General features: G+C 36.8%; 1 protein-coding gene across 5 annotated transcripts; it reads left to right on the top strand.

Moving 5' to 3' along the window:
* Window positions 1–11,442: 11,442 nt before the first annotated feature.
* On the top strand, window positions 11,443–65,540 carry Zfx (zinc finger protein X-linked). Of its 5 annotated transcripts, XM_026401358.2 has the most exons (9): window positions 11,446–11,957; window positions 18,251–18,281; window positions 32,046–32,134; window positions 35,228–35,797; window positions 57,193–57,342; window positions 57,774–57,917; window positions 58,281–58,436; window positions 58,975–59,115; window positions 59,942–65,540. In XM_026401358.2, the coding sequence occupies exons 3-9, from the start codon at window positions 32,074–32,076 to the stop codon at window positions 61,123–61,125; spliced, it is 2,406 nt and encodes an 801-aa protein (XP_026257143.2). In that variant the 5' UTR covers window positions 11,446–11,957; window positions 18,251–18,281; window positions 32,046–32,073; the 3' UTR covers window positions 61,126–65,540. The 5 variants fall into 5 exon arrangements, with proteins under 5 accessions (XP_026257145.1, XP_077649868.1, XP_026257143.2 ...); XM_026401357.2 differs by lacking the exon at window positions 18,251–18,281; XM_077793742.1 differs by lacking the exons at window positions 18,251–18,281; window positions 57,193–57,342 and having other exon boundaries at window positions 11,445–11,957.
* The last annotated feature ends 6,549 nt before the right edge of the window (window positions 65,541–72,089 follow it).

The following is a 72,089-nucleotide window of genomic DNA, read 5'->3' as shown; positions in this document are numbered from 1 at the left end:
GTTGTCTCCCTTGGCTGGAACAGCAAGTACTGTTATCTGTGCACTGGTGCTTCGTTCTCTTCATTCTCTGCTCTCTGGATATCTCATCTCAGAATTTTCTCTTCCCCACCTCTGAATGTTGGAACTCCTGGGGGCTGACCTTGGGCAAAAGTTGTAATCCTAAAAGAAGTTGACTCCTTGTGCTGCTCCCAACCTTCCTGGGCCATATCAGGCACAGGGAAGGAATCTTAGCCATTGACCTCCAAAAGCCCAGCCCCTTCCTACAGGCCACCTGAGGGAACGGGTTTCTGCCATTTCCCAGCTCCTGTTGTCTCCCTAGCAGCAGTGCTGGCAAGGACATGCAGTGTGTGACTTACCAGTGACTCAGACTCTGCAAAGCTGGCTGGAGAAGCAAAGCTCTGCAGAATCCCAGAACCCCCTCTGCTCAGACGAGCAGCGTCCAACAGTATCACGTGAGAGACTCTCAGTCCTTGTCCTGAACCCACTGAATCGGAATAAGCATTTGCACAGCATCCCCAGGAGATTTGTATGCACATCAAAGTTTGAGAAGCTCTGCTCCAGAGCACAGGCTCGGTTTAACCCTTTGCTTCACAGTCCATTTTTTCTACCCACCAAGTCATTCTTTAAGTAAAAACCCCCAAACTCCTCACCAGATCAGATCTTGTAACACTCTGACTCTTTTTATTACTAACTTCATTTTCATGTGAATTTTCCCTTACTATGATGATATCACCCAAAGTGGGGGCTCTGTTGCCAGGCACCTAGAAATCTTGTATGCACAATTCAGACTACACTGAAACTTTAATTTTACTCAGTCAGACTCCTGCTGTGTCCTTGGCTTGCCTCACCTTTGCGAGAATTACAAAACTTTCCACAGTTCTGCCAGCTGCTTCTTCCTGTTTTGTTCTCAATTTGGGGTGTTTATTTCTTTTGCTTGATGTCTGTGTGCTAAAAGAAATAAATAAGCAGAAAACATTTGTGGTTCATTCAAGCACAGGGCACAATCCAAATGTGTTCCATATGATATTCTCTGACTAGGAATTCGTATATCCTGTTATTGGTAAGTATATTTTTGCCTTAAAGTGTAATGTTGAATTACAAGTTCTTTTAGGATATTAATTTTTTTGGGGGGGTCATTATGGGATAAAAAAGAAACCTTTGTTCAAAAGGTGGTATAATTTTCAAGAGGTACTTTGGCAAAAGTTGTTAACTGAAGGGTCATTATGTAAGTTAGTTATGTATAATATTTTATGTTATACATATTATGTAAGCCTATGTTATTACAAATATGATTTGTGGAGTGATACCAGTCAACGAACTCTTTGTTACTTGTTTGTGACAAAGATAAATATAGAAATTGAGAGAATGTGTTTAGAAAACTTTATAACATTTGAATGAATAATTTTATGTCTGCTGTCTTTGTTAGTAAAAAAATTAGCTTCGTATTTTGTATGTCATTTTAAAATTTTGTTTTTCTAATAATTTATTTTAATTATGTTTTGTGTACATAAAGAAATACCAGTGTACAGTAGATTGGAAAAAATTTTTTAAAGCTAGTCTTAATTTTGCTGTTGTACCCCAAACTGTAAAAGTTATGGCCATGGTGTGCAATAAGTACAGGAAAAAACAATATATATATATATATATATATATATATATATATATATATATATTACATATATGATTTGGAATTATCTATGGCTTCAGAGATTTACTGGACAATCTTGGAAAAGTATCCCCTGCTGATAATGGCAGGTTGCTGTAATATTATTATAATGTTAAAAACTATAATAATGTTGACTATTTTTACTGAGTTTTTATTTTAACTGTGAGATATGGTTTTATAGGCAGCACATAGGTGGGTAGAAAAATGCACTATGACGTTTCTTTGTTATTCCTTTTTACAAGAAGTTCACCCTCTCAGATGCAGCTTGAGAATCTGAAAATAATCCTTAGAAACAAGTTTAATTAAATTTGATTAAAATGTCAGGACCAAGAAGAGCTGATTGCAAAAAGAAATGGAAAATATCAATAAAGTTTATAGACTAAGAAAAAAATAAAAAGCTTGGTTTTCACTGCAGATCGTTTGAGCAGCACTGATATCAAGCACATTCTCTGGTTTCAAAAAATCAAATTTTGATATAAATAATATGAAAACACAACCTTTTCCTGCTTCAGTAGTAGGGGCTTTTTTTTTTTTTTTTTTTTTTTTTTTTTTTTTTTGAGACAGGGTCTCACTCTGTTGCTCAGGCTGACCTCAAACTTCTGGGCTCAAGCGATCTTCTTGCCTAAACCTCCTGAGTAGCTGGGACTACAGGCACACAACATCACATCTGCCTTTGCAGGGATATTTAAGATATTTTAAAAATAATGACTGGGTTAAAAAAGAAATTGAAATGAAAATTTAAAAATATTTAAAATGGAATAGTAGCAAAGCAGAATTTACCAGTGCTTGTGTGATACAGCTAAAGTGGTATTTAGAAAAAAATTAAAGTGCATTTATAAAATAAAATGCATTTATTTGAGGAGAAAAGGTATTTATAACTAATGATGTAAGTGTTTAGAAAAGAAAGATAAAAGGGTATAGATTCAGTACTTTTATCAATGGGACCCCAAAATCTAGAAACTTAAATAAGACATAACTGTATTTCCTTCTCATGAAATAATCCTGTGGTTGGTGGAAGGTCCAGAGTTGGCAGGCATCTGTGCAAAACTCAACATAAGCCTTTCATTTGCATGTCCCAAGCAGCACTATCATGTTTTCATCACTTTGCAATCAAACAGTGGGAAAGACCTTGGGAGTGCATGCATAATTTTTAAAATACAAGACCCTGAAGAGGCATGCAACACCTCTTCCCCATTATGGGAGTGAGAACTAACTTGGTCATACAGTGACAGCTAGTGGCAAAGGGGACCAGGAAATGTGAATATTAGCTGTGAAGCTCTGTGTCCAATTAAAATTCCGTTATAATGAAGGAAAGAGAGAAAGATATTGGGGGATAATTACCAATCTTCCATAAGCAACATTAATAAACCCAAAGAAAATTGAAGGGAGAAAATAGTAAATATGAATGTATAATGTTAAAAAAAAGACCAACAAAAATTAAAAATTAGTTTAAAAGAATAAAAATGAGCTAATCACTTGGAAGATTAGTTGAGAAAATAGGAGGCATAATAGGCAATAATAGGAATGAAAATAGGGACACTGAAAGAAACAGTAAAGGTTCCAAACTGCTAAAGAATATTATGAACCGGGCTGGAGATGTGGCTCAGCGGTAGCGCGCTCGCCTGGCATGCGTGCGGCCCGGGTTCGATCCTCAGCACCACATACCAACAAAGATGTTGTGTCCGCCGAAAACTAAAAAAAAAATAAATATTAAAAAAAAAAAAATTCTCTCTCTCTCTCTCTCCTCTCTCACTCTCTCTTTTAAAAAAAAAAAAAAAAAAAAAAAAAAAGAATATTATGAACCACTTTATAGAAATACCTTAGAAAAGTCACAGTGAAATAGCTAATGAAAAGTTAAAATTGCTATTACTTTTAGGGAATATGGTTATTTTCATAAAATTGGAGGGAATGTTCAAACTTTGCAACTAATAAGGAAAAACAGCAAGGCTACAGAATACAGCATCAATTTGCAGGCTCACAATTTCTTTTTTTAATATTTATTTTTTGGTTAGACACAATACCTTTATTTAATTTATTTAATTTTATGTGGAATTGAGGATCGAACCCAGGGCCTCGCACATGCTAGGTGAACGCTCTACCACTGAGCCACAACCCCAGCCCACAATTTCTTAATTACAATTCTTTTTTTTTTTTTAAATTATTTATTTAAATTTTATTTTTTTTAGTTTTCGGTGGACACAACATCTTTATTTTATTTTTATGTGGTGCTGAGGATCGAACCCAGCGCCCTGCGCATGCCAGGCTTGAGCCACATCCCCAGCCCCTCTTAATTACAATTCTAAAATTAAAAAAACTCTGGAAACCAAAAAATTTTTTTTGTGCCAATATTCCTTTGGCAGTAAGACTCTTAGTCTATTCTGCTTAAAAAAATGCTTATAATATTCATTATAGAAATATTAATGTATTTTGATTCTTGGGTGCTGCCCCAGAATCTGACAGTATTACACAATATGCAGCAAATGCACTGTATTTTAAATTTTTTTAAATATTAATTTTTTTTCAATTTTTATTTTTTTAAGTTTAATGTTTCATAAAATTTGAAAAATCTGATCTTGGAAACACATCTGGCCTAAGGGTTTTGGATAAGGGATTATGGATCTTCGTTGTTCCTATACATTAGCAGTACCAGTTAGAAACTATTGTAGAACAAAATCTCTCATTTACAACAAACCTATGAGGTACATAGAAATAAATCTAACGAAGATGTTGGAGACATTTTTCTTTCTTTCTTTCTTCCTTTCTTTTTTTCTTTCAATTGAACCCAGAGACACTTTAGCATTGAGCTATATCCCCAGTCTTTTATTTTTATTTTGAGACAGGGCCTCACTAAATTGCTGAGGCCGGCCTTGAATTTTTGATCCTTTTACCTCAGCCTCCCAAGTCGCTGGGATTACAGACATGTGTCACTATGCCCGACTGTGGAGATGATCTTTAACCCTCCCGGAGGCCTGTAAGGCATGTGGGCACAGCTATGACTGACATTTTTGTACCAAAGACTTTTAAAAAGTTTGACCCCTACCCGTAGTAAAAAAGAAAATTTACACTATGACCTGTTATAGTTCTATGTATATAAAATAAAGCAACTTCACCAAAAAATATTCTTACTACTTGTGATGATGTACTCTACTTTCTTTAGCCTATTCTAGTGGTAATACACCAAATTCGTGGTTCTGAAGCTTGACATACATTAATATAACTTGGGGCTGAGGCTGTAGCTCAGTGATAAAAGTGCTTGCCAGGTATTCCAAGGCAATTCTCTGAAGAGGAAAGGATTTTCCTAGCAAGGATTCAAAGATACCATGAACTTTGTTACCAAGGAAATGTAAAGAAAAATGATTTCACCATTTCTCACTTATCAGATTAGCAAAAATTAAAGTATGAGCCTGTTAAGAGTTGACCAAGGAATGGGGAATTGGGAATTCTCTTATTCTGCTAGAGAGAACATATATTAGTATAGTACTTTTGGAGAGTAATATTGAAAATGTGCCATAAATAGCAATTTTACTTTTTTTTTTTTTTTGGGTACCGGGGATTGAACCCAGATGTACTTAATCACTGAGCCATATTTCCAGACCTTTTTATTATTTATATTGAGACAGGATCTTGCTAAATTGCTGAGGGCCTCACTAATTTGCTGAGGCTGGCCTTGAATTTGTGATCTCCTTGCTTCAGCCCCTTGAGTCACTGGATTATAGGTGTATGTCACCACACCTAGCTAATTTTACTTTTTTATACTTACAAGAGAAATTCTTATAGATATGGGCAAAGAAGCATTTATAAGGATGTTTTAATATTTTTTTAAAAGGCTGCATTAATATTTTCTTTCTTTTTTTTTTTTGTGGTTGGGATTGAACACAGGGTCTCCTGCATGCTAGGCAAGCACTCTACTACTGAACTATACCCAAAGCCCCTAGGATGTATTAATATTTCTTGAAGTGTCATTGGTATATGGACCACTTGTCTGAGTATCACCTGAGCTTCCGATTAGATTACATATTCCTTGGCCCTATCCCATTCCACTGTATTAGGATTTTCCAGAGAAACAGCCAATACTATTTGCAAAAGCTATATAAGAGGAGATTTATTAGGGGAATTTTCTTGATAGAAAAACAGTGCTCAGAGAGGCCATGAAGTCCCATGATCTGCCATCTATAAGTGGGAGGACAAGAAAAACCGGTGGCTTAATTCAGTCTGGGTTCATATGCTTGAGAATTATGAACTCTGATGTGTGAGCACAGGAGAAGATAGATGTCCTAGCTCAAGAAGAAGAGAGATGATTTGCCCTTCCTCTAAATTTTGGTTCTATTTCTGCCTCAACAGGTTGCATGATGCCCACCCACATTGGTGAAGGTGAGTCTTCTTTATTCAGTTACTAATTCAAATGCTAATCTCTTCCAGAAATGTCCTCACAGACAACAGACACACCTCCAAAATATGTTTTATCTGCTCATCATTTAGCTCAATCAAGTTGACACATTAAAATTAACCATTATACTTACCAGATCAGAATTTCTAGGAGTTGGGGCCTGAGAACCTTTATCTTTAGCAAGGTGTTGTTCCCTTGCAAATTTGGAAAACATGGCTGTTCTCTTAATTGTAAGGGGTCTAGTTTTAGCTGGGCGTGGTGGTGTATGCCCGTAATCCCAATGACTCTGGAGGCTGAGGCAGGAGGATTGCAAATTTGAGACAAGTCTGGGTAATTTAGCAGGATCCTGTCTCAAAATTAGAAAAAAAATATGGTCTAGTTTTATTTATTTATTGCTTGACTATGCTAAATTTTTTAAAATAAGTAGTATTGTATGATCCACAGAAAAGTGAGAAAGGAAGCACCAATATCTTCAATGCTCTACTTCAAAGATTCTTTGAAATTTGAAGGTAATCTCTCCCTCTCTCTCTCTCTCTCTCTCTCTCTCTCTCTCTGTGTGTGTGTAACATATATTTAAATTTACTGTGGAAAATTTCAGATATATACAGAAGGAAAATAATATAACAAATCTTCATATGCCTATCATCTAGTCTCAACAATGTCTATTTATGGCTCATCTTGTTTCATTTATATGCCCTACCTACTTTACTCTCTTCCCCTGTTCCATTCTCTTCCACCTCATGTTGTTATTTATTATTATTACTATTATTATTATTAAGGTACTGGGGATTGAACCCAGGACCTTGTGCATGCGAGGCAAACACTCCACCTATTGAACTATATCCCCAGCCCTACATCATGTTACTTTGAAGGCCATTTTGGATATTGTATCATTTTATCCATAAATATTTTGTTCTTATATCTTTAAGATAAGGACTTATTTTTAGATATAATCAAAACGTCATTACTACACCTAATGAATTAATAATTTGTTTATATCAACCTATATACAGTCAGTGTTGACAACAATCCACATCCACATGTGACAATCTCACATCCCTGAGATTGTCCCATCAATTTTTAAAATTGCCTGTTTGAATTAAAATTGAAATGAAGTTTCTACATTGCAATTAATTGACATATCTTTTAAGGTTTTTCTAATCTATTGGTTTTCCCATCAGTTTTTTTTCTTATAATTTCTTTGTGAAAGAAAGTAGGTCATTTGCTCTATAATTTCCCAACTGGATTTTGTGAATCACATCCCTATGGATTTCATTAATATATTTCTCTGTCCCCTATATTTCCTGTAAATTGGTAGATCGAGAGGGTTGATCTAGCTCGGGTTTGTTTCATTCTTGGCTAGTGGCATTGTGTATTTCTGTCATGAGGATATATCTGAATGCCTTTTGGCTTAGCAGCCATTGATTATTGTTGCCAAGATCTATTATTAATTCATTTAATGGTTGCAAAATGGTGATTTTCTAATTCTATCAGGCCTTCTTCAAGTATCAGAATACTATTACAAGAAAGTTTTCCTTTGTGAATGATGTGGTTAGTGTGAGGAATAGTTCTTAAAGGATTAAGTGCTTCATCTTTTCCGTTACCAGTTTTCAAAGTAATGAGTGGGTTTCCTAGCACTCCCCAAAGGTGATCATTTTAAAAATTTGAAATATAATTCACATACCATCAAAATAACATTTTAAAGTATACATACAAGCCACTAGTTTCTAGTACATTTAAAAAGTTGTGCAACTATCACTAGTTGATCATTTTTTGAAGTCTCATAAATTCATGAACATATCCATTCTTTAAATCCACAGCAATTATTGTTCTTTTGACATTCAAATTTTCTCAATGTTAGCCAGCTGGAGTCTTTAAACTGGCTCCTGAGACCTTTTGACACATTCCTAGTAAGCTTTGACTCTTTTTTCTCTTGCTTTCTGGTATGAGATGTTCCTGGCTCATCTTGTACTTTCTTGTTCCAGCCCAGGACTCATGTAATTTCTCCAAGGAGCCCTGGTTCCTTCAATGGAAAATTGTAGAGGCCCCCATCTGGGCACCAGGGGTGTTCCCTGCTGCTGCTCATTATTTCTAGACCTCAGTATTGATGTTTATTTCTTTACCAGAGCTAGTCTGTTAGCTATGTCCTGTGATTTATAATCCCTGAGGTAGAATTTGGCCATTCGTGATACTCAGGAATTAAACAATGTCTTATTTAGTTAATGAATCATATGAAAAATACTGCTTGAAAATCACCTAATTGTCAGTCATTATTTATTTTAAAATTACATTCCTTGGGGAAGGTGTACAGCTTAAAGACTCAGATTAAAAATTCTTAAAAATTCAACTGAATTCCAACAGAAGATACAACTTGCTCATGTTAAATATAATTTAGATATCAGACATAGTTAATTTTTATAGGGCAGGTTTAGATCAATAAAAATAGAGCCTTTCTAGGGGAAAGTAAATATTTTTTAACCTTTGGGATATAAAATAACGCATTACCTCAGCACTTTTTTCGTCAGACCCTGAATAAAAATAGAAAATAAAAAAGGGCTGGGGATGTTCTTCAGTGGTGAAGTGCCCTGGGTTCAATCCCCAGTGCCAAAACAAAAACAAAACAAAAAATAAAATAATGCATTATCATAATTTTATTCAGGGTCTGTATTTTCTCATAGACCAATAACTTATTGTTTCCTGTTTGGATTCCCATCACTGAGTGATGGGGATTGCAAATCGACAGCTTCTTTTCTGACTAATCTTTCTTTGGAAAAATGATTGAAAAGTCTTGTGTTGCTTCTGGCTCAAGCACCTATAAATATGTCAGAGATTTTTAGTTAAGTTATTAAAACACTGTCAAAACCTTGAGTAGATGCTTTTAACTATCTGATACACATTAACAGCTCTGAAGGAGCAAATAAATTTTAGCACACCATCAAAATTCTTTTGACTGCTTTGAAACCAGCTATTTTGTATTCATAGCATATGCTTTTGAACCGTTCTGCTCTCAATCTCCCTAGCTAAATTTTCCTTTTATTGTGTGTTTATTTAAGTGAGAAAATGAAAGCACTTAAGAATGTTGTTATTCTGCCATACAGCCTCCTTATTCAAGTACCCCAAAGGCATGCACTGAGGCTTTGTTATTTATTACCTACCCCCGGGACTCTGTAGGTCCCTAATACTGAAACCGTGATAGAAAGTATCTAGACCCAGGTAAACTGTAAGATGTCTGAACTTAATCAGTTAGTGCTTGATTGCCAAATACTTTCAGTGATCTTAGGTGGCCTCAAGGTCCAACTGTACTTTCATAAACTGTATAAATTATAGTACCAAATGATTTCTGTTGTTCACACTGCCTTTGCATTTTCACTTTATCATAATATTAAGTGTACTTCCAGTAATTTTTTTTAAATCACAGTTCTTTTAACACTCTGTTTAACAATGTTCTTTACTGTCTTCCATAAATGGATTTGAAGTACAAATTATTCCCCACCCCACCCCTTTTTGTGTAGGGTTCTGGGAATCAAACCCAGGGCCTTGCACATGCTAGGCAAGTGCTCTGCTACTGAGCTACTCCTTCAGTCATTCACTTTTTGTTTTGTTTTGTTTTTGTACTGGGGATTGAACTAAGGGGCAGTTTACCACTGAGCCACATCCCCAGCCCTTAGTCTTTATTTTGATATAGGGTCCCCCTAAGTTGCTGAGCCTGGCTTTGAATTTGCCATCCTCCTGCCTCAGCCTCCAAGCCACTGGGATTACAGGCATGCAACACCACAATGGCAAACACCACTTTAAACAAAGCAAAACATTTTTTCCCCTTAATTTAACCCGGGGCACTTGCCTACTTATACTCTCCTTATGTATAAAAAGTGATCACAGACTGGCATGGCACAAGCCTGTGGTTTCAGCTACTGGGGAGGTTGATGAGGAAGGATCTCTAGAGCCCAAGAGTTCAAGACCAGCTTGGTCAACACAATGAGATCTAATCTCTGAACACGTGTGCGCTTGTGCGCATGTGCATTTCTTTTGGCGGTGCCGATTGCCCCCAGGCTGATTTAGATTCCCAAACACGCCCCTGACAGGGATTCATTGTGTTGCCCCAGGCTACCTCCAAATCCTGCACTCTAGTGATCCTCCTGCCTCAGCTTTCCGCTTAGATGGGACTACAGGCACGTGCACCTCACCTGGCTTTCTTATTTTACTTGAAACAGTGTTACTTAGTTTTATTTACCTTTCTGTAACTAGAGACTATTGCAGCCTGAAGGAATTTCCTACAGTTAGGAAGATATGTTATCATTTATCACATCTGAAAGGAAATTTGATCACTAAAAAAAACCTCACTCAATCCCTGAGAGGAAAAAATGACCATTCCCAGAGATTTATTCTTATGCTTCTTTTGTTTTTCCTTTTTGAAAGCATTGTATGACTGTGAAGTATCTGAGAGAAGGGACAATTTACACCCTGGGAGTTTTTGAAAAAGCCTTGTGACAGGCTACTAAAATTCAAGCCTTCTCTGAATTTCAAGAGATTTCACGTCAGCATGTTACTTGCTTTCTAATTTTGTATTCTTTATTGTATAAAAATGCCTTTAGCATTTAGCGCTGTTTGCAGTACAGCACGAGGGATTCCAGATTAACATAGACTACACTTTTTCTTGGTAACATTTAAACATAGTCTCTGAGTCCCTAGTTCAGTATAGAAACAGTATAAACATTTTAAACTGGGGAAAACTTTACACATTTTTTAAAGTTGACAAATACTTTGTTCAATCACATACATTTTATCTCCAGTCCATCTCTTTCAACTTTTAAAAGGCTTGTTTAAGGAGTTAAAAAGAAATCCCTACCCTATTCTGCTACTTCCTAGATATATATGGAAGAATGTGGAAAATGCATTATTTATGAAACAATGATACCAGAATTGCATTCCATAGGTTCCCAAACTCTTGAAACACAGGTATATATAAAATATACCATTAAAAATTCCTACTTATTGCGATGTGCGAAACCCGTTTCAAAATGTAACCTATTCCTCACCCCCCCCCACCTAATAAAATCAGTTTGGCTCTCTGATTGAATGCTTATTTACTAAAAAATTAAAGAGCTTGGTAGTTGCTCTAGGGTAACCCTTCTCCCCCCTCGCCTTGCCCGCACACCCATTTTAGACTGGCAAGTCCATTTTTATTTTATTTCAAAGATTTTCTTTCCTTCTTTTTTTTAAAGGGAAGGCAGGGGACGTCGGGGGTTGCTAAATTTATCTTCTTCCCCAGCCGCGGGGATGAAGAAAACACATTTACTGCGGGCGGGGGTCTGAGGGCCTGCAAACAACTCGAGCTGGCGCCTCGGCCAGGACCAGCGCGGAGAGGCGGTAGGTCTCCCGGGAGGCCCCCGGGGGGCGGCCGCGGCCCACGAACAAGGTGGGGGGCGGCCCGGGCCGCCTGCCTCACCGCGGGTTCGGCGGACCGCGGCCCCGCGCGGGCTTTACGGCCAAGGCAGCGGCAGCGGCGCGTGTTTGGCGGCGGCGGGCGGGAGCGCGGAGGAGGTGGAAAGAAGGGGGGCGCTGTCACGGAGACTCAGGCCGCAGGAGACCCCGCGCAGCGAGGCCACTGGTCTCCCCGGTTGCGGGGCGTTAGCGGCGCCGACCCGGGGCGCCAGGGGGACCCACCGGGCGGAGGAGGGGGCCTATCTACCCTTCCGCATTTTCCTGGGTCTCTCTCCCGGGCGGTGACGTGACGTGCTGACGGCGGGCCCGTGCCGGGGAGCTGGGCCGCTTTTTGTCAGCTCCGAGCTCGGCCCCTCCTCCCTCCCTCCGCCCGCCCCACCAGCCGGAGCCCGGCCCAGTGCTCCAGAGAAAGGCCGGCCTGCAGCACCCGCCACCGTCGCCGACCGCCCGCACGCCCGTCCGGTGAGTCCCAGGCGCCGCCGCGGCCGTGGGGCCTAGTACGCGCGCGGCGGCCTGGTCTCGGCCTGGTCGGCGGCCCGCAAGGCGCCCTCCCGCGCTAGGCCGGGCGGCGTGGCGCGCGGCGCCGAGCAGGCCCCGAGGAGGCCGCAGTTAGGCCCGGGGAGGAGCCCGGCTGCCCCGAGCGGCGGCGGAGACGCTCTCCGTAAGCGGGCGGGGGTTGGGGGAGGTTTGCCCGGAGGTCCGGGAGGCGGCTGAGGGGTCTCGGGTGGGCGCCGCGGCCGACCCGGGGCACCGCACGGGGGCGAGGCCTGGCGAGGAGGCGAAGGCTGCAGGCGTGAGGTGAAGGCCGCAGGCCGGCCGGGCCGATTTTCGCTATGTAAATATCGGCGAGGGGGGGAGGGACGGGGGACAAGATGGCGGCGGCTCGGCGCCTGCTGCAGGGAACGACTGAGGGGGTTGTCGGGAGGGGGAGCCGCCATCTTGAAAGCGGTATCTGGAGAGAAAATTCCGCTATAGCCCGTGAGGGGGGGTGGGAGAGCGGGCGGCGGAGGCCGCGGTGCCGGTGACGGGCACCGGAGGCCGGGCGCGGCGGCGTGTGCGCGCGGAGGGGCGTGCTCGCTCCCTACGGCGGCCATTGCCCTCGCCGCCATGATGAGCGCTCTGGTTCCAGGCGCTCCGCCGCAGCGCCACCTTCCTGCCCTGCCTCCCGCAGCCCCGTGACTGGCTGCTGTTTCCGCTGCATTTCAGCTGAGCTGCCGCAGGCGGCCATCGCCCGGGCGCCGGAGCCATCTCTTTCTCTTCGCCCCTGGCCCCAGACATGGCTGTTTTATCTACCTGAGGGCTGCCGGGGTGGTTGGCTGCCTTAGGACTCCAGGAAATTTTGTTTTGGCTAAGTCAAGTCACACAAGGCTGAGAAGGTGACTTCGATGCGGTTGTTCACCGCTAATCATTGCCTTCTCGAGCATGTGAATAAAGAAATTCTAAATTGATGGGAAAGTTCTCACCACTCTTGACCAATAGTGAAAAAGTGCACAGCACGAAAGCGGAAGAGTAAGATTTTGAAGGAATCTTTTGTATTCATTTCTGTGGAAACAGTTTTCTTGAAAAGCTGCATTTAAGCTATTAGTGATGTTTGCAGTATTTTTTAAAGCTGAAGAATAAGAGCAGAACGTTTTTTCTTATTGAAGAACAGCATAACGTGGTGTAGTATTTAATTTCCCGTCAAGGTATTTAGATTTCTTTAGTTGCAAAGTTTGATGATGTTCTATCCCCTGAAGTACTTTTGATTGCGCAGTGTACAACTTTCCTGGTAAACTCAGAACCCCGTGTACACTGTGCTAGTTGCTAAGAAAAAAATTAAAATGTTTCTTGTACACGGTGGCTGCAAGAAGTTCGTTGTTCAGAGGCAGATGACACCAGGTGAAACGTACTAAGTGCTGCGGGGAAGGCATATTCGATTGATTCCTGGACTTGAAGAGAACGCAAGGTTTCTATTTGGAGCGTCAGGCAGGGAAGGGTTCCTAAAGTAGGTGGCATTTTGAGGTAACAAAGGTAGAACTTTGTTAGGGAGTCGAGGGGGTGGAGAAAGGACATTTCAAGGTTGAATCTGCCTCAGAAAACGGCTTTTACAGTTTGACTGAAGTAGATAGGGGAGTTGGTAGGAATCGGGCTAGAAAAGGTAGATTGCGGGGGCGCTTGCTTGCCAGGTGGCAGGACTTAGGCTCAGTGGGGGACGCGCCGGAGGAGCCCTCCACTAGTTCAGTGATGACACACTGGAGCTGCGCTCTATAGTCCGTTGGACTAGGACACGTTTCAAAGTTGAGAAATAACCAGTGTTAAGTCGATCAATGTTTTCACTATCAGGACGACTGCAGGGATGTTCAGGAATTAAGCAGATTTTGTCACTTTTTGAGTGATCTTTCTTTCTATCCTAATCTCTCACCCCGAGAAACCTTTTGCTCAGTTGTTAGAATTTCTGTGAAAAACAAAGAGGAGGTTCTACCATTTCATTTACCATGGTTGAAAATTACAGGACTAGGGCTGTGAGTTACTTTGGCCGAAATGAGAAATGACCCTGTAAGTGTTCTGAACGATAAAAATTTTAAGACACTTTTGAAAAAAGTAGGTTGAAAGAGTGGTTATTAAAAAGACAGTGGAAAATTAAATAAATAAATAAATATAAAGATAGTGGACTTCCAGATACCTTTTTTTAAAAAAAATATTTTTTTTAGTTGTAGATGGACACAATACCTTTATTTTATTTTTATGTGGTGCTGAGGATCGAACCCAATGCCCGCCACATGCGAAGCGAGTGCTCTACCACTGAGCTACAATCCCAGCCCTGCAGATGCCTTTTTGCAGTTTGTTTTTCCCCCGGTGAAAGTGGCCGCTGTTTTGTTTGAGAGGGTAACTAAGGCTGTTTGCTGAGCCAAGCCTTCCTGCTTGTGTTTTGATTAATATTTGACTAATTCACATGCACAGGTGGGGAATATGTTTACTAGAATTTTTTGTAGACCTATAAGTAGCCTAGGAATTGACTTTGAGTTTTTCCATTTTCCTAGATTGCAACAGGTGAGAGTAGTGATGCTCCATTAGAGGAGTGGAAGGACCCAGAGTCTCCAGTTTATCATAAGGGCCATGGTTTAGAAGCCTGAGGTACAGTGCATGGCATGAGGCTGACTTAGAAGCAGGTTGCTAAGGTGGGCTGTGGTTGTTGAGGTGCTAAAGGTAAACTTAAACTTAGAAAACCAATGGCTTTTATGTCTTAAGTGGGAAAGGCAGAGACGACCTATAAAAAACTTCTTTAAAAAAGCTTTAAAGAATCAGTTCTTTGTAAAGCTAGACAGTACAATAGTGAATGTTCCTGCTTAAGATTAAATTAGACTCACTTTGTATTATTAAGAAGACAAATGAGGGGCTGGGGATGTGGCTCAAGCGGTAGCGCCCTCCCCTGGCATGCGTGCGGCCCGAGTTCGATCCTCAGCACCACATACCAACAAAGATGTTGTGTCTGCCGAAAACTAAAAAAAATAAATAAATATTTAAAAAAAAAGACAAATGAGTGTATAGTTTAGTTTCCATCAGAAATGGTTAAGTGTAAAATTCTTTCTACCTGAAAGGGCAAACCTTGATAATCTGGAAAACCGACTATGGAACACCTTTTTAACCAACCATCTTAGATAAATGTGATGTTCGTTTTTAATTTTTTTCCCAGATAGATGCCAATTTCTATTTCAAAAGACGTGCTTACGCATGCTTTCAAAAACTTTTCCCCCTATTTTTTGTAAATGCTTACTCTCCAAACCCATTTACATGTGTGCTGTCACTGATTATCTTGTATTATTTGTGCACACTGGCAATTCCAAACTACTACTGCTATTACTACTTTTTCCCCCTTCTTAAACTCTTCAGTATGGCCCTTGAAATCCTTTACCCTCAGGAAAGATTACCTAATCTTTTACTTAACTGAGAACGATAAATGGCTATCTGATGTAAACAGTTGTTTCCCTTCCTTCCACTTGATGCTTCTCCTCTATCTCTACCTAGGCTTTCCTCCTTTTCTTTTGCCTCGGGAAGAACAGCTCTTCCTGGAGCCCTGCTGTGCTGCCCCCATCCTGGCCTGCCTCATTTGGGATGTTCTCTGTCAATACTGGTCTCTTGCATCTTTACCCTCTTTAACTCTGCGGGAGCCTTTCCCTCTCTTTATAAATATTCCTAAGTTTGCTCATACTTGCAAAACCCTCACCTGTCTTTTTTTTTTCTTTCACCAGTACTTTCATTTGTTTTCACCCCACTTATTCCTAAATCCAGTATTTCCCAAATTAGGAAATTTGCACAGCATCTTTTTTTAAACATTTATTTTTTAGTTGTAGTTAGACTTTTTTTTTTTTTTTAATTTATGTTTTATGTGGCACAGAGGATCGAACCCAGGGCCTCATACATGCTGGGCAAGTGTTCTACTGCTGAGCCACAAACCCAGCCCTTGCACAGCATCTTAATGACTGTCATATGAAAATGTTATGTTTCACAAACTGTGCCTTCTCTGTCTTCTATGGTGGTATTTCCCTCAAGGTCAATTCTCCACCCATTTTTCTCTGAAATCTTCTCCCCTAGTTTCAGTGTCCCTTACCATGCCCATCTTTTCTCCTAGTTTTTCATCTGAAATTGCGGTTGCTTACTGACTATATCCACACAGGTGTCTAAAGTGTCTCAACAGGGATGAATCCAAATTTATAGTAGATGCCCAATATTATTGATAGAAAAAAATATTTTTTCCACATGGAGCCCCTAAAACACGTGTTTGTTGTTTTCTTTCTGTTAATGGCACCATTATTTTTCGAGGCTCAGTCTTTCTTCTCTGTCTCAAGAACAATGTGGACATCTTTAGTTTAGCATTTAATCTAATGTATTTTACCTGTGTGTTTATATTTTTTCCTAAACTGAATATAGACAGCTTCTCATTTATCTTTGTCCATAAATGGTTCCTGGAATATGATCACTGTCTCCCAAAACAATTATCTCAATTATTGGGTGCAGAAAATTTTATGTAGTTGAATAATTTCTAGCTATTCAAAATAAATTATCTAGTCAATGTGTTCTTTGACCAAAGGGTATTCATATTAAGGCACACTTATCTTGTTAGGATAACAGGTCAAAACCAGGAGCTGTGTAACCCCATCCTCACCCCTTGTCGGATCGGAATATGGCCAGCCTCTCCTTATTCTTGTCAAATTGTTTATCCAAACAACATTTTATAAAATTTGGTTATTTTATAACTGTATTGTAATCAAAGGGAAATATAAGGAAACTGGATAGCCTTGAAATATACAGTCATTAGGCTTTTTAAAAATATGTTTTAAAAGTTTTGAATTATGAAACACTTAAAAATTATTGTAAAGCAAATGTCACCAGATTTAACAAATCTTAATATTTTGTGGTGTGTTTGCTTCATATTTTGTTTTAGTTTAATGGAATAAAATTTCACACATCTTTATCCCATTCCTGTCTTTGCCAGAAATAACCACTGTCCTAAAATGTATGTACCCAAACAAGTTATTGCTTTTGTGTGTATTAACTTTATGTAAGCTGTATCATACTGTGTGCCTCAATTTATGTATTATTTTCACTGAAGAGTGTTTTTGAGATATATCCATGTTATATGTGGATCTAGTTTATTGATTCTCAAAATGTGCTCCAGGGATTTTTGAAGCTCTTTTAACAGTCTTACAGAAGGTCCAGGAGATCAAAGTATTTTTTATAATAGTATTATTTGATTTTTTTACCCACATTCTCCTGTACATCATACAAGTACTGTGCAGAGGCTACATGACACATGATATAATAGATTGAATGCAGAAAAAGTTATGGTGATCCATCTGTTCTCTATTAAGCCACACATTAAAGAGATTTGCAAAAAAAAAATACTACTTTGTTTCTAAATATATTTTTTTGTTTTGAAAAATAGTTAAATTTTTAAATAAATACTTTGATGTTTATATATAGTATGCTTATTTTGTCAATTAGTTTTCTATATTTCTGTTTAAATTTCTAACATAATAAATCTCTATAGAGATGAACCACATGATACATTACTGTGGTCCTTAATTTTAAAGAGCTTAAAGGGGTCCTGAGACAAGACACAAGACAAGTTTGAAAATTACTGATCTAGTACATTGATATTACTTACTGAGGTTTATTTGTCTTTCTATAAGGGGAACATTAGGCTGTTTGCAGTTTTCAGCAATTTCAAACAGTGCTGTGGTGAATATCCTTATACGGGGTTCTCTCTTGGGATTGTATTAGAAGTAGAATTGCTACATTGAAGAAGTCTGTGCATTGTCAACTTTACTGGGACTTGCCAGAATGCCAAATTTTATTCCATTTGACACTCCCACCAGCTGTGTATGAGCCTGTTTCTCCAGATCACTGCCAAAAGATTAGATTTTGCAATTTTTTCCCCATCTGTTGGGTATAAATGCTATCTTTTTGCTGTTTTCATTTTGTATTTCTTAGATTACTATTGAGGTTGACCTTTTTTCCTCCACGTTTATTGGCCATTTGAGTGTTCTGTGAATTGCTCATGTGTATCCTTGGTTCATTTTTCTATTGGATTGTTGCTTTTTCTTACTGATTTGTAGATATTCTGGATACTAATGACTCACAGTTATATACACTGAAAATATCTTCGGAGTCGGTGGCTTATCTTTTAGCTTTGTTTAAGGAATGCTTTTTATGTAGAACAACAACAACTTCTTTTTTTTTTTTTTTTTAAATCATTTGTGGCTTGTGTTTTCCAGTGTCTTCAAGGAATTCTTCACTTACTCCAAGGTAATAATGATACTGTGCCTTTTAATATTTAGGTCATTAATTCTTCTGGAGTTTTTTCTCTATTGTGTGGTATAGGGATCTAATTTTGTCTTTTTCATATGGATTTATTGTGTAGTTTAGTCTTTCTTCCCAACTCCTAAGATGTACTGTATTCTCACATATACACATCTGTGTTTAGTTTATCTCTTCTCGTTTCATTGATCTGTTTGGCTATCTCTATACCACCCTGATTTAATAATGGTAGCTTTATAATTAAATCTTAATTTTTTTCAGGATTATTTTAGCTATTTTTCTCGCTTTGCTTATTTAGGGTTGTTTTTTTAGTTTCTATGAAAAATGGTTGGATTTTTATTGCATTTGCATCAAATTTATAGGATAAATATATAAATTCATATAGATATATTAAGTAGTAGAGTTGGTGTTTATATCTGGACATGTGTTGTTTTCGTAGAGTTCTTGCTCAACTCTCAATAGATTTTTTTTGCTAGGTACTATGTAATTTTGGTTATCGTTGTGAATAAGAGTTTCTTTTAGTGTTGGGGATTGAACCCAGGGTCTTGTACATGCTGTTCCTGAGCTGCACCCCAGCCCTGTAATTTCTATTTAATTTTTGCTGATGTATAAGGGACACTGTGTATCGATCATTTAATGTTGCTGAACTCCCATGACCATGTTTCATAGATACACTTTCCTCCCTACATTTTAATATCTCTGAAATAAAATCTCCAGTTGATGGTGCCCCGTAGTCACTGTTATCCAGGCAGCAGTTATCATTATTTGGGCATGCACTTGGTTAGGGCTCTTAATTTTGTCATCACTTTAAATTTAGAGTATGTCCATTGTCTCGTTTTATTTCATGCCAAACAATACAACTGAAGACAGATGAAATTGCTAAGTGGGTGTCTGCCTTGAGAGAAAATCCCATAGATATAATGGAGCATTTTAAGAAATGTTTCATCCCCCAACACTCTGGTTGGTGGAGGACAGTTTTGTTAGGAACAATTGGAGAGCTTTGAGTAGAAAGCAATCCATTCTAGGATGCTGAATGTGAAGTTTTAGGAATTCCCTACAAATTTCTTTGGCTTCTACTTTTCTTTTATATATGTACAAAGTATGATAAATTCTGTTTAAATTTGAATTGTCTTGATATGTCTAAAATGAAAATCCTAGATAATAAGGGAACAATAGTATCAGAAAAATTAATGTGTTTTTTCCTTAGTTGTATAAAATATAAGGGCTTATTTTACAGTTGGTGGTATCTTTAGATTCAGTGAAATGTGGGAGTAATATCAACTTATAATTCTTTTGTATTTTCTATGTAGTTATGTCTGTGAATAATAGTTTTATTTTTTCCTTTCCCATTCCTTTTTGTCTCCCATTTCTTGTTTATTGACTAACACCTTAAATAAAATGTTAAGTAGAGCACTGATAATGAGCATCCTTGCTTAGGGATGCTTCTAATGTTTTGTCATTACATATGATATTATAGTGAACTTATTTTTTGGGGGGTAGAAATATATTTTTTTAAAAGTCAGGTTCTCTTCTGTTTAGCATTTTAAAGTTTTTATCATGAACAGTAGTTGAACTTTTCTAAAGCTTTTAATCTATTGTTATGATGAAGTATATTAATAGATTTTCTATTTTAAACTATCTTTGGATTCCCTGAATATTTGCATACTTTGGTTATTGAATATACTTTTCCTTTTTCATGTAGTCTTTGTGGGGTTCTTTTTTCTTTTTTTTTTTTTTGGTGCCCATAATGGGGATTGAACTCAGGGGTATTCTACCACTGAGGTACACCCTCAGCTTTTAATTTTTTATCATTATTTTTTAAAATTTTGAGACAGGATCTAAGTTGCCCAGGCTGGTCTTGAACTTGCGGTGCTCCTGTCTCATCCTCCCAAGTAAATAGGATTATAGGTGTGCACCACTATGCTGGCTTCTTTGTGTTGGTTTTGATAACAAGGTTATGTTGTTAATCTCATGAGTCTTTTTTTTTTTTTTTTTTTTTTTTTTGAGATGGGGGCTCACTATGTTGTCTTTGCTGGCCCCAAACACCTGGGTTTAATTGATCCTCCTGCCTTAGCCTCTCTACAGATATATGCCACTGTGCTCAGCTAATCTCATAGATGAATTGGGAGGTATTCCCTCTTTTCTGAAACAGGTCCGTTTAATACAGATAATCTGTTTATTGAACATTAGATAGAACCCATCTGTGATACTGTTTATACTTGGTTTCTTTTTTGTGAGTAGATATTTTTGGTTTTGATTTATTGATATATTTTTTTTTGCTTCCATGGGATATCTTTATGGCTTTTTGTGTTTTTTTTTTGTCATTTATACAGAGTGAACAATTTCCTAGAAAATTATGCAATTTCAAGGATATTGGTATAAACTATAGGTTTCCTTGATTAAATTTTAAAAATTTAATTTCATTAATTTGTTCATTTTTTCTGATTAGTATTGCCAGCAATTGCCTGTATTTATTATATTTTTCAAATAGTTCTTTTTATTGGTTCTTTGTATTTCTGCTCTTATGGTTAAAACTTATTTCCTTCTGCTTCATTTAAATTTATTCTGACATTTAAAAAATGTGGCTAGGTGTGGTAGCCCACTCCTGTAATCTCTGTGATTTGGGAGGTTGAGGCAGGAGGATCACACGTTTGAGGCCAGACCCAGCAGTTTAGTGAGACCCTTTCTTAAATAAAAAAATAAAAAGCACTGGGATATAGCTCAGTGGTAGAGCATTCCTGGGTTCAATCCCTAGAATTGTCTCCCCCCCAAAAAAAAGGCTTATTTCATTAATTATTTAATCTGTATTTTTGTGCTATGTACATTTAAAAATGACTGATAGGCAAAAATCAATTGTATTTTTACTAATAACAGACAATTTGAAAATCAAATTTACAAACTAGTAAAATTTATAATAAGGTCAAAGAATTTCTCTGATATGAATCCAACAAAGCATACCAGGACTTTTAATAAAAATATTACTAAGGGAAAGGAAACAAGACCTCAGTTAATGGGAACAGAGATGATGCTTGTGGACTAGAAGTGTCATTGGTGTAAAGATGTCAGTTCTTGGGGCTGGGGTTGCAGCTCAGTGGTAGAGAGCACTCGTCTAGCATGTGCGAGGCCCTGGGTTGATCTTCAGCACCACATAAAAATGAATAAAATAAAGGTATTGTGTCCAACTACAACTAAAAAATAAATATTAAAAAAATGTCAATTCTCCTTGAATTGATAGATTCTTTGCAGTTCCAATCAAAATCCCAACAGGATAGCAGGTACTGCCTTTTCTTTTCTTCTCTCTTCTCTCTCTCTCTCTCTTTTTTTTTTTTTTTCTTTTCTTGGATAGACCATTTCTCAAATTTAGGTGGAAATGCACAGGGTCAAATATGTCAAAGGCAATCCTGAAACAAATGTTGGAAGACTCATACTACTGTTTATCAAAGCTTATTAAAGCAGCAGGTACAAAGCCATATTGACAAATGGAATAGAATGAAGTCTGAAAGCATTTCTATATATGTAAGGTCAGTTAATTTATAATAAAAATGTATGTAGGTTTTGATAGAGGTTAATTAAAATGAGCCATGTGCTGTGGTGCATACTTGTAATCCAGCAGCTTAGGAGGCTGAGGCAGAAGGATCAAGAGTTCAAAGCCAGCCTTAGCAATTTAGCAAGGCCCAACGCAACTCAGTGAGACCCTTTCTCTAAATAAAATACAAAATAAGGCTGGGGATGTGGCTCAGTGGTTGAGTGCCCCTAGGGTCAATCTCCAGGACCAAAAAAAAAAAAAAAAGACAGAAAATAAATACCATTGATCTAACATATTCAAAAGCAAGCTTGGTTTCTCAGCAGAGGGATTTTTCATTCTTAAATATTATATAAGAAAACTTCTATCTTCAAGCATATTATTATTTTTTTTGGTCCCAGGGATTGAATTCAGGGGCACTTTCTCACTGAGTTGCTTGCTTAGCCCTTTGCTTCTGCTGAGGCTGGCTTTGAACTCGAGATCCTCCAGCCTCTCTAGCTGCTGGTATTACAGGTGTGTGCCACCGTGCCCAGCCAAGTATATTAATTTTGTATTAGCATGTTTTGTGAATTCATATTGGTATTTTTCAGTTAACTGTTTTGAATTTCCTAGATATATGTAAATAAGTGTAATTTCTTTCTTTTTTTTTTTTTAAAGAGAGAGAGAGAGAGAGAGAGAGAGAGAATTTTTAATATTTATTTTTAGTTTTCGGTGGACACAACATCTCTGTTTGTATGTGGTGCTGGGGATTGAACCCGGGTAGCTCACATGCCAGGCGATCGCGCTACCGCTTGAGCCACATCCCCAGCCCTGTAATTTCTTTCTAATGATAATTATGTCTTGCATTTTATTTCCTTACCTTAATTGCTTTGGTTATCAGTTCTCATACAATCCCTTTGCTCCAGCACTGGGGATTGGATCCAGGGGCACTCTACCACTGAGCCACACCTTTAGTCCTTTTAATTTTTGTTCTATTTTGTTTTGTTTTACAGTGCTGGGGATGGAACCCAGTGCCTCACACTTGCCCCGCAAGCACACAGTCACTGAGCCACACCTCTTTTATTTTTTATTTTGAGACAGGGTCTTACCGAGTTGCCCAGGCCTCGAACTAGGGATCTGCCTGTCTTAGCTGGGATTACAGGCATGTCCTACCATGCCCGGAAAGTTCTCATACAATCTTAAATAATAATGGCATTCTTCTTAATTTTGGCTTTGGAGGGACTACTTCTAGTGTTTTACCATAGTGTTTAATGTCTTTTTATTATAAAGTGTAATGACAGAATTCCCATATCCCAGAACACATGTTCTAACATGACCTGGTTTAAGATTGCATATACTTATGCATTTTAAAAACAGATTTATTGAGATAAAGCTGTGTTATTAAATTTGCCCTTTAAAATGTACAATTTAGTGGTTTTTATTAGATTAATAGTTGTGCAACCATCACCACTAATTTTAGAACATTTTCATTATCCCCAAAAGAAACACTATCCATTAGCAATCTCTCCCCCCTTTGCCTGTCCCTCAGCCTCTAGAAACCACTAATCTACTTTGTGTCTGGGTAGATTTGCTTATTCTTTTTTATTGCCATAGTGGGGCTCCAACCCCAGGGGTACTGTACCAGTGAGCTGTATCCTCAGTCCTTTTTACTTATTTTGAGGCAGGGTCTAAATGACCTAGGCTGGCCTTGAATTTGCGATCCTCCTGTCTCAACCTCCTAAGTCACTGAGATTTGCTTATTCTTGACATTTCATATAAGTGAAATCTTATAATGTGTGTGTGGTCTTTTGGGTCTGGCTTCTTTCACGTAGCATGTTTTTAAGAGTCATCCATGTTGTGCATGTATTAGTGCCTTGTTCCTATTTGTATTTTTTTTTTGTTTTAGTTTTCTTTAATATATTTTAAAATTTGTTCTAATTAGTTATACACACAGTAGAATGCATTTTGACACATCATATATAAATGGAGTATACTTTATCATTTTTCTGGTTGTACGAGATGTAGAATAACACCATAGGGTAATAATGTCCAATCCTGTTTGTATGTTTTTAAACTGTTAACAAAAGTATTCCAATTTGAACAGTTTATTTTAAATAGAAAATAAGTGTTGAATTTCAGGATTTTGACATCTAAACTCTAGAATCCTATGTCAAATATTTATAAATATGATCCATCATGTAAAAAATAACAGTAATACCTGACATAGGATTCATAATTAACCAGTTTTGTAGTCTGCTTAAATCATCTTTATGAAGTTTTGTTTTAAATAGTGAATTACTTTTGTAAAAGGAATTGAGAAAGCTTTCTTTCTTTGTGGTCCGGCCTAGTTCAGTAGCTTTTGGAAAAGCCTGAAGTTTTTTTTTTGTGCTAGTGCCGGGGATTGTACATGCGTACATGCTAGGTAAGTGCTGTACCACCAGCCCATGCCTGGAGCTTTTTGAAAGGGTAACATTAGAAACCCCCCACCCCTCACTTTTTAAAAATTTCATGGTGATTGGGTTTTCCATCTCTTACTGAGTTAATGCTGGTAATTTGTACTTTCTGTCAATGTGCTAGCATAGAATTACAGACAATTTTCTTATAAGTTTTTTTTTTTTTTCATTTTTCAGTATTATCTCCTCTTCTGGGGGCAGGGAGGCCAGGTTTTTTTTTTTTTGTTGTTGTTGTTGTTTTTTTGTTTATTTATCCTAGTAAAAATTAGCTGGCTCCCTGGCTTTGCTCCAGTGAATGATTATGAAATTTTAAAAATGTTTGTTGATAGTCAACCTGGAGCAAGCCCATTAATGGTCCTATGAGAAGCAAGTGTATTGGAAACCAACCCCTGTATTGCCCAGCTTTTCCTTTTTTGTTTCTAATGATTAAAGGATTTATTAAGTAGTACATGCAAAACATTGCTAATTGCATTAGCCAAAGATCTATGTGAAAACACTCCACAATTCTGCAACTGCCAATTTGAAAAAATTGTTTTAGTTGTTGAAAGGCCCAGTATTAACATTCTTGCCGCTATTGCCAATGTACAGAGACCATTGTTAGTGTTAGCACTGCATTTACAGAATCTTGTAGACCCAAAGTATTTAGGAAAATTAATAATAGGAGTCATGTGTTCATGTAGGTGAGGTAGAGTAGGGTCAGTACAGTATTAGTTAAGTTATAGTGTCTGATCTGGCAAGACAATGACATTATGAAGGCTCATAGTTCATAAATATTTAACATGTTTTTTAAAAACCATAAAGCTACAAGGGATGATTTTTACACCAAGTAACCAGAAAACTAAGGCAAGCACTTATTAACTTGAATAAAATAACATGAAAATATACTAAACAAAGCAAAAAATAAAACACCCCGGATTCTAATGCATTATCAGAAAGATAGCTCAATACAAGGGGACATATTACTCATTGAAAAGGGGTTTGATAAGAAAAGCACTGACTAAGCTAACAATTATGGGAATGACCAGTTAAGAGATGAATTAAATGCCCAATTTTGGAAAACATGGCAGGTGCAAGAAAAACAAAAAGCATAAGAAAATGCTTTCTGATAATACTCACCTTTCTTTATTATGTACTGCATTTGACAGAAGTAAATCTAAAAAAATTTATGTGACAGTTTTATTTCATTTATTCTATGTACAATGTAGTCTAATCTCAACTTTATAGTATGTCAAAATACTGTCTTCATCCTTTGATCACATCAACTGTTTCACATACTCCGTTTTAGCATACCTGCAACCGAAGGCAGAATACTTCATTAGAGAAAACGTGGATAGGATTTCTGTTCAGTCTCAGCAAAAGCTATTTTTTAAAAATTTCACTATGAAATCAGAGTGATCCAAAGAGCTGAGTTATACTCATTACATTATGATATACAGTAGAATGTAGTGTAATGAACATGGATTGATCAATTATTACATGCATTTAAAAGGCATTATTTTATTAATGAGGCTTTATTGCTTTATGTATCTGAAAAAAAGTATATGTATCAAACTAGTCTTAAAGACAAAGGTATTTAAAACAGCATAGTGTTCTTAGCTCATTAGTACAACTAAGTTCAGAGGGTATTTTGGCAACTCAATCTGAGCAGGAATACTGGCTTTAGAAAAATAAGGCTTTTAGGTTTGTCATTTTAGGGCCAGATTTTAATAGATTGTGAAAGTTTGGACTCTTAGACTTTAAACAAACAAAACCTTGAAATTACCAATTGGCCCAAAATGGTTTTATGGAAAAACTAATCCGTAACAAAACCTTGGCATTGAAGTGAAGCATACAGAAGTTCCAAGTGGGACAGGGCAAGGAAGGACAGGGCTCTGATATTTATAACAGCGGACATTTTTTTTTTTCCTTTTGACACAGGGGGTAGGTAAGATTTAGAATTAAATATTCTGTTCTTAGGGAATGAGATTTGAGTTATAGCTATTAGATTAATATTATTAATTGTATACATCTTTCCAGATATTTGATCTGTCAAGTGTTGAAAGAGTTGTACCCTACTACTGTTGATTCTCAGATTCAAAAATCTATATTTCCATGCAGCATATAAAAAACTCAATGACTTAAAATTCCACAGACAAGAAAACACACATATTTACTTTTCTTTCTCCCAAAATCAATTTGAGGAGAAATATAAATTCAGAGAAACAATAAAACCATAGGCTTGTATTCATTATCAGAATACGGTGAATTTCTGGTTGAAGCAGTTAGACTGGGCTGAGGAAGTTCATGCCAGCTCTCAGCATGTAACTCTAATCTAGACCCTCACCTACAAATGAGTGGACAACCAAAAGGACCTTTTTTTTTTTTAAATTTTAGTTGTAGATAGACACAATATTTTATTTTTTTATTTGATGCTGAGGATTGAACCCAGTGCTTCATATGTGCTAGGTGAGCGTTCTACCACTGAGCCACAACCCTAGCCCAGGACCCTACCAGTTTGAAAGAGAGTTACCAAATTCAACCAACTAAATAATGAAACACCAGAGTAGACAGTTAAATATAGGGTTCAGTCTAAACATTAAAATCTCGGAAATATTTGGGAAAATATGTCCAGGGGAGGGGTATAAAGATTGCTGTAAAGAAGAAACTGTGCATTTTGAAGTTAAAACAAGGTCTTTTAAATAAAAATTTAGTAGATGGGGTGAAGATCAAATTAGCTTAGAATAATTAATACAAAGGCAAAGATAGAGGAAAAAGTTAAAGTGATAGGCCAGAATTATGGGTCCTTATATCCTATAATAAGAATGAATAGAGCTAGGTGCAGTGGCACATGCCTGTAATTCTACCAACTCAGGAAGCTGAGGCAGGAGGATCTCAAGTTCAAGGGCAGCCTCAGCAAATCAGGGAGGCCCTAAGGAACTAAGGGAGACTTGTCTCAAATAATAAAAAGGGTTGGGGATATAGCTCAGTGATAAAGTGCCCTTGGGTTCAATCCCTAATACCAAAAATAAAAAAAGGTGAATAAAGCCAGGGACTGTAGCACATACTTGTAATCCCAACTGTTTGGGAGGCTGAGACAAAAAGATTGTAACTTATTAATTAATTAGGATTTATTCATCTGTTTATTTTGGGGTGGCACTTTGGATGGAACCCAGGGCCTCATCCATGCCAGGCAAGGCTCTACTGCTGAGCTGCATCTCCAGCCCTTAATTAGGCTTTAAATTTCATCAGTTCCAATTTCCTCCAGAAAAATTCTGTAGACAGATTTGCTTTTGTTTGCTATTCCTGCAGCTTGAGCAATTCCATGTACCACTTATAATAAAATTGGGTTCTTTGAGCGTGACTTATGGAGATAAATTAGAAATGAGTCATAGAATTAAAAGACAATGAGTTTTCAGGAAGCCACAAGTGGAAAAGTGATTTTTGTATGCACATTTACCAAAAAAAAAAAAGCAAAGTAAGTGTGTGTGTGTGTGTGTGTGTGTGTATACACACACACACATATATACACACACATATATAATATATATACATATATATAATATATACATATATATAATAATTTTATTAATTTGCCCAAGAGGGAGAGCACAAAAGTGTTTAGGTATAAAGAAATATAAAACCGATAAATTGTATTGACAGTTCCTAATTTAAGGTAGATAATATGCCTCTGTTATATCTGTTAACTTTTTAAAAACTTTATTATTTATTTATTTATTATTTGTGGTGCTGAGGATTGAACCCAGGGCCTTGCACGTGTGAGGTGAGCGCTCTACCACTGAACCATAACCCCAGCCCCTATACCTGTTAACATGCTAGGGTATTTTTATTGCTTTAATTTAAAGAATTGGTGGAAGGAAGTTTTTGAGAGTTTTCTGGGTTTCTCTCCCAATCTGTTATTTCCCTTAAAATTTCACTTTCCCCTTTGAATGTTTTCAAAATTATTTTCAGGATTGTGACTCTTAGGAGCAGGAAGGGAATACTTTACTGAATTTGAAGTGATAGCGGAGTCCCAAAAATATTTTGAGGGCATTTGATAAATGTTAATACTTGTTCACCTGTATCCTTTGGTTTTTGGTTCTTTGAACCTTTCTTATTTTTGTCTCATCAGCAATCCACTCTCTTCTACCCTTTTTCACAATCCTGAGAACCCTTCTGAGTAGTTACCATTCTAAGAACATGGTTTCATTTTGTCAGAGGGAATTATCAGTTCTAACTGCTGAGGGGTTACAAAGTTGAGGTATCAGCATTTCTGCTTGTAAGTACAAAATGTATTTTTTCCCTGTTTTGAGTTTTTTTTCCTTAATTTTTTTTCATTTGTAGATGGACACAAATAGCTTTATTTTATTTATTTTTATGCGGTGCTGAGGATCGAACCCAGGGCCTCTCACATGCTAGGCAAGCGCTCTACCGTTGAGCTACAACCCCAGCCCCTGTTTGTGTTTTTATAATGACAAAACAGAAGGGAAAATAATTTGAATGGTTTATTGCTTATCTAAGTCAAGATGAAGTGAGTGGGCCCCTACCATGTAGGCCAGAATAAATATCTGTTAGGAAGTGCATATGATGTTAAAAGTTTGGGAATAACAGCAAATAAATCCATCATGGTATGTTAGGTTAATATTGTCAAGCCCCCTGAATATTGGGAGTATTCTGAACAGGGCAGCGCCATGATCAAAGCAGTGTGTCAGGAGGATTAATTTGCAGATTGCAGGAAGCCTCAGTCCTTGGCACCAACCCTTATAGGGTTCCTGGTCATTTGTTGTGGGAGTGGCAGAAAGAAGCAAGGCCACTTGAGAGGCTATTTTCATGCCTCAGGGATCCGGAAATACGAAACTGAGGGGGAGTGGTGAAGGGGATAATAACAGGGACAGATTCCTGAGAAGTCCTGGAGAAGTAATTGACAAGACTGGCAACCTGACTGAATGTAAGTGGGAAGAAAGTAAAAGGCCATAGTGGTTTTGTGAGGAGAAAGATAGGTTTTATCCAGATGAATATACTCAGTCTGGTGATGTTAGGTCCTACCTACCTTGAGTATGTGGATTTTGTGACTCATCTTTGTGCAAATGGTAGTTGAACCACGAGAATAGAAAGCAGAAGAGGGCTGAGTGCACTCGTCTGGGCAAGGCCTTCGGTAAGGGGTGAGGGGTGGCTTGGTGGCTAGCAGAAACAGAGGAAGGACTGAACTTCAAAATCAAGGGAATTGATTATCTGTCACACTCTAATAGAAAACCAAGGAGGAGGAAAGCCAAGAGACAGAATTGTTTTGCAGATGGAGAATTTTTAGAGCTGGTGATGGGATTGGGTTATATAGGGAAATTTGAGGTTATAGGGCTTAAGTACCTTAACGAATCCCCTTTATTGCCTTCTTTTAAAAAAAATTTTAGTTATAGTTGGACACAACACCTTTATTTTAATTATTTTTATGTGGTGCTGAGGATCGAACCCAGCGCCTTACATGAGCTAGGCAAGAGCTCTATTGCTGAGCCACAATCCCAGCCCCTTTATTGCCTTCTTAATTGGCTTAATTTCTTGTAATATTTCATTAGGCTTAGAAGATTAACTTGCACTTATCATTTTATAATTACATTTTTAAAGGGGAAAAGAATTTTATGGCCAGAGGTGATTTTGGCAAGGAGAGGACAGGGAAGACTTATTCAGAGCTTGTACATTTTGTTTTTCATGGTTGAACAATTTTTTTGTTTTGTTTATTAATCTAGCCATTATTTGCTTTAATTTGAAGCAGTTTGAATAACATGAAACAAGCTATTTCTTCAAGACGAATAGAATGTCTCATAGCTGACGTGTTGAAAATCCATTTGTTTATTATACAAATGTTGAGCTTCTCATGAATATTTCAAGGACTACATGTGTGTAATTTAGTATCTAAAAATAAGACATAAAAAACCATAATATATGGCAAACAAATACAGTAAGAGAAGAAGGATAAAATGCTATGGTAATTCAAATGGAGAAATTATTTCCAAAGCAGAGATGATAAGGGTAAAGTATTCCAGGCAGAAGGGACCCTGAGCTAGATGCAGAGTTGGGGGTCTTTCAGGAACTTGAATGTTTTTGTTTTTGCTGAAGTGTATGTGGGCCCATGCATGGTTGTATGGGAGGTGCTTAAAGGAAAGTTAGAGGAGCCAGGAAAGGTAGGTTGGAGCCAGAGTTTAGGAAATGGCAGGAGCTTGTACTTTATTTGGAAGCAGCAGAGATCCATTAGCATTTTTGAATAAAGGAATGATGTCACATAGCTGATGCTTTAGATATTGAGTTGTATTTCTGTTATTTAAAATTTTAATAAGAAACGTCAGCAGCAAAATAGAAAGATGCTCTGTTTAGGTTAGATTAGAAAAAAATAAAATAAAATAAAACCAGGTTAAGTGTAAGCCTATAATCCCAGCCACTTGGGAGTTTGAAGCACAGGAGGGTTACAGATTTCAAGGCTAGCCTTGGCAATTTAGCGAGACCAAGGACTGGGGATTGTAGCTTAATGATAAAGCACCCCTGGGTTCAATCCCCGGTAGGGTATGTGGGGGAGGTGGTGAGAAAATAGAGATAGGGAGGTTTTAGGTAGTACTTAAAAGTGAGCAAGCACAATCTCTGATGTCTGTACTTTTGAAACAGTAATTACATTATATTAAGAAGTACATTATTTTATTGGCTAAGGTTCTTTTAAAAAGTTTTTGGCTTAAGTAGAAAAGGGATAATTAAGGTCATTGGGATGTCTTGCAAAAACCTAAGGCAGAAATATTGGTGGGCCCCAGAAATTTCTAGAACCAGGAGCCACAAAGCTGTTAATAATTCTCTCTTCCCTGTTTTATCCATTCAATTTCTCAGGGTATTCACACATTTTTTTTCACTTTTTGTTTGTAAACTTTATCTCACTAATCTAAGCCAAAGTTGGAAAATGACCTTCCTCATCTCCAGTGTTCCAGTCACCAGAACAGGGGGAGAGTGGGAGGGTGAGCAAGAGAGAGTAAAAGAAGGACAGAGACAGAGAGGGAAAGGTATTGATTCTTGCCCATGGTTTCAGGTTCTTAGGAATAGGACTTTGATTTTATTGTGCTCAAAGATGAACTTATTTTTACCATTTTATAAGCTAGTACCAATCACCTAGGCCAGGAGAATATCAGTACACTGTGGGAATTAATCAGAGGGTTATTTAAAAGAGAGGACATGTAAGTTCAGCAGAAATCCCAAAGGGTGTTCACTACGATTATGAATTATAATTTTTTACCATTGTTCAATATATTGATTGAAAGAAGACTATATTAAACTTAGAGAAGTTATATGAAAATTGTGCAGGAATTTCCCCCAGTAAGCTTTAAAATGTGTTTAAGTTGAACTTTAACAAAACCATTTAACCTTGGGAGTGTGAGGTATATAGACTGAGGCAATAATGTTAGAATCATGGAAATATTCTATATCTTGATCTGGGCAATGTTATGAAGGTTTATGTATATGTTAAATTCATCAAGATGGGGACTGGGTTGTGGCTCAGGGTGCTCTCCTAGCATGTGCAAAGCCCTGGGTTCGATCCTCAGCACCACATAAAAATAAATAAAAAAATAAAGATTGTGTCCAACTACAACTAAAAAATAAATATATTTTTATATGTAAGCAGTACCTCAGTTTAAAATGAAGTCTAAGTGAAAGTGATCTTTTGATTTATTTGTTATATTTTTCATAGATGTTCATCTGTCACATAATTTTGAGTGTCTGAAATGAAAATATGACATTTTTAATACATGATATAAAACGTTAATGTTTGGTTTACCTTTTTCCTTGATTTAGGAGCTGTGACTGATGAGAATTAAAGGCCATGGATGAAGATGGACTTGAATTACAACCACAAGAGCCAAACTCATTTTTTGATGCAACAGGTATAACTACTTGGGTTGTTCCACTTTGTATCTACCACATTTAGAGTTGGTTTTCATGTGGATGAATTGCTGGACTCTCACGTTGACTGATATTCACACTTAAGTATTTTGTTAATCCTGTCAGGATCTATGAATGTGAAAGTGAGCATATTATTATTCTCCTTCTGAAAAATTTGGCTCCTTCACAATCTACCTTAATATTCTTGTCAGTATAGGTTTAATATCCCTAATATAAAATTCAAAATACTCCAAAATCCAAAACTTTTTGAGTGCCAACGTGAAGCCACAAGTAGAAAATTCCATACCTGATCTCATGTAATGGGTTGTCAGAACACAGGCAAACTAAAAATATTGTATAAGATTACCTTCAGGCTATGAATATAGGGTGTATATGAAACAAATTAATTTCATGGTTAGGCTTTGGTTCTATTCCCCGAGATAACTCATTTTGTATGTGTGACCTTTTTCAATATCTGAAAAAAACAAAAACTTCTGGTTCTAAGCATTTTGGATAAAGTATACTCAACTTGTAACAATAGCAATATCAAAACCTTAGTGTTATCTTCAGTTATTCTCATCTTGCTCAGTTATCCCACTGAATTCTGTTGGTTGTCCCTGTGAAAATGTTCCTTGCTTACATCTCCTCTTCATTGTAGTCTGTCACATAGATAGGCTCTATCATTTCATTCTTAGTTTGTAATAACTTTTGAATTATTTTTCGTACCGTAAATCTCATTTATCTAGCCTACTGATCAGAGTACTCATCATAACAGTGGATCATGTCATTTCTTTGTTCTCTGTTACCCAGCAGATAAACTATAAATCCAAGGTCCTCTACATCCTGACCCTGTCCTACTTTCATAGTGTTCTATCTCAAAAGTTCCCCAAAAGAGCAGTCTGCTTCGGGAAGATGATCTTAGTTCTCTCCCTGAGTGTACAAGGAAGATTGTATTCATGAAGTTTTGAAATGGGGGAAAAAAGTTTCATTATTTTGGGAGTATCCAGTGTTCTAATTATGTAACATTGTAACGTGATTATAGTTGGTTTTATAATGTAACACGATTTTATATCACACTAGCCTAGCTATCCTTATAAGTAAGATGTTAATGAGTTTTCCATTAGACTTGAAATGATCAGATTGCAAGAAATTAAAGAAATAACAATTAACTTTATCAGAAAATTAAATATTAGTGACTTTCAGTTTTTGAATTTTTCTTAACTTTAGTTGGGGGAGGTTGTATGTTTTTCTTAATAACTTGGAATAGTCTTTGATATTTGGTAATTTCTGTTTGATCATGATAAATGCCAAATTTATAATTCTTAATTGGAACAAGAAGTATAATTAACGTGTGCTTGAAAGAGAGGCCAGGCTCTTTGGAGAAAAATGCACAGTATTTGTTAATCTTGCCATAAGCAAACCTGGGTTGTGGACTAAGTGGTAGATTGAATTAACACTTATGGTATTTGTTTATCTTTGAGCAAGTCACTTAATCTGCCAGGGCCTCCGTTTTCCAATGTCGTAATAATAATGAAACCTCTCATTACAGTTTTTCAGACTCCTTCCCATACATTCCCATTTGATCATCACCACAGTCCTGTGAGGTATGCATGGCAGATACTATTGTCCTCATTTTACTGATGAGGAAACTGAAACTCAGAGGTTAAATGACTTGCCCAAGGTCACAAAACTATTAAGTGTATAATCCTCCTCTCTGATTTAGATTTTGTAACCAGTGCCACTAAATGCATTTCTCTTCATGTCTGCCAAATGGAGATTTATCACTTGACAATAATATTGAAGATAAAGTTGAATATTCTTGGTTTCTAGAAGTAATTAAAATGATTATTACTTTTTAAAGACTTTCTATAATTTTTAATATTCTTTGGCTTTTACTCATTTGTGTTTGTTGACAAAGCCATATGTTTCTCTGAGGACCTGGCCAGTGACATGGAGTCATTGAGTTAGGCACCTGCTTGGACTCAGGCTGGTCTGAGTCTCAACCAGAAGTACTAATAGCTTTTTTTGGTAAGACATATAAAACTCTGTTTGCTTTTCCTCTGAACCAGCAGCCATGATATTGGTTTTATTTTTGGTAAGGATGTATAATTTCTCTTCTCATTTATGGCATTCATTTGGAGTAATATTTACTGAGCACCATATGCTGTGCAAACAACTGTGTGATCTTGGTTAAGTCATTTAATCTCATTGGGCTACAACTGATTCAATCCTCTACCTTGATTCCTTAACTGTAACATGGACAAGATTAAAGTTTCCTATATTGTGAGGAACTGCCTTGGGGGTTGGGGTCCTGGGGCAGGGAGGAGGCTCTATGGAGGAGGAGTACTCTGGTGAAGTTGGGGTAGGGCCACTCTAACTACCCTCATCCTGTACTGCCCTAGCGCAGCTCCGTTTTTGTTCTTTATCTATCCACAGGGATAGATATCCTTGACCAATTGTCTTTCCTCCTAAACTGTGACCTTCTTATCCCTATTTTGATTCATGCCCTGATCCTTTTATGTCATATTCAGAGATTAATATCTAATTTTCCATAGTCATAGATAGAGGATGTTGGTGGTCTATTAGAACATAGGATGTAAAGGAAGAAAGGGGGAAAATGGAAGAGAAGTAAAAGAAACACATGGGAGAGATGGAAAGAAGATAAAACATGAGTTGAAGAGGGTGAGATGGAGCAAGAAGGAAAATAAATTAAAAAACATATACCAAAGGAAAATGGTATATTTGCCACCTGAAGTGACATTACATAGTTTTTATAATCATCCCTAAAGTAACTATTAATATGAGTTTAATTTTGGAGTATCTAGAATTTTACTTTCCTAAATATATTTCTTCTGTGACTGCCTCAATTGCTTAGTTCTCCTAGTGTTTATCCATTGATTTAAGTGTATGAAATTTGTTGTGTTTAAAAATATCTTTCCAATATGATTAAAAAATAGATTCCCTCTTTATTTCTTAATGTTGAGAAAACTGAGGAACTAGTCTGTTGTCCTGGTAGGAGTTAAGTAACATTTACTCAGTTGTGATAGTCACACACTGACCTGAAAATTCGTCATTTTATTTATTTATTTTTTAAGGAGCTGATGCAACACACATGGATGGTGATCAAATTGTTGTGGAAGTACAAGAAACTGTTTTTGTGTCAGATGTTGTGGATTCAGACATAACTGTGCATAACTTTGTTCCTGATGACCCCGACTCAGTTGTAATTCAAGATGTTATTGAGGACGTTGTTATAGAAGATGTTCAATGCCCAGATATCATGGAAGAAGCAGATGTATCAGAAACCGTCATCATTCCTGAGCAAGTGCTGGACTCAGATGTAACTGAAGAAGTTTCTTTAGCACATTGCACAGTTCCAGATGATGTTTTAGCTTCTGACATTACTTCAGCCTCAATGTCTATGCCAGAACACGTCTTGACAAGTGAATCTATACATGTGTCTGACGTTGGGCATGTTGAACATGTGGTTCATGATAGTGTTGTAGAAGCAGAAATAGTCACTGATCCTCTGACCACCGATGTAGTTTCAGAAGAAGTATTGGTAGCAGACTGTGCCTCCGAAGCAGTTATAGATGCCAACGGGATCCCTGTGGACCAGCAAGATGATGACAAAAGCAACTGTGAGGACTACCTTATGATTTCCTGTAAGTCTTGGGGTATGGTGATTGTCAGAGGTGTTTTTGAAGGCTGCTTTTCCTAAGTTAAATCTGATATCTGGGGTGAGATTTCTCTTAACTTACACATCTATAAAATTAAAAAATAAATTTTATAGATCTACCTGCATTATTGTTTTCGTTTGGAGCCTATAAGATTACTCATGATTTCTTCAGTCTAGAAAGACACAGGCTGAATGGAACTGAACTTTGTGAAATCATGTAGGATGTCATTAGACTGTTATCAGCTTCTATTAGAGTTTGGAGTCCTCTTGAAACTTGAAGAAAGGAGTTCATCTTGGAAAAATGCATAACCAGACTGCTTATATTCTTTTATGCTGATAGGTACAAGAAACAAACCATTGGTCAGAGAAAGCCCGAAATATGCACTTATGCTCTTGGATGCACAGTATTGCTAATGTAAACTTAATGTATTTACTCTAATTATATGTAAAATACTGTTTATATAACAGCACGGGAAAGAACTCATGATTCTGAGACGTGATTTCAAGTGTGGGATTCTTATTAGGTTATTGAAGAAAAGTGAGGTGTTTTGGGAACATACATGTAAATGTTTTATTTGACATCTGGGAGGGCTGCTGTGTCTTATAATGTGTTTTGGGTTTTTTTTTTTTTTTTTTTTTTGTAGTAGAGATTGAACCCAGCAGTGCTTAACCACTGAGCCACATCCCCAGCCCTTTTTTTAGAGACAGGGTCTCGCTAAGTGCTGAGGCTGGCTTTGAACTAGCAATCCTCCTGTCTCAGCCTCCTGAACCACTGGGATTACATTGTTCCCCCACACAATGTGCAGACATAAAATTCTAGATCGCATGGACCATAGTTTTTTGTTTTTTGTTTTTTTTTGGTATGGGGGATTGAACTCGGAGGCACTCAACCACTGAGCCACATCCCCAGCCCTATTTTGTATTTTATTTAGAGACAGGGTCTCACTGAGTTGCTTAGGGCCTTGTCTTTGCTGAGGCTGGCTTTGAACTCACGATCCTCCCGTCTCAACCTCCCGTGCTGCTGGGATTATAGGCATGCGCCACTACACCTGGTGATAGAACACAGTTCCAACCAAATGTATAAATTCTGATGCCTTAAGGAACTAACTTCAAATAAGAACTATAAAATTACAAGAGTACTTGCCTACATAATTTTTGTTTTTGGTGGTTTGGTACTGGGTATTGAACCCAGCAATGCTTTACCACTGAGCTGTATCTTCAGCCCTTTTTAAATATGTTATTTTGAGACAGGTCTTGCTAAATTGCTGAGGCTGCCCTCAAAGTTTTGATTTCTTGCCCCAGTGTCCAAGAATTACAGGCATGTGCTGCTGTGCCCTGCTGAAAGAAGGCTTTCTTTGGTAGGGCATTTAGAAGATTATTTGTGTTGAAATTATAATAGTTTCAATAAACCATAGGTGAGTGGATAGAAGATGGAAGAGATGGGCTGTAATAGATTGTGAAAATAATGGAAGTAAAGTTAGATGAAGCAGTTCATATAAATTGCCATCTTGGTCAGTGAATGTACAGAAGAGGAAAGAGTACAGTTTTTTTATATATATTTATTTCTTGTTGTAGTTGGACACAATATCTTTATTTTACTTATTTACTTTTATGTGGTGCTGAGGATCGAACCCAGGGCCTCACCCATGCTAGGAGAGTGCTGTACCTCTGAGCCACAACCCCAGCCCTAAGAGTACATATTTTGCTGGATGGCTGGATGGTGAAAGAAACAAGCTACTGGGAAAAATGAGCCTGAAGAGCTGGGTGCAGTGTTGCACACCTGTAATCTCAGCGGCTCTGGAGGCAGAAATAGGAGGATCTCGAGTTCAAAGCCAGCCTCAGCAAAAGTGAGACACTAAGCAACTCAGTGAGACTCTTGTATCTAAACAAAAATACAAAATAGTGCTGAGGATATGGCTCAGTGGTTGAGTGCCTCTGAGTTCAATCACCGGTGATGTGCCCACTGCATCTCCCCCCCACCCCGACCCCCCAAAAAAGGTGATCCTGAAGATAGAGAAAGGTAGGGCTAACAAACAGAGCAGGTTGCAGAGAAGGGAAAGGGATTGTGGTCCAGGGCAGCAGTAGATGGCTTTTTGAGTCTTGGAGAGGGAGAGTGAGGCCCCCCTCCCTCCAGGTCAGGAGGTTTTAAAGGAATGTGCATCTGCCAATATAGAAGGACTGCAGAGGCTGAGTGGAAAGCTTAAGGATGGTGGTAAAGGGTTGGAAAGTTTTAGTGTGGGGATGGACCAGAGAAGGAAGCTAGGGTTTGTGAGGTAGATTGCTGAACTGCATCTAGTGGCCAGCTGGCATCAGGAGTTTTAATTAAGTTTATAAGTTAAGACACTATTTAGTATGAAAATACTACTTTTAAATACCTCTGTCAGATAAGACTAGCAACCTGGGGTTAAGGTAGAGGAAACAAAATTGGATTCATCCCAGTCAATTTAGGAAGGGAAGATGATCTGGTGAAATGCTGAAAAGGAGAAAGCACTCTTGCTTTTCCTTGACTTCATGCTTTTTGTCCTTTCTGTCTTCCCAAATGTATTTGCTGAGGAGTAAAATGCATGGCTTTGTCTTGACCTTTAACTTACCTTTTGCCTTTATTATTCTTTTAGGAAGTTCAACCCTCCAAAGAAGTCATTAAAAAAGGAAAAATGGGGCTGGGGTTGTGGCTCAGTGGTAGCGTGCCTGCCTAGCATGCGTGAAGGCACTGGGTTCGATCCTCAACACCACATAAAAATAAAATAAAGATATTGTGTCCACCTAAAACTAAAAAATAAATATTATAAAAAAGGAAAAATGGGGAGTTGATTTGGTAATGATTGACATAGTGTACCTAGTTTTTGTATTGTATTATAGAATCCAGACTTACAAAATTTTCATTGAAAATCTTACACTCATCTTTCTTTTAGGCCCTGGGTTTTTGCTAACTTAAATAGATTTTAATATTCCTGATAAAGTAAATACTGATAGGCATAAACTGCTATTGTAGTGTATTTTAATATATTTCAGTGTATATTATATTTAATATAGTTTCTTTTTAAAAATATTCCTTTTACAAGAAAATGTTTCATCTAAGCTCAGAGAATGTAAAGATACAGTAGATGCACTTACACATACTTATTCTCCTATTTTACTGTAATGAAATGGATGGATTTTTTGGTGGGGCCCGGTACTGGAGATTGAACTCAGGGGTGCTTAACCACTGAACCCACCACCCCCAGCTCTTTTTATATTTTATTTAGAGACAGAGTCTTGCTAAGTTGCTGAGGCAGGCTTTGAACTCATGATTCTCATAACTCTGCCTCCCTAGCTGCTGGGGTTACAGGCATGCATCATCACATCCAGCTGGTTGAATTGGTTTTAAACTGAATTTAGAGATAGTGACTTTTGGTAGTGTCTTTTGTCTTCTCCATTATACAGGCACTTTTGAACTCTTTCTCTTCCTTCCCCATCATCGTGCATCTTCCCTTCAAACTCATGGTCATATCAAACAATCTGATTTACCATTGGCTTTTAAATCAAACCAGTGGAATTCTTTGGAATTAATTAGCATTTATCTTATTTCTCCATCCACTGAGCTAAATCCCTAACTCTTTTTTTTTTTGAGACAGGGTCTTGCTTAGTCACTTAGGGCCTCACTTAAGTTGCTAAGGCTGGCCTCGAAACTTGGAATCCTCTTGCTTCAGCCTCCTAAGTCACGGGGATTACAGGTGTGTACCACCACACCTGATCAGATACTTCTTTTATGATTTATGATGCCCTACCCCCCTTTTGGTGGTGCTGGGGATTGAATCCAGGGCCTTGTGCATGCTAGGCAAACACTCTACCAATTGAGCTATATCCCTAGCCTTTTTTTATGATGCTTTTTAACTTAAAACCTACATTAACTTCAGAAGTTTAGGACTAATGAGCATTTTATGCTAAGTGTATGGAGGGACTATGGCCTGAGTTCATCCATGATGGGAGAATGCTAAGATGCCATTATTAGCAGTCAGCTTTAATACGTGTCATGATATGAGAGATGTATCTCTGAATTACTGATGTATTTATTCAATAGTCTGAGAGCCAAAGAACATAAACAGGTGTCTAAATACTCTATTTACTTTAAAAATTTCAGTAAGTCAATGGATCTAAGAGCCTAATCAACAGCTTTTATAATATCTTTAGTGTCCATCTTGGGGGGGCAGATTTTTTTCCTTTTGAAGGTCTCATTTAAAGTGAAGATGAAGCAGTCTTCTTTCTTTATAGTTTCAAGGTAGTACATGTAGAAATAAATACTTATTGTCCCAAGAGAGCTGCCTTTGAGGTCCAGGTGACCTCTTTAGTCTTTGCAGACTAAATGTTACTTCTGAATTGATTTTATATTTCTTGAGGACAGGAACTTCCCAGGGCATCTTAGCTGCTTATGTATTTTCCCCATCAGATCATATGATTATTAGAAGTAAAATGGGTATTTGTTCAATAAATGAATATATGAATGTCACAGTTGAAAGCCTGTCGTCATTATTTCTCATCTGAGCTTTTAGCAGTATGTTTCTTCCATACCAGTAGCCATTGGCTCCTACTTGATTCTGGTCAGGCTAGATATGGTGGTTCTGCTTCATGGCCCTTCCAAGTTTTCTGGCTGTCTGTGAGGTGGAGTATTTGAGTCATCTCCTTGTTACTCAGGTTGCTTCTTAGTTCGCTTTCAATATGAAGCAGCTGCCAGATTGTCCTTAATCTCTTTGCAAGTGGACTTCAGCCACCTGGAGTTTCACTTTATAGCTGGATAGTCAAGATGCCATTTTGTGAAACATCAGTTTGCGCAACAGGGAAAGCTGGAGAAAATCTGGTGATGATGAGTCAGGGACTGCCTTTCAATAGCTGTAGGCAACAAAATATTCTTTGGATACCTCTGATATTAACATGATCAATGAGATGTCTGTCGGTCTTTAGGTCTTATTGGCATCTCCCATGTTTTTAAAATTAATACAGCTACCTAGAAGAGCGGTATGAGTTAGGCATTCCTTTCTAATCCTAGGTTCAATTTAAGTGTTAAAATTTTTTTGATAATAGCTTTATCTAGATGTAATTTACATACCATACAATACACTCATTTAAAATGTGCAGTTTTTACTAAATTCACAAAATTATACACATCAGCGCCATCAGTTTTAGAAATTTTTTATCACTCCAAGGAGAAACACTATACCCTTTAGCTATCATTCCCACCAACCTTCTCTGTCCCCTCCATACCTAAACAACCACTAATCTACTTTTGACTTGATAGATTTTCTTATTCTGAACATTTCATATAAATGGAATGCTATGGCCAGGTGCAGGGGATGAACACCTGTAATCCCAGTGACTCAGGTGTCTGAGGCAGGAAGAGTGCAAGTTTGAGACCAGCCTGAGCAAGACCCTATCTCAAAATAAATAAATAAAAAGGGCTGGGAATGTAGCCCAGTGGTAAAGTGCCTCTGGGTTCAATCCCTGGTACAAAAAAACAACAACAAAAACAAAACAAAACAAAACAAAACAAAAAAAAACCCAAAACCAAAAAATAAGTGCTATAATCTGTGGTCTTTTGTGATTGGCTTCTTTCACAGCATGATGTTTTCAAGGTTCACCCTTATAGCATGGACTTCATTCTTTTTATTACAGAATAATATTCCATTGTGTGAGTATATTGCATTTTAGTCCATCAGTTGATAGACGTGGGTTGTTTCCACTTTTTGGACATTTTGAACATTTGGTAGTGTGTGTGTGTGTGTGTGTGTGTGTGTGTGTGTGTGTGTGTGTGGGCGGGGGTGCTGGGTATTGAACTCAAAGCTAGGCAAGTTCTACTGAGCTCCATCTCCAGCCGCCATGTACATTTCTTTTAGGTATTTTATGAGAGTGGAATTTTGGGTATTTTATGGGAGATGAATTGGTAGAATTAAGTCACTATCAGATTATTTCCCAAAGTGGCCATACTATTTTATATTCCCGCAGTATATGGGGGTTCTAGTTACTTCACATCCTGTATAGCACTTGTTGTTATTTTTGTTTTTGATTATAGCCATCCTAGTGGATATGAAGTGGTATCTCATTATGGTTTGTATATGCATTTCCCTGATGGCCAGTGATGTTGAACATCTTTTCATGTGCTTATTGGCCATTAAATATATTTATGAAAGAAACATTTATTCAGATCCTTTGCCTTTTTTTTTTTTTTTTTTTGGTACTATGGATTGAATGGGGGTGGGGAGGGGTGGGGGCACTTGACCACTGAGCCACATCCCCAGCCCTATTTTGTATTTATTCAGAGACAGGGTCTCACTGAGTTGCTTAATGCCCTGCCTTTGCTGAGGCTGGCTTTGAATTCATGATCCTCCTGTCTCAGCCTCCCCAGCTGCTGGGATTACAGGCTTACACCACTGTGCCTGGATCCTTTGCCTGTTTTTGAATTGAGTTATTGGTCTTTTTATTATTGAGTTGAAAGAGTTTTTTATATATTCCAGCTACAAGGTCCTTATAAGAGGTAAGGGAAATACTCCCATTCTGTCGATTGCCTTCACTTTTTGCATAGTGTCCTTTGATGCACAAAGTTTAAAATTTTGGTGGAGTTCAGTTTATATTTTTTGTTGGTTGTGCTTTGGCATCACATTTAAGTGACTGCTGCCTAATCCAAGATCATAAAGATTTACACCTATGTTTCCTCTGAGTTTTTATAGTTTTAGCTCTTAATTTGGCCTCATATCCATTTTGAGTTTATTTTTATATATGGTGTGAGATAAGGATCTAACTTTATTCTTTGGCATGTGAATATTCAGTTGTCCCAGCACCATTTGCTGAAAAGATCATTCTTTCTTCATTGGATATTCTTGGCACTCTTGTTGAAAATCAATTCACTGTAAATGTGAGGGTTTATTTTTGGAATTTTGATTCTGTTCCATTGATTTATATGCCTGCCCTTTTCAGAGCTGCTTGAATAGAAGGACAGATTTGCTGTTGGCCCACAATAAGAGTCTACTTTAAAAAGTCTACTCCTAAGTCCCATAGGGACATCTGTCTGTGACATACCCTGTCTGTCATGATTTTTTGTGGCCTGGTTCCCATGGAAACAGCCTATCAAGAAGGAAAAATGAGGTGGGCTATCAGAAGTCAATAAGTGTCTTTTATTCTCTCCGGTGCCAGTGGTGTTGTGATGATGTTCAGGTTAAAAGTGTGGTTAAAAGTTCAGGTTCTGGTGTCAGGCTGCCTGTGTTCAAGTCTTAGCTCCACCATTTATGGCTGTGTAATCTTGTGCAATTTACTCAACCTCCCTGTGGTTTGCTTTTTTTCTCCTGTAACCTGGAGATGATGATAATAAACCTTCAGGAGGCTTAACTGAGATAAAAAAAATGTAGTTCTTACAGTAGTACATTATAAATGTTTGCTGCTAAATACATATTATCTGTTTTTCCCATGGCTCAACTCTTTGCTGTAGAATATGCAATATTGACTCCTTCCCACCCAGACTATCAGTGGGATTAAATTGTAGTCTACTAAGGAGGAGATTTTTAGGTGATGTGGACATATCATTATTAAAAAGTATCTGTTTTCTGTAATTTTTACATTGGGTAGAATGTAAGATAAGACATACTGCCAGGAATGGGTAGCAAATTTGCAAAATTTTGCTAATTTAAATATTAAAGTCCAGCCCCAAATACATAATTCAGTTAGAAAGGTTCAGCAAGGGCTGGGGTTATGGCTCAGCGGTAGAGCTCCTGCCTAGTACAGGCGAGGCCCTGGGTTCAATCCTCAGCACCACATAAAAATAAATAAGTAAAATAAAGGTATTGTGTCCAACTACAACTAAAAAAAATAAATATTTTTCAAAAAGGTTCAGCAAAATTAATTATTTTTGGCAGCATAATTGGTTCTTTTTTTTTTAAAATTTATTTTTATGTGGTGCTAAGGATCGAACCCAGGGCCTCGCATCTGCTAGGTGCATGCTCTACCGTTGAACCACAACCCCAGCCCCATAATTGGGTCTTAAGAAAACAAAGGTGCTTAGGTAGTGTGTGCTGGTATATAGTAACAGCAAAGGAAAGAACTCATTTAGTTCTGGAGCCTGAGGTCCTCTTGCCAATGACAGAAAGAACACTTGGCCAGATGGTTTCTATCCTTCCATAAATCTGTAGGATGCTTCATTCTGATACAATTTGATAAAATATATATTTTCACTTATTTAAATAGATGAAGAAAACTTACAATGAACAATTTAAGCACAGAACCTTTTAAATTAGCATAAAAATGCTAATTTAAAAATTAGCACCATTGGGGCTGGGGTTGTGGCTCAGCAGTAGTGCGCTCACCTAGCACATTCAAGACACTAGGTTCGATCCTCAGCACCACGTAAAAATAAATAAATAAATAAATAAATAAAACAAAGGTTTTGTGTTCAACTACAACTAAAAAGATATTTTTTTAAAAATTAGCACCTTTTTGAAATGTTATAATATTTGAAACTTTACTGTATGTAGACATAAATTTAATGAAATCTTTGATGAAACTGTGGAGTAATGTAGCTGTATCCACTCCATTGTATTGTTTTTGTGTATTACATTAAAATAGTATTCAAAACACTATTTCCTAGAATATATAACAGCTTGCATAAAAACTGAATATTAATCATTAGATTGGTTCTTACTAGCTCTGGTTAAACGATTTTGGTCTGAGGATTTGTAATTTGAATTACTTTTACCAGGAAGAGCTGAGGTGCTCATTCTGCAGGATGCTTTTAGACCATCAGTCCCATCTTCTGTTGACCCTTGATTCACTTGGCAGTGATAGCAGAAAACCAAAAGCAATTGGTTTGTTAAGAAAAAGCCGCCCTCTTGTGAGGAAAAATGTTTTGGATTGTACTTGTGTTTTGTTATCAAATCAACATGAAGTTTATTTTTAATTTTTAAAAATTTAAGCCTTTTTTTGATCCCAGAAAGATGATTCTGTTGGAGATTTGTAACAAGTTGATAACCATAAAAATAGGTAATAATGAACCTTCAATGATATCCATGTGTCAGAATTTAATACATATTATTTTTCTTAGCCTTATAATGGTATTACGGTTGTTTGGCAGATTGAGCACCTGAGGTTCATTCAGTTTCAGTAACTTGTCCAGGGTTATGCATCCAGGTAGTATTAGGAGAGGATTTGAAATCAAGTGTATTTTATTCCAGAGTATCCACTCTCTTAATGTCTCTGGTTCCATATATTTGTATGTATGTGTGCTAATACTACAGAACAGTAGAGTTTGGGATAAATATTGTTTATTGGTACATGGGGGAGGCAAGTAGAATTCTACTGATTACTAAAAATTATAATGTGATCGAATTTTAGCAACTTCAGGAAGTTGAGGGGAGCTTAAACATTTAATCAGCTTATTCTAGTAGAAGGCACTCTGGTAAGCCTATGATCCTATCCCATTGTTCCCCTCCCCCCCAAAAAAAGTGTTATTTTTCTTCAAATGTGTTTGAGAAAAAAGAATCATATATAAACTATTATTTTTACTCTTGCCCATGTTTACTTTTGAGTGCTTTCATTCATTCAAAAACATTTATTGATGAAATGAACTCCACAATGAACTATGGACCTCACTAGGTGTTAGAGAAAAATAGTGAAGTCCCTGGCTTTTTAAGAGTTCATAGTCTTGGGAAGACAGAATCAGGCAGTTACGGTTGAGTGTAAAAAGGTATATAAATAGGGCTGGGGTTGTGGCTCAGTGGCAGGAGCACTTGCTTAGCATGTGTGAGGCACTAGGTTTATAAAATAAATAAAGTAAAGGTCCATTGACAAATAAAAAAGTAATTTTAAAAAAGGTATTTAAACAGATATACAGAGTATTTTGGAAGAGCTAATAGAAGAAAGGTGGAACATTTTTGGTACCCTGGAGTGAGAGAAATGCTACATTTTATAAATTTTTATAAACTACAGTTCTTTGGAAGTTCAGTTGAAGATGTGGCTAAATTTATTTCATCTCTATTCTTATCAATATCTCTCCTTCCTATATTACTTTGAAGTAAATTTCACATCATTTCTTTCATGAATATTTCAGTATTTCTCAAAGACAAGGACTTTTTGAAAAAACCATACTATTATCACAACTTTAAAAAATAAATAATTTGGGATGAACTCAATTTGAAGGATGAATAAAATGTTCAGTAGGTGGCTGAGGAAAGAGGAAAGGCAGGGAGATGTGAAAATGTTCAGAGACTTATTCTTTGGGGTACAAATAATGCCTATGGTGAGAAATAAAATTGGCAAAATGGGCAAGGCCCAAAACATAAAAGCCCTTGAATATATTAAAGAAGCCTGTTTTACCTATTCCATGTGAAGACTTATTAAACGGTTTTAAGCAGGTTACTAATAACATGTTTAGATTTATAGTTTAAGAAAGTAATGGCAATGTTGAAATGAGAAACACAAGCACAATTGGGGACTGGGGTTGTAGCTCAGTGGTAGAGCACTTGCCTTGCACCTATGAGGCACTGGGTTCAATCTCAGCACTACTTAAAAATAAAGTAAAATAAAGGTATTTTTAAAAAAAGAGTACATTTGGGGAGGTTATTTAGTCCAGTTAAGGAACAGATGATAATAGTGTGAAATAAGGTTTATCAGTAGAGTTTGGCAGAACCTAATTCTTGACATATTTAGGAAGTAGAATTTGGATTGGATTGAGGAAGAGGGAATATTTGAAGCTCACTCCCTGGTTTCTGGCTTTGTGCAGCTGAGCAGATGGCAAAACTATTACTAGAAAAGAAGCACATTTCGACATGCTAAAGATCTCCTCTGCAGGGTTGCCGAGTACACTCGTCCACTATACAACTACAGTGTAAATGGATGCCTGCACATGGAGTATGTGGGGGTCCTGGCCATCCACTTTAGGTGTTTTGGTCCAGTTGGTCTGAGATTAGCTTCTGATTATGACATTGGTCAGAGTAGTAATCTGTATTTTAGGGAATGAATTATGTAACTAAACATCTACATTTAATGCATTCACTCTGAAAATCAACAAATCTAAAAGTTTATTGATTCTTGGGGCCATTAGCACAGCAGAAATAGTAAAATATTTATTCATTTTTTTCTGTGGTTTAATTATTGGATGTGTGTGGTAAAGCAACAAATAAAATTTTGGAATTTAAAAATGGGAAATGTGAGGAAACCCATAAACTAAGGATATCTTAGAGAGGTTGTGTTGAACATCTATTTATATTATTAAACTTCTTAGTTAACAAATAAAAGTTGTATACATTTGTGATGTAGAACAGGATGTTTTGAAATATGTTTACATTGTTGAATAGCTATATTGAGCTAATTAACATGCATTACTCCACATACTTTTTTTTTTAATGTGGTGGGAACACTTAAAATCTACTTTCTTAGTAGTTTTCAAGTATAAGTACATTATTATTACTGTTGTCACCTTGAACATCTCTTTTAAGTTTGCTCTGATAAACTTTGAAGATGTTTGTTACAACATTGAAAAATATTGTGTGGGCATTTGTTTATCTGCTGAGACCTAGACAGAATCGGCCATCACCTTGTCCTTTGAAAGATAAATGATTATGAGCAAGAGAGGGTGGGGAAGAGGGAGAGTGGGGTTTGGAGCAGCAAAGAAGGGGCAAAGTGTTACGGAGAAACACAGATGGTTTGTGGAAACAGGTGGGGAAACATTTGAGAGTTTAGTTTTTGGTAGGAGGGTATTCAGTGAATCTTCTGATTATTTCGCTTGTTCTCAGAGAAGAAGAGAAGTCGGCAACAGCTGGGATGGGGAGGTAGCATTAGAGATTTGGGGGTAGAGGAGAATCTGGAAAAGAGGAAAAGGGAAAAGTAGCAACAAAGGTCCAGATTTCTTTGTTTCCAGCTGGATTTAGCTACATGGTCCAGAGGCAAAGAGGCAAGTTATCAAGAGTGTTTGCTAGGGAATGAGATAGACTGCAGAGTTAAAGTTGTTTTGTTTTTGAGTTCAAGTAAATTCTAATTTAATATTTTCATTTAAAGATAGTATATATATATATAACAAATTAGAGTAAAAAATAAAATTAAGAAAATAGTATGTATAGGGGCTGGGGTTATGGCTCAGTGGTTACGTGCTTGCCTTGCATGCATGAGGCACTGGGTTCAGTCCTCAGCACCAAACAGATATATGTTATAGTACGTATAATATCCAATCTTCATAAAAAGTCTCTGTTCTAACATTCTTTTATATGTAAATTTGTGAAAAGAAATGTCTAATGATCTAAAAGTTCTATTGATAGTTCCTGGGGGAGAGATGGTAGAATTTTGAGCACATTTTAATTACCTTTAATACTTCTTAAATACTTTTTTTTTGTTTGTTTATCACAATAAGTTTTATTTCCTTGATTCTGAATATTATAGATGTTTCCATATCTGTTTTAGGGAGTATTCTTACATGAAATTTAAGTGTTTTCAAGAGCCAAGACTTAAAAATGCTAATAGTGACTCTGTTGTAGCCTTCTAAATATGCTACACATTTATTGATACCAAGAGTTGTTAATTGTCTTGATGATATTTATGCCTTATGTAATGCAAGAGATAAACCTGTTAAAAGTATGAATGTAATATTTGAGGACTTATATCTCTATTTCTTGGACTGTGTAGTCTACTTCTTAAATACTTTTGTTAAATAATAAGCTGCATCATTACTACAACAGGCAATCTTTTTTAAAAAAGCAAAGTTGGACTGGGTGCGGTGCTGCACACCCCTAATCCTGGCAGCTTGGGAGGCTGAGGCAGGAGGATCACAAGTTCAAAGCCAGCCTCAGCAATTTAGTGAAGCCCTAAGCAACTTTGCGAGACACTGTCTTTAAAAAAAAAAAAAAAAAAGATCTGGGAATGTGGCTCAGTGGTTAAGTGCCCAGGGTCCAATCCCTGGTACCAAAAAATAAAAATAAAATAAAAGCAAGTTTGAGGAAGCATAAAGGAATGGAAGTAATATCTTGCTTAAGTTGAAGGCACATGGACTGCTTCCAGGGGAGACAGGACTGAAGGGAGAAACAGTGTGGTCAGAGGTGGATTGCTACAATAAGTAGTGTGTCTTTTATTTGGTAGGAAATGGGTTCCCTTCTGTGTTAGAGATTAAGGTGACTGGATCTTTGAATTAGGAAGACTGACTGGGGGCAGTGTCCAGGGGCATTTGGTGGGAAACCTAGGGAACTGGAGATCAACTAAAAGGCAGTTCATTTGTTCTTGGAGAAAGTAAATAAACTTTTACAACCTGATCTTGAGAGATGAGGCAATTTTGAGTAACTGGAGAGACAACCAAGAACTTTCATGGAAAGACTGAGAATGGTAAAACTGTCTCTTTTATGATGCTAATTTAGACAAAATGCAATTCCAGTGCAAATCAAATATGTATTCTCCCCCCCTTGCTCTACATATACTATAACATTGTGTGTATGTATATGTATAATCTTAGCAAAATTATAATGAAATTAACCTAGAAGCTTAGAGAGGTGACAATAATAAAGTATTCCTTACTTCATAAGGTTGTTAAGAGTAAATGGTACACTTCTTTAAGGCCCTAGCATCACGCTAGGCCTGGGGTATGCAGTCAGTAAATGTTTGTCATCATACATCACAACTGTCATCATTTCTTATTATATAAATTCTCTATGATATGCTGTTTTTCATGTAGGAACCATCTCAGTTCTGCCAATTATTTTTTTAAAAATTAGATCAACATTCCTTTAATAATTTATTTGAAGTATATCTCCCCTGTCCTCCATGCACTCCCCCATTAAGTTTTCTTTACCAGAAACTACTGGGTTTGCTGAAATCTTAATGAACTATATTTTTAGATACCACAGTATCTATTAGCATTGCAAAGAATCATCCTAATTTTCAGTCTTCAGGGGGTTTTATTGAAGCTTCCTTGAAGCAGTATAATAGGAATCTATATCTTGTTATTACTAATGACATTATTAAGTCAAAGTTTTACTTCAGTTTTTAAGTTAAAAATGCTGGATGTAAGGCTGATGCCAGTTTAACTTTTTAAAAGAATAGAGATGAGAAACTTACCAATATAATGATGGAATTTCTGGTTGATGGGGTTATTGGTTATTTGGTTTTTCAGTACTAAATTTTAAACAATGAACATACATTTTTTTTTTTTTAAATCAGAAGTAAAAAACGAACGTTTGAGTTCTAAAGACAGGCACGTCCTCCTCCTTTGCCTCACCCCTCAGTAGCTCACTGACTTTGGGCAAGTACATACCATCGTAGAGTCTTTATTTCTTTATCTGGAAAAGTTGAGAATCAAATGAAATAAAAAACTATATAGAAGCGCTAAGGAAATTGCAAAATGCCATGTAAATGGTAGTTATTATTAGAAGTAGTCTTAATTTCCAGAAATTACGCTCTTCTATTTTGGAGAGGCCTTATTCTAAAGCTGTAGCCCTTCATTACTACATTAGAAGAAGGCACTTATGCAGAAATCATATGTATGATGACTCACTTTTATCGAAGCCTTCTTTGTCTGTTTTTAGAAATTCATTTTTAATGGTAGCTTTAAAATCACAGTGAAAATCTGAGTACTTAACAGGACCATCAAAGTGTTTTTTTAAATCACTTTTAATATTTCATATTCAGAATAATTTCATAGGTTGAAATTAGTGGGGCAAGTTCTCAAGGTGAAAATCTGAAGGTGAATTCTACTTTTAGAAAAATAATACAATAGTTTCACTATCAGGTAAGTTGGTATATTTGAAATGTGTTTTCCTATACATTTATGAGAGCAAACAGAAAGGTCTTTTACTCCAAATTATAGGTAAATGCACGACATTTTGTACGTTTTTAAATGATTAGAGTTTCCAGTCATCGAAGGTTTTATGCCATTACTGACAAACTAATCCCGTATGCAAAAATGGCAAGCCTGGTCTTGTTTTTTATAAACACAAGGATGTTTGATTTCCCAGTACCTGTTAGAATCAGTTTGATAAACCTTGCCAAGGTTTAGGCCAGATTCATCAATGTCAGACTGTTCACAGATGAATTATCTGAAGATGTTACTGATTTATTTTGAACTTTTCTACCTAGTTTGGTGAGCTTCCTTTTAATGCTATGTTTAGTTTGAAATTCCAAAATAACCTTGGCTTAATTATAATTAGCTGGGTATGTCATAAAAATGTTTAGCTTTGAAAAATTATAAGTAGACACTGGGTCAGAAATAATAAGGCCCACTCCCCCTGCACCCCAGACATTTTTATAAAGCAAATCATAATACTTTAAGTTATATTCAGAGTTCAGAGAATCTTTGTTTTTATTTATTTTTTGTTTTGTTTTGTTTTTAACGGCAAATAGTTTAACCAGGTAGTCTCCTTGAACCTTTTCTTTCAGGTTCAGTGGATCAGGTGTCCTGGATCCAGCTCATTTTCTCTAGCTCCTCAATCTCTTAACCCAGGCTGCCACTCTCTTACCATTTATCTAAGTCCTTGGCTCCCATTGCCTATCTGTGATTGAAGCCACCAGCCATGGGCTTCTCCAACTTGGCACATTACAGCCTTCCCCCTTTTCTGAATACAATGGAGCTACATTCTCACTCACATATATGTCCTCAGGTTTCAGAAAGATAGGGTGTTTCTCCTATTTAAGAAATATGTGTTCATTTTTGCTGTTTCATATATCCCTTTTCCTTTGAGATCTGGATTCAGAAATTTCTCTGTGTTCTCTGGCTTCAGCACTTTCTATTCTGTTTTCTTTCCCAGATTGAACGGGCTTGAATATTTTTTCTAAGTTGAATGGAAGAGTTCTTTACCCTGCTATGTATTTAGTTGTTGCCCGTTGCTTTCCTTTTATAAACAAGGCTTGAAGAAATTGATACCTTCATTTACTCTCACTTGTTTTTTTTTTTCCTTGGCACTGGAGTTTGAACTCAGGGGTGCTTTACCACTGAGTTATGCCCCCAACCCTTCTTATATTTTTAGTTTGAAACAGAGTCTTGGTAAGTTGCTGAATGGCTCACTAAATTGCTGAGGCTAGCCTCAAACTTGTGATCCTCCTGCCTCAGCCTCCTGAGTTATTAGAATTATAGGCATGCACCACTGTGCCAGGTTTTCCCTTGACTCTCTTCAACCTACTGCAGTGACCCCCCACTGTGGCCTTCACTGCACTGCTTTCACGGAGAACATCAGTGACATTGGGTTATCACAGCCAGAGCAGGCGTTCCTCCTGGGCTTGTGTGCCTACTGTATTACTGCCCTGAGCTTTGTTAGGATTCCTGTCACTTTTACTCCCTGGTTTTCTTCATTTGCTTCTATTATTCTGTCCTGTTTTTTTCTTCACAGATTCCTTTGGGAGCCCTTCTTGTCCCCTTGTAAACTATGGCATTCCCCAGAACTCTGTCCTTAGCTCCCTACTCCTCCACACTCTGGATTCTCACTGTATGATCACAAGACTTAGTTAACATAGCTGATGGCTCCCAATTTGTGTGCCAGTATTTAGCTTTCAGACTCAAATATTTAGGAGCTGACTTTACATTTCAGTCATTCATAGAACTATTGATTCATCAATTTTCTGAGTATCTGCTATCACCACACTCTTAAAAGATCAAGTCATGAAAATATAGGTTTTGCAGTATCAGTTGGGAAAGGTGGTAGGGGATGATGCAAATAGTGATAACGCAGGGAATCATGTACTCTGAGAGAAGCAAGCAAGGGGTGTTTGTAGCACAAGAGCAGGGACAAGCACTGATTCTGAGGGCTTTTGGGGATATTATCCTTGGGATAGTAAAGTAATTAACCATTTAGGAAGAGAACTCCCTTTCCTTTTTTTCTTACATTTCTTACCCAGTCATTTACTCTCCTAAATAAAAAACCCCAGTTATACTCCTTGGCTCCTGTGTCACGTTAAGTTTTCAGGAACGTACCGAGTCCTGCTCATTTTAGTCCCAAGATAGGCATGAAGTCCAGTCCTCTTCCCGATTTATACTACCTCTGTCCTGATTCAAGTCTGCATCATCTCTTACCTGTTGCCTATATTATTGTAGTAGACTCACCTCACCAGTGGTCTCCCTGCTTCACGTCTTGATCCCTTTGCATTCACCTTTTCAAGGCCAGCAGAATGGTATAGCAAAAATGGGCATCAGACCTTGTCATTCATACTTAAAAGTTTCCCATTGTCATAGCAGATATTTCCAAACCTCTGATCAGAATCCTAAGGGTAGGGAGTACCTCTAAATCTGTCTATATATGCCAGGCCCCATCCCTGCACATTCTAATTTTGTAGAACTGCAGGATGGGAGCCTACGTTTTTAAGTTCCCCAAAAGGTTTTGATGTCTGATTAGATTGAGAAGTCTCCAGCCTACCCGGATCAGATGTGAGCTTCTCTGCCAGGTATGTGAGGTCCTCCATGACCTGGCATAGGTTTAGAAGTCTCCTATGTTTCCCACCATGCTTTGTGACCTGCTTTATTCTCCATCCTAGCAGTGCTGAAGGTTATGTTCCATTAACATCATGCCACTTCTTGTCACTCTACCTTTGTGTCTCTGCCTTTACCTGAAATAAGTGTTTCTTAGCCTGAGTGATATATTCTTTTTTTGTTTCCATGGCAGCCATCAATGTACAGTGCAACATTTGCCAATCTTATGACTAATCCTCTTTCGTGTTCTGTATCAGTTTGTTATTAAAGATTTCATGACAGTTCAACTTCAGTATCATCTTGTAATATGTGTAAACGCAAATGTATGTAAACAAGGTTTTGCTTTTTCTCTGTGACCTTCATTTTTTCCCTTCCCCTAGTGCTAGGGCTGGAACCCAGGGCCATGTGCATGTTGGGCATGTGCTCTACCACTGAGTTACATCCCCAGGCAAGTAACCTTCATTTTTAACTTAGTTTGAATTATGTAAGGAAAAGTATGATTTATCAAGTGCATTTTAAAGTGACGTGTTTGGGGCTGGGGATGTAGCTCAAGCGGTAGCGCGCTCGCCTGGCATGCGTGCGGCCCGGGTTCGATCCTCAGCACCACATACCAACAAAGATGTTGTGTCCGCCGAGAACTAGAAAATAAATATTAAAAAAAAAATAAAATAAAGTGACGTGTTTGGTTTTAAATCAAATATATATTAAAATGTGGTTTGCTATTTAATGATGTTACAGTGTCAAAAATAGACCAAAACAACTGTTTTCAGCCCAAAGATTCTTGGCATTTTGCATTTGAAGCAAGCTGATTAAATTTTATAATTTTTTGTTTGTGAATGACAAATAAGAAAGGTTTGAGGATGTTGTTTGCCTGCAGCTCTCTGCAGTAATTTATTTGGGTTATAGATGGTCTTGATTCTCAGTAAGTCAGAAGCCAAGTTGATAAATTGCCAGTACATTTTTGCTTTTTAATGTTGCCTTTGGAAATACTGCATTCATCTTGATTTTCTTTTTTGTTCTAGGGATTGAACTCAGGGGCACTCAACCACTGAGCCACATCCCCAGCCCTATTTTGTATTTTATTTAGAGACAGGGTCTTACTGAGTTGCTTAGGGCCTCGCTAAGTTGCTGAGGCTGGCTTTGAACTCATGATCCTCCTAACTCAGCCTCCTGAGCTGTTGGAATTACAGGTGTGCACCACTGCACCTGGCTCATCTTGATTTTCTATATAAAAATTCATAAATATAATTTTAGGACCTGATAATATGATAGGACTTTGCAAAATAATCATTTCAAAGATGTCAAAATCTGGGTTCTGTCTTGGTTTAATGGGTATAAATTACAAAAGAGATAACTATGGATTTAAAATGTTATTCACCTAGCCTTGGTTGCAGTACTGGCTGTGCCTGCTTGAGTCATGGGCACATTTTTCTGATTTCCACTAAAGCATCTTTCAGTTTTTTAAAAATTTGTTCTAATTAGTTATACATGACAGAGTCCATTTTGACACACCATGCATAAATGGAGTATAACTTCTCATTCGTCTGGTGTACATGATGTAGAGTTACATAGGTATGATTACATTAATATGCACCTAGGACAATAATGTCCAATTCATTCTACTATCATTCCTATCCCCCTCTGCCCCCTCCCCTCCCTTCTGTTTAGTCCAAAATACCATTATTCCCCCCCACATCCCTTATTATGAATTATCATCTGCATATCAGAAAAAACATTTGGCCTTTGGTTCTTTGGGATTGGCTTATTTTGCTTATCATAATATTCTCTAATTTCATCCATTTACCAGCAAATGCCATAATTTTATTCTTCTTTAAGGCTGAGTAATATTCCATTGTGTATATATCACAGTTAAAAGAAAGCATCTTTAGATGGTTATACTATTTATTAATTTTTCAGAAATCTATGGTTTCTGCCAGTTTCCATCTCATTCTCCAAACCCCAGAAGTTGACAGATTCTTAGGACTCAAGTGGCTTATGACTTGAATTCTGTGTGACTCCAAAAAATTTAACTCAACTTCTCTACACTTTAGTTTGTTGTATTGTAAAATGTATTAAATGTATTGTATTAAATAGTATTTATCCTTAATCACTTAATAAGTGGTGGCTGTATTACTCTATTTTAAAATAATTATCTAATTGTTTCTTTTCCCACTAGACTTGTAAACTTCTGGAGTACATCACTTTTTTATATTTGTATCTCCAATACCTACCAGAAAATCTAATAGACCATTGTGATTCACTGTTTGCTGAATTGAATAAAACATAAATGTCCAACCAAAAGGAAACAGATCTGTCTAGCAGTAGAAAACCAGAAAGGGGGGGAAAAAAAGGAAAAGGGGAAATGGAAAGACTTGTTGAGGGTATTGAAGGCAAGCTAAACGAACCATTTCTGGACCTTGGTCCTGCTCTCTTCTGTTTGGTCTCTAGCTGGGCCTAGAGCAGAGAGAACATTCCTTTAGTGTTTCTTTAATAGTATCAGCATTGTTAGATTCAGTTTTTGCGAAAAATTACCGTAGGTGCTAAGTTTTATTAATGTTAGCCACACTTTCTCTTGTGCTAGAGATGCTCAGAAGTGATGTGTAGTGTAAGGTTACATTATATGGGGATTATATTTGGGGTAGTTTTCAAATCCAGAGTCTAGTTTATGTTTTTGTTTTTGCACTGTGAATGGAACCCATGGGCACTCTATCACTGAGCTACATCCTCCGCAGTCTTTTTTTATTTTTAAAGACATTGTTTGTCCTGTGTTTTATTTCCAAGTCTTATGCATAATAGCACACTTATTTCCTTTGCTATTTTTATGAAGCCTTAAAAATGTAATGATGGTTATATATCCTGACTCTTTGCTACTAAGAAATTATATGTACCTCGTTTTTTTTTTTTTCTTTTCAACATAACACAGCCATTAGGGAGGACAGTGGGTATATGAGAATATATTTGAATTCTCCTATTGCTGCATTTGCCATCAAGAACCTAGACTCATTACTGTAATAAATTTGTGTGTATGGTGTGTATATAAAACTATGTACAGTTTTAAGTTTAAGCAGAATTTCCATTGGCCATCTCATTACAGTGCGCCTGTCTGCCAATCATATTTGATTATTTTTTTAAGTGTCTTATTCTGATGGAAATAGATCAAATGATATTCAAGGATAGTAACTATGAAGTAGTGCTTATAAAATATTTATGTAAAGACTTCCTTTCTTTTTATTTTACTACAAGGACGTTCTTTCAAGGTCTTCATTTTAAGTATTAAAAGAATATCTTTACCTGGGTGTGGTGATATGCCTGTAATTCCGGTGACTTGGGAGGCTAAGGTGGGAGGATCTCAGGTTCAAGGGCAGCCTTGGCAATTTAACCATACCTTGCATCAAAATGAAAAGGGCCAGAGATGTAGCTCATGGGTAGTGCCTCAGAGTTCAGTTCACTGTATGTATGTATGCACAAATAAATAAATAAGGTAGGAATGCCTTTACCTATGGCTTAGCAAAGGCTAACTATATTCTTTTGTTACACATAGTTTTCTAGAATACCAGGAGTTTCCTCTGTGTATAATAGGTTTTGCTTTAATATCTGATCCCATTTTAAAATGTCTTTATAAAGAAATGTATTTAGTGAACTTAATTATTTGACTAGGTAAAAGCATCAACATTTTATGTGAATCAAGTTAGAGTTTATATTTGTGAAAGAACTCTTTTTTTGTACTGGATATAGAACTTAAGGGCACTTTACCATAAAGCTGCATTCCCAGCCTTTTTATTTTTTAATTTGAAGCAGAGCCTTGCTAAACTGCTGAGGGCCTTGCTGAGCTCCTGAGGCTGGCCGAAAACTTATGATCTTTCTGCCTCTGCCTCCTGAGTTGCTGGGATTATAGGGATATACCACCTTGCCCAGCTGTGAAAAGGACTTTTGAAAACAGTAATGTTTTATTTAAGTATCTCTTATAAATTGTGGTGTATTTCCTGCCTATTTAGTGGATGATGCTGGCAAAATAGAACATGACGGTTCATCTGGAATGACTATGGATGCAGAGTCAGAAATTGATCCTTGTAAAGTGGATGGCACTTGTCCTGAAGTCATCAAGGTGTACATTTTTAAAGCTGACCCTGGAGAGGATGACTTAGGTAAGAGGAAACCTTAGCACATTATTCATCCTGACCAAATAATTCAACATGATTACTTGTGGATTAAAGTGACAGCATTTGAAATATTTTCTGAAGATAACTTTATTTTTTGTGTGTAGTACTGGGAATTGAACCCAGGGGTGCTCTACCACTGAGCTGCATAAATCCTCAGCTCTTTTTATTTTTTATTTTGAGACAGGGTCTTTGTTGAATTGCCTAGGCTGGCCTTGAGCTTGAGATCCTTCTGCCTCACCCTAAGGAGGATCTGGGATTACAGGCATGTGCCACCATGCCTAGCTGGAGATAACTTTTAAACAAGAATTCTAAAGTAGTGACAGCATATAAAAAGTAATTTTTCATAAGTATGTTAAAAGAGAGAAGAAGTGGAAATGAATTTTCAAATAAATTCTTGGAGTTGTCTTTTCCAATAGGTGGAACCGTAGACATTGTGGAGAGTGAGCCTGAGAATGATCATGGAGTTGAACTGCTTGATCAGAACAGCAGTATTCGTGTTCCCAGGGAAAAGATGGTTTATATGACTGTCAATGACTCTCAGCAAGAAGATGAAGATTTAAGTAAGTAGGTGGCCTTTTTGTGGGAGAAAATTTTACGTTTTTATAGCTCGAGCTCTCCCTCTCTCTGTTAAGGAAGGGAACAAGTAGCATCATTTTAGTTCTTATTATACTGCCATATTCTGAGAGAAGCATCAATGATTCTTTATGTTTAGAATGTTGCTTTAAAACCAAATTATGGTAAAAGCCAAGAAATGAATGACTGATTCAACAAGTGTTATATTGAGTGCTTACTATATGAAAGCTATGTTGTTTGGTATATAATACTTGGATCTTCTTTCCATTTATTACTGAATTCAGGTATAGGTATCTTTTCTGTGATCTCTGTAAACCTGGTCAGAAAAGTTTTTATAATTTTCTATTTAGATGTTGCTGAAATTGCTGATGAAGTTTATATGGAAGTGATCGTAGGAGAGGAGGATGCGGCAGCGGCAGCTGCTGCTGCTGCTGCTGTGCATGAACAGCAAATGGATGACAATGAAATCAAAACCTTCATGCCAATTGCATGGGCAGCAGCTTACGGTAAGTCACACAGCAGCCCAGAGGATTGGCTGAGTTGGTTCTTGAACTGCAAATTCGTGGTAGGAAAACAGTTTCTGTGGTTTTAGGTTTCTGAAATCTGAAATACCAGTTCCCTATCAGGATTATTTGACTTAAGCAAGAGTAGAGGAAGATTATAAAGTCAATTTTTTGTCTTTGTTTTTAACAGGAATTTCCTTACCGTGTATATTATGTAGAAGGAAGTACTGCAAGAAGTACACAGGCTTTTACGCTGATACTTTATCTTGATCACATCTGGCCCATGACTATAATTTTGGGAGAAAACCAGGGAGTTCGTGGGGAAACTGCTGACATGTGTTTTTAGCTTTGGAATTTAGCTAGGGATTTCCTAAGGTCTCACTATAGTAAATGTGCTCATAAAACCCATTACCTAGAATGAGGCATTTCTGTCATTCATGAGTATCATGGCTTACGTTTCATTGTCGTAATTAATAAAGAATTCCTAATTCTTTATAATTTATAATACTGTATAATTTTGTTTTCTAATGCGCATTGTTAGGTAATAATTCTGAAGGAATTGAAAACCGGAATGGCACTGCAAGTGCCCTCTTGCACATAGATGAGTCTGCTGGCCTCGGCAGACTGGCTAAGCAAAAACCAAAGAAAAGGAGAAGACCTGATTCCAGGCAGTACCAAACAGGTGAGGGCGCACGAGTTCCATGGCGCAGCGAGCTCTGAGCTCTCAGAGGAAACTCTAGAATGTATCCACAGGGGTGTCGTGATGGCATTTTAGCTGCTAGACTACGTGTAGTTTTCGTGTATTGAATTTGAAAATATAATTTTCAGAATTCAGTGATATTCATGAATGATTTTGTTGGATAAGAAGAAACGGGATTGATCAAACATGGATGAAAAAACTTAAAACTTGGATGATTTTTATGTGGAAATGAAAAGGAATTCCTCAAATATATTGCAAGCATTAACATTTTTAAAAAAATTAATATATTTAAAGAATCTAATTATATCAGCATAAAGCAGGCATAATTTACAGAGCAGCAGGCTAAGTACTTCAAAGCATATGACATTCTTGTCTATTCTTGTATAATGATTTGCATATTAAAAATTTTATGGTTATATTTAAGCTTTACTGTAAATTAGCATAAATTATGTTTTTTTAATAACCAAAGCAGGAATTTTGATTATAAAACTTTACTTTTATGAATAATTTTTCCAAGATTTCTGAATTGATATGGTTTTAATCGCTGGTTGATAGAGGTTACATATTTATTCATTAATTTTGTTAAACTGGAGGGAGTGAGGTTGGTACAGTTCTGCAGAGTGAAGTTTCCAGACCAGGTTCTCATTATATCTCTTACATTGAAAAATGATAAAAGGGATGTTAGTAGCAGATAGTGTAACAAGAGTGAGCCCATGGCCAATAGTGTTCAGAGCACATACTAAATATTTGAAGAAACCAAAACAGAACTTGGTTTGGTTCCTTATGATCTTTTCTTTTCCTTCCTTAGCAATAATTATTGGCCCTGATGGACATCCCTTGACTGTCTACCCTTGCATGATTTGTGGGAAGAAGTTTAAGTCGCGAGGTTTCTTGAAAAGGCACATGAAAAACCATCCTGAACATCTTGCCAAGAAGAAGTACCGCTGTACTGACTGTGATTACACTACCAACAAGAAGATAAGTTTACACAATCACTTGGAGAGCCACAAGCTGACCAGCAAGGCAGAGAAGGCCATCGAGTGCGATGAGTGTGGCAAGCATTTCTCTCATGCTGGGGCTTTGTTTACTCACAAAATGGTGCATAAGGAAAAAGGAGCCAACAAAATGCACAAGTGTAAATTCTGTGAATATGAGACAGCTGAACAAGGATTATTGAATCGCCACCTTTTGGCAGTCCACAGCAAGAACTTTCCTCATATTTGTGTAGAGTGCGGTAAAGGTTTTCGGCACCCATCAGAGCTCAAAAAGCACATGCGAATCCATACTGGCGAGAAGCCGTACCAATGCCAGTACTGCGAATATAGATCTGCAGACTCTTCTAACTTGAAAACACATGTAAAAACTAAGCATAGTAAAGAGATGCCATTCAAGTGTGACATTTGTCTTCTGACTTTCTCAGATACCAAAGAGGTGCAGCAACATGCTCTTATCCACCAAGAAAGCAAAACACACCAGTGTTTGCATTGTGACCACAAGAGTTCGAACTCAAGTGATTTGAAGCGACACATAATTTCAGTTCACACGAAGGACTACCCCCATAAGTGTGACATGTGTGATAAAGGCTTTCACAGGCCTTCGGAACTCAAGAAACATGTGGCTGCCCACAAGGGTAAAAAAATGCACCAGTGTAGACATTGTGACTTTAAGATTGCAGATCCGTTTGTGCTAAGTCGCCATATTCTTTCGGTTCACACAAAGGACCTTCCATTTAGGTGTAAGAGGTGTAGAAAGGGATTTAGGCAACAGAATGAGCTTAAAAAGCATATGAAGACACACAGTGGCCGAAAAGTGTATCAGTGTGAGTACTGTGAGTATAGCACTACAGATGCCTCAGGCTTTAAACGGCACGTTATTTCCATTCATACGAAAGACTATCCTCACCGCTGTGAGTACTGCAAGAAAGGTTTCCGAAGACCTTCAGAAAAGAACCAGCACATAATGCGACATCACAAAGAAGTTGGCCTGCCCTAACGATACATCTACAGACGTTTGTAGAGATACTGGCCTTGAAGCAGGAAATTCATTTTAAAGCCAATCAGTCTTGTTCACTTACAATACTGTATATTGATTTATGCTGTGTACAAATAGAGTTATTGCTTCTAGTTGACTTTTTTTTTTAACATTTTGTTCAATAGCGTGTTCTGAATTCTATTCAGTTTGTTTAATAAATGGGGAAAAGTAGCAACAAGTTAGTTGCTTTTAATAAAGTAATCCCTGGTTCTATACTGAATTTTTCTATCTTAGAAGTTTTATATTTATTTAAATAATTACCTTGCCTACCTTGATGGTACTCTTCTAAGATCTTTTAACTTAAGGTAACTTTAGATTGGTAACTCTGAAAGTATTCATATTGACTCATTTTCTTTTTCCCCATAAATTTCTCACAATAAAATTGTCAGAGACATTGAATATGAATGGGAGATTTTACAGTCAAGTCTAATGATCACAACATGGAAGTGTTTACTTGTCTTGTTTAATATTTTCAGACCATATGACAAGGAAAGTTTCCTTTTGAGCTTTTGCGTCCCTGGCATAGCTGAGTTTAGAATAGTGGCTGGGTTTGTGTTTACTTTTCATTTTGTTTAGAAGACAAAATATATTTCTTTTTGGCTTTCTTTGGACTATTTACATCTTTTGTTAGCATAGCAAACTTTTAGAAAACTTTATTGAAAAATTTTGCTTGTTCCTGTTGTATTTTGATTATTCTGTCTGTGCTGCTTTGTCTTGGAATGGTTGTGTGCTACAAATGAAATTTACTGAGGACTGCATTTTGGAATCTCCTAGAGGTAACTTGCGGCTCATAGGATCTTTTGCAACTTTATATATGTAAATGTACCCTGAATTATATATATACATATATATATATAACATGTATCTGTGTGTATTGCTTATTTTACATATTTATACACACAACCCCAAGTAGTATTTGTTTAAAATCTATAATGAAAAGTATTAATTAAATTTACAATAACATGAAAGATCCAGGGATGCATGAGAGAGCATTTTGTAAGTCATGCTCTTCAGAGAGACTACTCAGGTGAAGAATTAGAAGGAAAATAAGGACACTAGTATTTTTAAAGAGTAAAGGTATTTTCTTTTAAATATCTTTGGTAATTGAAAAATAATTGAAAAAATAGAGGTTAAGATGTTTTTAGATAGAATGTTTTCATACAGTTTCAGCTCCATGCCTTTATATTTTTCTGAAAAGCTTATGAATATCCAGACGTGACTCCCTCAGTTCTCTCTGAGAAGCTGGAGAGAGAGCTCTGTCTCACCAAGTGAGGGGGGGCGGGGACAGAGAAGAAGTGATGGCTCCATGGACCAGAGAACGGGTGCTAATTATGACTTACACTTGGCAAGTTCAGCCTGCTTTGTTAGTTCTTAGACAGTTAAAGTTAGCAAACTTTTAAAAAACTTAACACTCAAGTTGGCTTAGGTTAGAAGATAGAGGTGTGTTCCAAGTACATAAGGAAAGTTTGAGGCCTTATTTGGAACTTCACCAAGTCTTTCAGTTTTTTTTTTTCTTTGAGAGTTGGCAGTTTTTAACATGTAGGTCTGAATCAGAGTCATAACGTTTATAAAATGAATTTGGTTAATTAGAATTTAGTTATGTTAAGATGACTCTTGGAGAACAGAAAACAGTTGGGGGGGGCTAGAATTGGCTGTTGGCACATGATCTGGCGCATCATGGGAGATTTAGAAATTTTCTTCCCACTTGATAGCTGCCTTGCTGCCTCATTATGGTGCTCCATCCCCTTTGTGCCGTTAGGTTTTTACCTTTCATCTTTCTCTTTGCCATCCATATTTGTATTCAAGAGTTATATTTTTAGGGTTAGGAATCTAAATATTTGGTGTTTGGCAAGCCCCTGAAGTGTGAGATTGATTTAGGCTAGTTCTAAATCAAGTGCTTTAGGCTCATGTGAACTCCAGCCTAAATGCCAGTCAAAGCTAAGGCATGGGTTCCCCTAGCCGGCTCCATAGGGAATGCCTATGCCCCTTTGGCCCCCACAGTATGTTTGTTGTTTTTTTTTTTTAAAGTAACTTACAATTCTGTCATTCATTGCCCTACTATTCTTGAAAGCTCTGTCTGTTTTTTTGTGAGAACCTTTAAAATCTCCCTTAATTTTTATTTTCCCCAGAAATAATGTAAAACACTTAAAATAGAAATTTATTAATTTTAAAACATCCTGTAAAATTATTACAGAAAATATAAATGATTGGATCATTTAACTATATTTTTTTAAATAAACTGAAAGATAAAGAACACAACACTTTACACACTTTATATTTCTCTTTACATAATCTGGATTCATACACATTTCTTTTCTTTTTAAAGCACAATATTGAAGCCTTTAAAAGGTATTTAAGGGTTTGGTCAAGTGAATATAAAATGTATTTGTCTGTATAAAGAGAAAATGAAATTGTAGTCACTGTTATGTACTGACATTAGTTACAACCTAGTTTTAATTCTTAAAACAATTTGATTAGCAAAGCTAAAAAAATGGATGTTTCAGTTAAATGTTTTAAAGAGGTACAGATTTTTACAAGGACATAATATAAGTTATTGTTCTGTAGAAATATCCTATTAAATATTGTATGTCCCTCCCTCTGTATACTTTGTAAAAAAAGTAAAATACATAAAAAGGAAATCATATAGGGATGTGTGACATTATTGTAATTGTGTACTTGAGAATAACGTGCAAAAATAAAAATCAGAATATTTTCCTGTTAATGAATGTTTAGTCTATTTGATACCAGTACTAAGTTAATGCTTTTCTTAAGGAAAAAAAAAATGTACAGTTTTTGTAAACCTAATAAACATCAAAAGCAGTGGATTATTTTCATTCCCCCATTTCTTAATTCCCTTTTATGCAGCAATGGAATGCAAAATGCTTGATTGCTTTGAATTTTGTGAGTCGGATGCAAATACTGATAATATTTCAGTCCTGTGAATTTGCAAGTAATATTTCAGAGAAGTTAAGAGGTGATTGGTGAGTCCTTTGATGAGCATGTCCTTGAAATTCATTTTTTCTTTTATCTTTATAAAGGATTTGTTTTATTAGCATCTCCAGTTCCCCTGAGATAAATTACCCATGCATAAAGTGGGTTTTGAGAGCACTTAAAGTTCATTTCAGTATCAATCCACTGCACATTTAATCGTTGGGGACTGTTAACCACTCCACTACAGAAGCCCTGCCCTTGAGTTACCCCTCTGTGCCCAGTTTGGAAGGCTCTAGTAGATGTTGACATAGTACAGGATGGTCATTGTCATAGGAAAAATCAAAAGTTAGGTAAAAGTTCTCAGAAATCAAAGATTTGTGTCACCTTTGATTTTAAAGATGAGATTCTGCAGTTCTTCAACTGTAGGAGCAAAGTGTTGACCTAATAGATGAAACAGTAAACCACCAACACCAAAACTTGAGGTAAATGATGAAGAGAATGTGGTGACCATCACTGTCCAGAGCCATAAATCCAATAAAACCAGACCATGCTGTCAAAAACTTTGTTTTAATAGAGTGCCTGACAAATGGCATCTAACCCAACTGTGATCCTGACTAGTCAGGTAATATGCTGCTGTATTCTCTAGAGAATCTCAGTATTAGCAATTTCCTTTATTTCCCACAAATTCTTGGATTTATGTAGGGAGAAGCATAACCAGTCAAACCTTAAAAGGGGTTATCTTTCAGAGCAATGGCTACTAAAGTATGACTCAGCAGCATTGGCAGAATGGTTCACTTGGGACCTTGTTAAAGATGCAAATTCTCAGCCCCACCCCAGACCCCTTGGATTGGGAAACTGGGTGTGGGCCCAGTGATCTGTGTTATAACATGTTCCCTATGTGATTCTGTTGCATACTCAAGTTTGGAAAACACTATTTTAGAGCACTTGAGGAACTTAAAGGATCGCTGGCATAACATTTTGGGTGGTAGATGAGAAAATCACAAAAACAAAGCAACCAGAAATGAATGGTGAAGGTGAAATAGGACCCAGAGTTTCCTACTTTCAGTTTACCATTAAGGTATGAGGCTGCCAGTAAGTATATTCTTTAGTGCGCATGTAAATAGACAACATTTCCTAAATATTCTAAGCCCTTCCCCCAAAGTTTGCATTCTTCAAAGATAAATTGAATTCAGAGGAAAATTTGGCAAGTAAGAGAAAAAGGTTTTTAAAAGTTGTGTGTGTATGTGTGCGTGTGTATTTAGTTGGCCCAGGGTTACTTAAGTAATTCATATCCAAAATTCATTTTGCTGCATTCTGCAGCTTTTTAGATAAGGTCAAAATTAAGTTTGCCCTATGAATTTTACTTGTTTTATCTTTTGTTTCGTGTATATATTGTTTGCCTTTTTCATAAAATAATTCTTGATTTGTTATATATTGTTCTGTTATTTTTGACATCTTTGCTATCGTTGTAAATAAATTACTATTTTGTTTTAAGTTACCCTAGTGGAGTGTTGGCTATAGACAGGACACACACACACTCACCACATCCATGTGGAAATGAGGAGACTCAGATCACACAGTTAATAAATCCTTGTTACAAAGTAGAAGTGGTGCAAGCCCTTCAGTAGTTAGCACTTCTTGCACCAAGGTAACCATTGTGGTTGCATATCAGGCATGGTATCTGTCCCTACTTGAGTTTTTAAATTATTTCCTGACCTCCAAGGTGGAAATATTTTGACAATCAAATTTGAGGTCAAAATCAAGAATTGTTTTTCTTTACTTGGTTTCTCCCCATTCCATTGCCTCCCATGTTACTTGTCTTGCTGACATTGATGAACACAGCTACATAAAGCCACTAGGATGCTTTGCTTCTGAAAACCTGCTTAGGAATTTTAGATAACATTTAGCTGTGAATTACGGAAATATCTAAGCACATTAGCCAATATTATACAATAGTTAACTAGACCTGTATTATTTTGCTTTCCAAGAGATTGATTTTTGAATGTCCATGCTTGTAATTGACTTTAAATGCAGAACCCATTTCCTTTTGCTTGAGATTCTTTGAAACAAGGGGAAATATTGCAAAGTTATCTGTTGAGGTTTTGGAAGTTTTAATGTCTGTCCTCCTCTCTGGGTTCTAACTATATTGAAAATAGACACAAGAAACCACCAGTTGAATGTGTGACTTTTGCTAGTAAAGCTGAATTGGGAGCCCCAGAGTGTCTACCTCCAATTTATTTCCCCTCAGTGTAGGCCTTGACTGATAGCAGCCAGTCAATTGAAGGAAGTGATTCTACCGTCCACTCCTCCATGAGCTTAAGAGACTGGTTTGGTCTCTTAACAGAGAAATGGAGCATCCTTCACAACTATCCCAGGATGTGACACAGGAAGAGGTGGAAAAAGAGTTCCTTCCCTTATGCCATACTAATAAAGGTTAGTTCAATTCTAGGTTGCCCTCTATTATTAGAACAGTAGCAAAATTTGAGGTTCTCCCCTGCTTTAGCCTTTTTTAATTGTGTCCATTTACCCCCTATTGATTTTACCACTCTTTCTTAAAGTGGTAGTTGTAACAGATTTTCAAAGGTTTAGTTGCTATTTCCCCCAAGGCAGCACACTTTGGTTGGTCTTCAGAAAAAAAATTTTTTTTGAAGGGGCAAATATACAGCTATACAAAGATGAAGGCTTGTAAGTTATTTTTATTGCATGCTTTTGTTACAAAAGTTGGGGGGGGAAAAGAGATCTTTCACAATGCCACCTTCTTTATTCAAGAAATTGTTCTTTTTCAATCTTAGTCCATACACTTAAGTCTTTTATCCGATTTGTAACCTCAGCATTGATTCCATTCTGTGTTTGACGATTTTCTTTTCAACATGAAGCGTATTACCAAATCTATTGGTTGCCTTTAAACATTTCTTTGAAACACATTCTTTTGGGGAGAATATGGAAAATTCAGAAGGATACAAAGAAGAAAGTAAAATACTTTCCCCCTTAATCCCATTACCTGGAACATTACTAGCCTTTAAAAAATGTCTTAACTGAGTTTTAAATTTTTACTTATTTATTTTTGGTACTGGGGATTGAACCTAGGTGTGCTTTTGCCACTGAGCTACCTCTTTTTATTATTTTGAGAACAGGGTCTTGCTAAGTTGCTAAAGCTGGCCTCAAACTTGTGATCTTCCTGCCTCAGCATCCTGAGTTGCTGGAATTATAAGCATGCACCACTACACCCAGTGAGTTTTAATTTTATTAGATTTTTTAATTGCGGAATATGTGTTATTAGAACAAATGTTATACAGTACAAAATAGGTATAAAGAAAAACTTAATTATTTCACCCCCATACTTCCTCCAAGCTTATTTTCTTGAAGTAATCATAGTTAACAGACTTGTATCTTCCCTTCATGCTCATACAAACCTGTACAAAGAGACACCCCAAGAAAGGTTGAATGATTTTAACCTTTTGGTTAAAGCGTTTGGGTCTGATGCCTCTTTGTAAAGATGAGATTATTCATCTTTACAAGTCAATATGTTCATTCCTCTGGGTCAGTAGGCCAAACTCAATCTCATTCTCTTCAGTAAGGGAATATAAATTCAATATAGATTGAACCTACCATAATTCAGCCAACCAGTACTCCTTTGGTGTACATTTAGGTAGTTTTCAGTTTTCTGCCACTACAAGAAGGCAGGGAGTGACTATCCTTGTACATACAATCCTTGTGTATTTGTGCTTTGATTTCTATAGAATGGATTCTGTCAGGATGTGATTACCAAATGAAAGGTCAAGTACTATTTTAAAAATGTTATTAGATGTTACCAAATTATTTTCTGCTAAATGTTAACTCCAGGAATGCAGAGATTTGTGTCTGTTCTTTTTGTTGCTGTTCACCTAGAATAGAGATATGTGCTGAAGATAAATTTCTAGGATAAAGTCAATTCACACTCCTCCAGACATATATAGGAGGATCCATTCCTCTTGGCCTTACAGTGGGTATTACAGCCAATTTCACAGGTTAAACAATGTATTGTCATTGAATTTGCTTTGACTGGACTTTGAGTACAGTTTAATACTTTTATATATCTGATAGCCCTTTGTGTTGTCTCTGAGAAATTGCCCGTTCAAATCCTGTACTCCATTTTCTATTTGGAATCTTTTGTAAGGCCTTTCTAATATATTTGCTGCACATTTTTATAGTCTGATTTATCTTGTTACTGTTTATACAATCTTTTGATATATAAAATCTTTAATATTGGTATGTTCAAATATGTTTATATTTTTCCTTTATAACTCTTGTCCTGCTTAAAAAGATCGTCTCTACCCCAAGATTCTACAAATGTGTGCCTAGTTTTTCTTCTGATATTTTTATTATTTTAATTTTGTTTGGATTTTTATACAATTAAATTTTTTTGGTATATGATGTTTGGTAAGGGGTCTCATTTCTCTTTTCTCTTGGATGGAGAACCACTTATTATAATGCTATTTATGAAGTAAGTCATCCTTTACCCCCATGAGCTGAAATGACACTTTATGTATATCCTTGGATTTATTTCTGACATATATTTTATCTTGCCGACTTATTTGTTGTTATTCTGCTGATGCCATACTGTTTTACAGTACTCTATGGTGAATTTTAATATCAAAAAGCACATCCATCCTCAGTTATATTCTTTTTCATAGTTTTCTTTACATTTAGTCTTTAATAAGAACATTAAAATCATTTTACCCAGTTTCCCTTAGAAGACTCACTGGGATTTTTAAATTGAAATTGCATGAATTTTTAATATGAAATTGAGCTTGACATTTTCATCATATTGTTCTCACATCCATGTTTCTTCATTTATTCTAGTTTTATTTTATAATCTTTCATAAAATAGTATTGTTTTAATCATCTAGGTCATATACTCTTCACAAGTACAGAATAATTTTTGAAGATGCCTGGATGCTGCTAGATTATAGAGGAAAGCTATTGATATATATTAATGTACCCAGTTAATCTACCATATTCTCTTCCCAATTCTAATTATTCTTTAAGAGTCTTCTGAATTTGTGTGCAGTTATATCAGAAAAAAAAGATGTCAATGATTTCCATTTTGATCTTATATCAGAACTTCTAAAAGAATACTGGCAAGTACATATTATAGTAGGCATTTCTGTATTTCTGATTTTAGTGGCAATACTTCAATATTTAACCATTTAGTGTAATGTTGGTAAAAAGCATTTACCAAGGTTAGATAGGTTCCTTCCTTTGTTATTTTAGAGATATTATTAGAAATGACCAACATTATCAAATCTCTTTTAGACACCTATACATAAAATTACATAATTTTCTCTGTTGATGCAATTAATAAGTACATTGGATTACACTGATAGATTTTTCCAAAGTTGAACTATACTCATACTCAAGTACCCTACTAAGGCAAATTTTATGGTTCTTTATACTGATGCTTAAAGGGGTTAGCATTTTATTTAGAATTTTTATATCTATGTTTACAATTCTGATGTTTTCTCATTTTGTACTATTGTTATCAGGTCCAAATATTAATGTAACTTTAGGAGGCTGGGGTTGTGGCTCAGTGGTAGAGCACTTGTCTCACACGTGTGAGGCCCTAGGTTTGATCCTCAGCACCACATAAAAATAAGTAAATAAATATATTGTGTCCATCTACAACTAAAAAAAGTATTTTAAAAAATTAATGTAACTTTAGTTTTATAAGAAAAACTTGGAAACTTTTCTATAATCTGGAATAGTTTAAAAGCCATAGGCATTTTCTGGTTTTTAATGATTAATCAGAACTCGGTTGTGAAAGCATTTGGGTCTGATGCCTCTTTATAAATGGTGGGTCTGGGGCTGTAGCTCAGTGGTAGAATGCTTGCCTAGCATGCATGAGGCACTGGGTTCGATCCTCAGCACCACATAAAAATAATAAGATATTGTGTCTATCTACAACTAAAAAAATTAAAAAATAAATGGTAGGTCTTTTTCCTAATCTCCTCTACATTAATTATGATGTCAGCTTTTATTCTTAAATTTTGGTATCTGTATTTCCTTTGGAAATCATCCATTTTCTCTAGATCATTACTTCTCAAATATTAGTGCGCATATGCTTCACCTGCAGGATATTGTGAAAATGCCCCTTCTGATTCAGTGGGTGTATTAGTCAGCCTTCTATCACTATAACAAATACCTGAGACAATCAACTTATAAAGAGAAAAGGTTTATTTTTTTGGTTCACAATTTTGGAAGTTCCAGTCCATTATTGTTTGGCCCTGTTGCTTTTAGGCCTGTGGCAAAGCAGCTATCATACTGGGAGGTGTGGTGGAGCAAATCCACTTATTTCATGGCCAGGGAGCAGAAGAGGAAGGGACCAAGGCTTCATTATCCCTTTAAGGTGATGCCTGTAATGACCTCCTAGTCATCTTAAGACTTCTTAATAGGCCCCACCTCCTAAAGTTTCCACCACCTCAATATCACCATGCTGGGTACCAAGCCTTTAACAACATAGACCTTTGGGGGCCACTTATTCAAACCGTATCAGTGGGTCTGGAGTAGGGCCTGTGATTCTGCATTTCTTGCAAGCTCCCTGATGATGCTGATACTGCTGGTCAGTCAACCACATGGTCCAAGCTTTCTTAAGAATTCAGTGGTTTTTGATTTCTGTTGAACATCATAATCACATAAGGCAGTTTTGAACTTCTCAGTGCCCAGGCCACACCCCAGACCAATTAAATTAGAATCTCTGGAGACAGGTCTTAGAGGTGAGTGATTTTTCAAGCTTCTCAGATGATCACTAAGGGTAGCCAAGATTGAGAATTATAGTTTATTGTCATAGAGATGAACATAATAGTCTCTATTATTTTTTTCCCTTGCATTTCTGGTTATATTTCCTTTCTCATAAGTATGTTTTGTTTTCTCTCATATTTTTTTTAAACAGGCTTTCAGAGGTTTAGCTATTTTATAGTATTATCAAAGAAACTGCTTTTAGTTTTGTTCTTTATGTTTTTGGGGTTTCTATTTAATTTCTTCTTTCATTGTTAGTAATTTCCTGTTTTCTTTGTTTATTTTGTTTTCTAATTAAAATGTCTTATATTTCATACTTCAATGATTTTAATTTCTTTTTAAAGGAAATGTTTGAAAGTTATATATTTCCTTTGTTACACAACTCTAACTGTCCATTGCATATAAATTGTTCTTTTTTTTATAGCTCTCTAGATAGTTTTGAATATCAATTTTGATTTCCTTTTTACAGTAGTGTTTAAATTCCAAATAGTAAAAAAAAATTATTAATCTCTTTATGTTGATCTCTAGTATTTTTGTTTGTGTTCAAACTATGTCCTGTACAACCTCTGTATTTTATGGAATTTTTAAGGTTTTCTTTTTAGACAAAGCATGATAATTTGTGGGGGGATATAATAGACACATAATGTGTATTTTACCCTATAAATGTATACACTTGTAAATAAAATTGAACTTGTTGATTACATTATTCAAATCCTCTATATCCTTGCAATTTTTGACTCTTCATTTTTTTTTTTAGTTTTCAAAAAAAAATCTTAAAATATTTGCTATAACAAGAGTCCCACTTTTTGGCACCGATTTTCTTAATCTGTTTTCCACTACTATGACAGAATACCAAAGACTGGGTAATTTATAAACAATAGAAGTTTATTTCGTTCATGATTCTGGAGGCTGAGAACTATAAGATTGAGGAGCCACATCTGATAAGGGCCTTTTTGCTGTCATAACATGGTGAAGGGTATCATGGACGGAGGTGGAGTAAGAGAAAGAGAAAATATGAGTGAATACAAGTGCCAAACTCAGAATAAGTAACCCACTCTTGTGATCATGGTGTTAGTCTATTGGTAAGGGTAGAACCCTCATGACTTAAAAATGCAATTAAATTCAATACGAATTTTGGAGAGGACTTTCAAACCATAGCACCTCCTTATCCCTTTGAGACTATCAGAAACACTGCACAGTTCCTATCTATGAGTCATCGC

The sequence above is a fragment of the Urocitellus parryii genome, chromosome X (assembly GCF_045843805.1).
Source record: "Urocitellus parryii isolate mUroPar1 chromosome X, mUroPar1.hap1, whole genome shotgun sequence".
NCBI classification, from domain to species: Eukaryota; Metazoa; Chordata; class Mammalia; order Rodentia; family Sciuridae; genus Urocitellus; species Urocitellus parryii.
The sequence above is the reverse complement of the archived record's forward strand: the minus strand, read 5'-3'. Positions and strand labels throughout refer to the sequence as shown.

Coding starts and splice junctions, on each gene's coding strand:
- Zfx (XM_026401357.2), top strand. CDS start 32,074: ATGGATGAAGATGGACTTGAATTACAACCACAAGAGCCAAACTCATTT. Junction 57,918..58,280: donor GCAAGAAGATGAAGATTTAA/GTAAGTAGGTGG, acceptor TTTTCTATTTAG/ATGTTGCTGAAATTGCTGAT. Junction 58,437..58,974: donor TGCATGGGCAGCAGCTTACG/GTAAGTCACACA, acceptor GCGCATTGTTAG/GTAATAATTCTGAAGGAATT.